Source organism: Sander lucioperca, chromosome 2 (assembly GCF_008315115.2).
Source record: "Sander lucioperca isolate FBNREF2018 chromosome 2, SLUC_FBN_1.2, whole genome shotgun sequence".
Taxonomy (NCBI): Eukaryota; Metazoa; Chordata; class Actinopteri; order Perciformes; family Percidae; genus Sander; species Sander lucioperca.
The window spans coordinates 28,467,534-28,539,622 of NC_050174.1; the positions used below are offsets into that span (position 1 = coordinate 28,467,534).

Here is a 72,089-nt window from a genome sequence, read left to right on the forward strand (position 1 = left end):
TTTATGTTTGCTAGGGTGTAATACACCATTAATAATTTGTTTTTTGATGCAAATGATCCTAGTGGATTACAGATCTCTATTTCTGTGTATAGAACAATTTGTAATGCATTTGGTTTCTCTGAAAATAAGGGATGTGAATTTAAAAGGGCGCCATCAACAATGTCTATTAAAAAAAAATCTTTTCTTTACCTTGTCAATCATAGACCATATCCTTGGGTGTGATAAGAACTGTTCTAGACTTTTGACTAATGGTACATAATGAAACACTTTGTCTTTGATGAAAACGTGTTTAGATCCTCCATGTTTCGTCCTATATATGGTTTGAGCAATTGGAATTTCTTCTGCATCCACAATTCCGACGGTCCCTGAATGCGCCTCGAGAGACCATATCCAATTTCAAATTTTTTTTTTAAATCAACCATTTGCATCATCAAGGAGCTGTAAAATGCATAAAAGTATACAGCTTCTCAGCTGCGTTTGTTTACTGCTATGCACAGCCATGTGATGAAAATTCATCCAAACTGACTGAGACGAGCACCAAAACACAGCACAGCCTAGTGGTGAACAGTGGTAGAAGTATTCAGATCCTTTACTAAGTACTAATACTACACTGCAAAAATACTCTGTTACAGTACAAGTCCTGCTTTGAAAATGTTACTTCATTAAAAGTATATAAGTATCATCAGGAAAATGTAGTTTAAGTATTAAAAGTAAAAGTACTCAATGCAAAACTAGTAACTAAAGCTGTTACATTCCACCACAGGCATTACCTTTGTAAAAATGTAACTAATTCTTTGTGTGAATGATTTACAGCCAAAATTCTTTTTTTCCTGTACATATACATGTGTTCCCTTAGGGAAATGGGTTATTATAGGTTTCAACAGTTTTTGTATTTTTTTTTTAAATCAATTATCAAATAAATGTAACATACGTTAGGTTTATGCCATTATAACTTTGTTATACTGTTCAAAAGACATGTATGAGTTATTCTTACTTTTGGCCATGGTTGTGCTTGTTAATTTGAGATGCAAAACTTGCAAAATGAGTGACAAATGAGCTCACAGTGAGTAATAATTAACAGGAGCAAAAAATGCTCAAACATGGCTTGGGTTTCAGAGGGTTAATAACACTGTTCTGTCGAAATGTTGTTGCAACACTAGCAAAAGGGTCAATAAAATTGTCAAATATGCCCATTACTTCTTTTTGAAGGTGTCCTGAATGCTTCTTTAGTACTTGCTCCATCTGCCCCCTGAGATTGTCCAACAATGATGACTAAGGGCGTTTTCACACATACCTCATTTGGTCCGGACTTTCGGACTTTTTTGTTTGATCCGAACCAAAATTAGAGGTGTGAAACCTCCCCCAGACCACGGTCCAGATCAAAAGACCAAATTTTGGTCCGATAAAAAGAGGTGGTCTCGGTCCGGACCAAACTGAACCATGGTCCGGTTCGTTATGGTGTGAAAGCATTTTTTGGATGGTTCGGACTTTCGGACCAAATACAAGGAGCTCTGGCAGAGCGGGAAGCTCCTTTAAGGAATAGCTCGGTGCTTAGTGTGTAGAGTTTAGATTCTCGGCCCAAGCCCGAGTCCGACCCGAGCCCGACAGGACCTCGGGTCGGGCTCGAGCCGTTATTTCTGCCACTATCCTCGGGCCAGGCCGGGCCCGGGCCGGACCCTTCATCAAGCATTTTTTTTTTTTTTTTATCCATTACCTATTTAGCCTAATTGGGTGGGGAGAAAGCTATGCCATAATCAGAACTATTATAAATATGTATATATAAGCTATATAAAAGTAACAAATGTGTACAAAATTTAGGCTGCAGTTACAAAATGCAGCACTTCATGCACGGAGTCTCCTCCTCTCGCACGCATCACACCGGGCCTGCTGTGCTGTATTGTGTATCTTAAACATGGAGCTTGAAGATGTAAAGAAAAAAAGAAAAACAGGAGAATTACCTTTGAGCACGTGTGGAGGAAAGTCGGAGGTATGGAAGCAGTTTAAACAAGTCGTGGGCAGTGACAACAATATGTTGTTCATCATTGTTTCTTTTTTTTACGTTTCTTCATTCAGATCCATTTGCGATCCGTTCCATTCTGAATAAACAAACAGCGCAGTTTACAGGCTTCGTCCTTGTTGCATTATTCTATATAATAACAGATTTCTGCAGTTCAAACAACTCTGAATTGTAGTTTTGAACGTCAGTTATAACGGCCCACTTATTAAAAAAGTGTCGGGTTTAAATCGGGCTCGGGCTCATAATTACAGTTAATGTGTCAGGCCGGGCCGGTCTCGGACGCAACGTGCTCGGGCTCGGATAGGTTCTAGCTTGATTTTTTGGGCCGATCTAAGCTCTATTAGTGTGTAGGCTACATGAGAGAGTGGCGGTGAATGCGCTCAGAGCAGACAGCTGTCGGCTATCAGAGCAGAGAATAGATCAGCAGTTTATTTGTTAAGTGGTAGTAAATGTACAGTGTAGGTTTCCGTTTGTCTCTGAATAAATTCTCCAGAAAGAAAGTTTCCGTGTCTCGCTTCTCAACATCACAACAAAACAAAAAGAGCCGCGGCAGTAGGGGAGAGCAGCAGTCAGTTGAAAAAACTCCGACACAGAGAGAGGATACGAGAGGACAGGGAAGCCCGTCTACAAACCAATCAATTGTAAGTATCTGGAGACGCAGCTCACGTATGTGATGACGGCAGGACGTAGTTTTGTCACGTTTAGATCTTTAGTGCGCTTGCATAACTGCAGTGTGAAACCAAAACTTACCGGATCAAATGTATACAATGTAACAAAAACATGAACCTTGGTCCGGACCTTGATGTGTGAAAACACCCTAATACTGCTGCACTCCAGCAACAATGTCATTCATTCCTTTCTGAAAATGAAAAAAAGATTGTGATACTTGTAATATACAGTTTGGCTTATGACCTACACATTAGCATTAGGGATTAACAAAAGTGAAGTGGACAAAATGGCAGGAAGCTTGACCATCAACCATAACTGGACCATTATAAAAAAGCTCTGTATAAATAAGTAAATAAATACTGTGCTATTCAAAAACAAGCATCTTACCTGTGACAGACGATGTTTGGCCCGATCATTTATGACAAAGGCAGTGGCCTGTGTTGTCATATTCTAAAAAAGTAGAAAAGGAATTAAGTGTTTTTGATGTAATGTGATCTTTTTTGATTTTAACTACAATATTAGTAACAGAAGAAATGGTTGTGAAGCCTGACCATGAATGTTATAAATACAACTAAGTAGTCAATAAGGATGTAATGAGCAAAGATGGATAATTTAACATTCAAGAGTGTCGATCAAACACATCCTGGCATAACTATTAGGAAACAAAGAAATCAGCTCTGACTAAATGTCTATTTAGTGTTAGTATTAAAACACTTATGTGGGCGCCCGGATAGCTCAGTTGGTAGAGCGGGTGCCCATATATAGAGGTTTACTCCGCAACGCAGCTGGCCCGGATTTGACTCCGACCTGCGGCCCTTTGCTGCATTTCATTCCCCCCTCTCACTCTCCTTTCATGTCATCAGCTGTCCTGTCAAAAATAAAGGCTGAAAATGCCCAAAAATCTATCTTAAAAAAAACACTTATGTTTTAAATTTCATAGAGCATTTTGTCTTTTTATTCATACATAAGGTGTCAAATCTCCTATCACTGTAGTTGGCAATTATGGGCTAATATATGCTGATAAAAGTACAGACTGATTATAATATTGTCTGAATTGTCTGCCAAATATTCATTGTCAATAGTCAATTTCAGTAGACTGTCAGTAACAGTGACTTACTGGATGTACTGTGGCAGCTCCATCTTGGTTAATGTCCATTTGCCCTTCAGGTGTACAGAGCTGTAGATTGGTGATACTGGAGTCCTCTGGAAGTTGATTGGGTTGAATGTTGTCCTGTGTGTCACATAGGAAAGAAACAAAAGATTTATTTACCAGTAGATTTATGTTAGATTTAAGTACAGTATCTTCTCTAAGAACAATAAGCTATTATTTTTATAGATTAAACACACAGAATAAAGGGTCAACATTTTGAAGTTATCAAAATTGCACATTACTGCATTTTATCTTCATCTTGAAGTAGATAATCAAATAAGAAAAAGTCTGTGAGAAAGATGGGAGAAAGGTAAATTAAAGGATATATTTCTGATGTAATTTTATTCCATTTTGTCGCAGCATAGGGGAGATCTGTGAATTAAGTTTCATATATTTATATTTATCATCCTATTAAATGGGAGTAACATGTGACATGTGATAAATCTTTAAACATAGTATATGAATTTTAAATAATGACATTCAATTCATCATATTCTCCGTTTGTACAATATTTCTAGCATTTAAGTGACCCCCATTTTATGACATGGTACGTTCCAAATGGGAACACGCTAAAAGTATCTGTCAAGGGCAGTCAATGCAGCTATCACCTTATGTTAGCTTTTCTCTGCTGTGCAGTTTGAGCCTCTGCAAGTCGTCTGGACGCTAACATTAAACTATAGATGAAGATGGAAGGGCTTATCTGGGTATGGATCCTACAACAATTGCAGTATTAAAGCTTTAGTGTGTAACCTTTTGATATTAATTAAATTAGATTCAACTTTATTGTCATTGTACAGGGTACAAGTACAAAGACAACATAATGCAGTTTGCATCCAACTAGAAGTGTAAAAAGAGCAGAAAAGTGCAATGTGATATTCAAGTATAGACAGGACAAGAAATATGGTGCAGTGTAGACAGTAGTGTACAGTTGGTTAACAGATGGTGGTTTAGAGTACTATACATTAAATATAAATGTGTGCAGTGTATTAGCAGTTACCTTATAATGGTAGAATAAATATGGCTATGTAATATGAACAATGTATGAACAACATGTAGGCCTACAGATATGTGCAATGTAGCAGCAGTAACATAATAATAGTAGCAAAAAATAATATAGATAAATGCAGTGTATTATTATAAAAAAAACAGAGTAAAATATTGATATTCAGTATGAACCATATAGACAGATATGTACAGTATGTACAGCGTATTAACAGTACCATTGTAGTGCAGAAACAGTAACATTATAAGAGTAGTGAGAATAAGTCTATGTACAGGATGAAAAGTATGAAGAGCAGTAGAATATGGCTATGTATAAGTGTAGTTACAGTATGTGTATTTGTAAATAAATAAATAGGACACTATGGGTGGGATAGGGGGTTTGGGGGCTTAGTTGGTTGGTTGTCACCAGGATGCAGAGCTAGAGTTCAGTAGGGTGACAGCTGCAGGAAAGAAGCTTCCTCTGAACCTGCTGGTTCGGGTGCGGAGAAACCTGTAACGCCTTCCGGAGGGGAGTGGGGTGAATAGGTTGGGGTGATAACAGTCTTTGATGATGCTGTGCGCCTTACGCAAGCATCGCTTGCCCTGGATGGCCTCGATGGAGGGGAGTGAGGAACTGAAAAGGCGTTGGGCAGTTTTCACCATCCTCAGCAGTGCTTTTCGGTCATAGGCAGAGCAGTTGCCATACCAAACTGTGACACAGTTGGTGAGGATGCTCTCGATGGTGCAGCGGTAGAAGTTCACCAGGATCTGAGGAGACAGGTGGACCTTCTTGAGTCTCCTCAGAAAGAAGAGATGCTGGTGAGCCTTCTTGATCAGGGTTCAGGTGTCGAGGGTCCAAGAGAGGTCCTCAGAGATGTGGACACCCAGAAACTTGAAGCTGGTGACACATATGGAGTGATATTCCTATCTTTATTCAAGAGCGCATTATTTCAATTTGAGAGCATTTCTCACTAATATTACGTTCAGATGTTGTAATAATTTCCCTCAAAACCTTGCTCTCACACTCAAATAGTCACTGCTCGCGCTTGGATTTGCTGTGTTTGTGCTCAAACTTTGTGCTTGGACTCAGATATTTCTCCTTGCACTCAGGCTGATTTTGCGCGCTTGGAAATCTTCTCCTCTCGGATTTTTCCTGCGCTCTCGGATTGTTTGTGTGACAACCCTATCAAAATTCAGCAACCAATAGAATGCCAGCTGTAGTGTTGACCAATGAAATGAAATGATTCAGAGTGCATTCGTTTATGTTAGAATATCCGTTGCGGACGGCTCCTCTGTAACCCAAGTTTATTTACCCCAGCCGTCCATCGCTTTATTATTAGTATAGCTATGTCAGTAATGTGCCCAGAATGGTCGACGCTCTTTCACCTGCACCCATCAGGAAACGGGAGAAAGCTTTGAAGTGGGACATATCAAGTTACGTACACAACTATGAGGGTGAGTAACATAAATTAAGCACGTAGCATATGGTGCTAGCCATATCTAGCCTAGCTTGAGGTCCGTAAACAAATAGCTTTTATTTATACCGGTAGTTTAGCTAGCTAGATTGAACGACATATGACGGACAGTATGTGTGTATCTACAACTGGTATTTAATGACCCCACATTGTATTTTTTCCTCGTTTGGTTAACCATGTTCCTGGGGATTTGGCTAATTTCAGACATGCTAGCATATAGCCTAGCTTGATGTCCGTAAACAAATAGATTTTCTTTATAGTTTAGCTAGATTGAACAACATATGACGGACAGTATGTGTGTATTTAATGACCCCACTTTGTATTTTTTCCTCGTTTGGTTAACCTTGTTCCTGGGGATTTCATGTTAGAGCCAGTAGTAAAACCTAAACTGTAATATAACTGAAAGAACACCAGAAACTGGATTGTTTGTGTCCGTTTTTGCATCACTGTTGTGTGTTGTTCATCAGAATTTAGTCTTCATTCCTTCATATAACATTAGTTTGAAAATGATGGATTCATATCAGTCTGTATAAAACGTTGTAATGTTAAGTACAATTGTATCACTATAATATAAACAGATCTAGAAATGATTTGCTCATTAAATAGCAGTTTTTTTAATGAATACAAAGCAAACTGAACAGAAAAAACAAGCATTTTGTTTTCTTTTCTTTTCTTCCAGTTGAGGCTGAAGAGCTCCACCAATGCTGCATCATAGCAGCACAATGTCTTATCACCAACCCATGAAAGCTCGAAGTCACTGCTGCTCCAGATCTACTTACTGTATAGCTGGCTACAGACTCCAACCATCTGCTCCAGATCTACCTACTGTATGACTGGCTACACACTACAACCATCTGCAACATCATCAACGGCTGCACTTAAAGTCTCTTGGGGTCATATGGGACTTGTTATTCTCCATACTGCATCATACACTGTATTATTTTTCTGTTTTGTTATATTAGTAGGCTACAGACAACACTAAGAATCATTACTTAATCACAGTATATATTATTCTGGTGTACAATGTTGACTTGACTCCCTGCTATTGATTATACATCACTCACCTGTACCTGGGTCATTGGTTTGCCAATATCAATGTTCCTGCTACAGTAAATACTACAGGCAAAGTGTACTGCTTCACAGGAGTATGAACCATACGCTTTTTAGGTTTTGTGTCAAATATTGTGCAGTTTGTTATGAATTTCTCATTGTTTTGATAAGGTAAATTAAAGCCGTTTAACAACCTGCAAGTGTCCACTCTGGTAAATTTAATTGTATTTTTTTTTTTTTTTTGATAAAGATTACAGAACATGAAAAACCTATTTGCCTTGATAAGGGTTTTAATTTGTTGCAAATATGAACATGGCTTTAATAATCTATCTTATTGCTCTGAAAAACTACAATGATTTAAGAAATATCAGTGATATCAACATTTATTGAATTGATGTGGGCAGACATTACAGGCACCTATTAATGTAAACAGATAAAACAATAGTTCTCTCTTTTATCACTTGGATTATGCAGGTGATGGTGCAGAAACAGGTGTGAAGTCCTTTTAGATCTCTGGCACTTTGAGGACAGACAGATCCAGCAACTCTCCACTGTTGTCTTTGTATAGTGTGCTCCTATTTAAGACAAATTCATAGACATCAACACATAAGATATTAGGTGTACATAGCTTTATTTAACATCATTACTATCTTACCTTACCTTCTCTGCTTTGGATTTGTGGACATCACAGTAATTGAGCCTTGTTGTGCACATGGTGTGAATTTAAGCAAGATAAAGAAATGACAAGTGTATGTAACGTGATTTTACAATTAAATTATTGTCAGACTTGCCAACGTTCTTGATTTGTGCCACTACTGCCTGCCCTCTGCACACAGGTGAGTACAGGGGGAACCAATGGGATTTTGAGTTTGGAGTAATGTACTGACTGGAACAACACCGTAGTGTAGTGTCCGTAAACAAAATAGCTTTTATTTATACCGGTAGTTTAGCTAGCTAGATTGAACGACATATGAGGACAGTATGTGTGTATTTACAACTGGTATTTAATGACCCCACATTGTATTTTTTCCTCGTTTGGTTAACCATGTTCCTGGGGATTTGGCTAATTTCAGACATGCTAGCATATAGCCTAGCTTGGTGTCCGTAAACAAATGGTACAACACTGGTCCATGCACACGGTGCAGCTGTGATGCAGCTCAACAGGGGTACTTCAGCCCCACCTGGAAGAAGGGAAACTGAAACAAAATACTTGTTTTTTTTTCTGTTCAGTTTGCTTTGTATTGATTTCATTAGGGTAAAAATAAATAACTGCTATTTTAAATAGTGTTTTATTATAGGAGTGAAATTGTACTTACAACTTTCTATACAGATATATATGAATGTTATTGTTAAAATAATGTTATAAGAATTTAGAACAATATCTGAAAAACATACAACAGTGATGTAAAAACTGATACAAACAATCCAGTTTCTTTTGTTTTTCAGTTATATTACAGTTTAGGTTTTACTATTGCCTCTAACATGTCTGAAATTAGCCAAATCCCCAGGAACATGGTTAACCAAACGAGGAAAAAGTACAAAGTGGGGTCATTAAATACCAGTTGTAAATACACACATACTGTCCGTCATATGTCGTTCAATCTAGCTAGCTAAACTACCGGTATAAATAAAAGCTATTTGTTTACGGACCTCAAGCTAGGCTAGCTATGGCTAGCGCCATATGCTACGTGCTTAATTTATGTTACTCACCTTGATGTGTCCCACTTCAAAGCTTTCTCCCGTTTCCTGATGGGTGCAGGTGAAAGAGCGTCGACCATTCTGTGCACATTACTGACATAGCTATACTAATAATAAAGCGATGAACGGCGGGGGTAAATAAACTTGGGTTACAGAGGAGCCATCCGCAACGGATGTTCTAATACGAACGCACCCTGAATAGGGCAGGGATCATTTAATTTCATCAACACTAAAGGTGCATTCTATTGGTTGCTGAATTTTGATAGGGTTGTCACACAAACAATCCGAGAGCGCAGGAAAAATCCGAGAAGATTTCCAAGCGCGCAAAATCAGCCTGAGTGCAAGGAGAAATATCTGAGTCCAAGCACAAAGTTTGAGCACAAACACAGCAAATCCAAGCGCGAGCAGTGACTATTTGAGTGTGAGAGCAAGGTTTTGAGGGAAATTATTACAACATCTGAACGTAATATTAGTGAGAAATGCTCTCAAATTGAAATAATGCGCTCTTGAATAAAGATAGGAATATCACTCCATAGACACACTCCACCTTAGTCCCGTTGATGAGAATGGAGATGTGTGTGCGACCTTTAGACTTCCTGAAGTCCACAATGAGCTCTTTGGTCTTCTTGGTGTTGAGAGCCAGGCTGTTGTCTGTGCACCACGATGTTAGGTGCTGGACCTCCTCCCTGTAGGCCGTCTCATCGTTGTTGCTGATGAGACCAATCACCGTAGTGTCATCTGCAAACTTGACAATGGTGTTAGAGCCATGTACAGGTGAAGAGGGAGTAAAGGAGAGGGCTCAGCACACATCCCTGTGGTACACCAAAAATTATTATATCGATATTGATATTGATATAAATGATATTGATATTAATGAACGTCCGTTACATTCAAGCCATTGCCAAATGAGTTGCTACAAAGCTAATTAAAACTATCAAGGATCATGTGGACGCGCCGACAATTCTGTTGTCATTACTTAAAATTCCTCATGGGGGCAGCAGAAACTACGCTCTATAGCTTTAAAAGGTAATTGTTTTTATTTTATATACCATTATTAATTTGTTTGTCTGTTTTAGCAAACTAAGCTAACGTTAATTGTGAAGTTGGCTAAGAAGTCATACCATGCTAATTTTAAAATCGCGTTAATTTTGGCTGTAAGCAGGTAACAAGAAAATGCATTTCCCGCAGAAAATGCTTGTGAATGCTGAACAGCTAAATTGCTAAAGCTAAACTGGATTAATAGCTTAAATCTGTAAGAAGGTGAAGTAGTGAGAATAGTTGAAAAAGTAGGAACTGTTCTAATTTGTATGAATTGCATTGAAATATTAAATAACACCACCAATGAAGCAAAGAGATTATATTTCTCCTGTATTAGCTTCTCTGCATTGGCTTCCTGTAAAATCCAGGATTGAATTTAAAATCCTTCTCCTGACCTACAAAGCTCTAAATGGTCTAGCACCATCATATTTAGAAGAACTCTTAGTTAACCTAATTGTCCCACTAGAGCACTACGCTCCCAGAATTCAGAGCTACTTGTAGTTCCTAGAGTCTCTAAAAGTAGGATGGGAGCCAGAGCCTTCAGCTACCAGGCTCCTCTCCTGTGGAACCAGCTCCCAGTCTGGGTTCGGGGGGCAGACACTGTCACCATATTTAAGAATGAACTGAAAACCCTCCTCTTTGATAAAGCATATAGTTAGGGAGTGAGGAGATCAAGAAATGCTTGGTACTAACCTAGCTCTGGGGAGTTTACTCCCCGGAATCCTTATGTTTCTTTTTCCCAGCATATTTCCTTGGATTAGGATGCAGCTGTCGCCATGGTCCTGCTTCACTACACCCTCCTACGCTCTGCGGTCCTCTGCTGCGTCCTGCTGAACCTGCTACGTCCAGCCATGCCCTGCGGTGCCACGCTACATACTGTAACGCCCTGCAGTGCCCTGCTATGACATGAACTAAAACGACTACCATTTTTTAGTCACTGCTCCATTATCTTTATTGTGACTGTTATTGCCACTGTTCATCACATCGGCAACCGGCACCGTCAGACACCGCCTACCAAGAGCCTGGGTCTGGCCGAGGTTTCTTCCTAAAAGGGAGTTTTTCCTCGCCACTGTCGCACCATGCTTGCTCTTGGGGGAATTACTAGAATTGTTGGGACTTTATAAATTATAGAGTGTGGTCTAGACCTGAATTCAATTCAATTTAAAAAAGATGTGGAATAATTAAAGGTTTTTTGAAAAGCTAACACTAAACTGAATTATTGGCTTTAAAAGTTCAATAATGACAAAAGATGTAGAACATTGTACGGTTTGAATTTATTTTCAAAAAAGTCTTTCAAAAGGTCTTTGCGAATGTATTGATATATAATTTGTGTGGATAAAATAAAACAATTTGGGCATATCAGCGATTCAAAAAAGTGGTTTGCTGTAGTGATTGCCAAATGAAGCTTTGTGAAACATTTTCTTTATTTTCTGAGCCCACTAGATGGCACTCTTGGTTTTAAGAGAAAGGCCTAAGGGATTGCAATTCAGTGTATTCTCAACCCTTTGTTGAACAGAGAGCGTGATCTAGTGGGCTCAGAAAATAAAGACAATGCTTCACGAAGCACGAATTTGTGCCTTCGATTGGAAATGGAGAAATGCTTGGAACTGTTGTCATTTGGAAGCTCACTGAGCCAAATGTATAAGTCCTATTGCTTAAATGAGGACAGTGGCTGAAGGTAGAAAAGAATACCTATGTTTTGAGGTATAAATGGTGTACTACAAGTAAAGATTGTGTGCGTGAGAGCAAGTTATAGAGAGAATGGACTAAGATGACTTTGAAGGCTCTGCCCTCTAGTGATGTCATTACACCCTCTAAGTCACGCAATACACACCCATTATAATCACACTAAATGCCTGAAAGGAACAGTAAACTTAACCAGTGATTTCACAAAAACTGTAAAAGATATAAAAACGCCTAATAGACCCTGATTAGCTGAATACTTCGTGAATGGTTTAAAGTTTGAATGGCGTCTGTAGATGAAAGTATGTAGGAGATACATTTTAAAGTAGAAGAGGATTTGAAGGATTTGATTCTGCTCTCATTGACTTTTATTGTAAAAAACAATTGAAAAAAGCTAATATTTTAACCACATGAAAAGCCATGTCTTGAAAATGTATTGATAGTGCTTTATTGCCAGAAACTGTGTTAAGGTGCAAATGGTAACTTTACTCAAACTTTAAACCATTCATGAAAATTCAGCTATTAAAGGAGAATTCCATTTTCCCTGAATCTTGATCGCTATATATCTCTGAGTACTGTCGATAGGAGAAAAAAATTAGCAAAATCGGTGCTAGCAAACTGGAGTTGCTACGTCCAGAGCTCCCAGTTAGCTAAAATGCCAGTGTCGGGGCATCTTATAAAGAGTGGCTTTGTGCCTCTTAACAGACAAATGCAATTAAAATGTCTGTGCAACATGAGCAGTATGGGATTATTTTTGTGTCTTTAATTCCAAGCAAAACTTCTCAAGTATCAAACAAAAAACACTAACTCAAGCAAAAAAATGTAGGTAAAACTTAAAACTTGCAAACAAAACATCTGTGTAGCCGTAAACTATTGGTATTTTATCTGTTTGATATGTCCTTTTGTTTTCATTCAGCAATTTTGTTATCTTTTCCCTTGGGGTGACAAGGCTGTGGTTTTTCCACCTAGGCCAAGATCTCTTTGTCTTTGTCCACATGTGCCACATGTGTGTCTTGTCTCCAGAGGTCTGTTTAATCTGAGGCCTTTTTGGTTAAAATAAAGTTTAACACAACTGATGGTCCCAACAAGAGAAACAGCGGATTCCTATAAGATTAATAAAGTGTAAGTATTGATCATTTATATTGTCTGTAATCTACGTTGCAAGCATGGTTACTAGACATTTGTTTAGTTGTGTTAAGATACTAACTAGTAAAGCTGTGTAAGTTAGCATTTAACATTAGCTAACTGCTAACCTTATCTAAAACAAATGCTAGCCAAGCCAAGTAATGTTGGCTTACAGTAGCTATGTTACTGAGCTAATTTGACATGGGAATAATGTAGGCTTAGTGATACCTTACTCAGTGGAGCTGTATTAATTATCGTGTTCTCTCTGTAGAACAGTGGTTCCCAACCTTTTTTCCTTGGCGCCCCCCATACTCGTGTCTAAGAAAAGTTGAGCCCCCCCTGAAACCGAAGTTGAGGTTACTCTTGAGATAGACCCTTACTTTCTTTTTTGATATAGAGGAGTTATCAGCACTTTTACGTTTCTCCGCCATGTTTCATTCATAAAATAGTGATGCCGTGGCGGCAGGACAAACAAGGATGATAGCAGCTAGCAGCTGACCTGATGACAGCAGGGGTCACAGGTTAAGAGGTCCCAGAGGTCTGGCCTACTAAGTAGCCTGCGTACAATTTTAAGCGAGAACAAAAATATATAGTTTTTCAGTGGTGTAGTGGTCCCTGGAGAAGTGGGTATACTCTCAGTTTTCACCTTTTAAAGTAGTCCAGAAAAAAGCCCTGTTTTAGAAACAGTGACATGTAAGACTATGATTTAGTTTACCCAAAAATCTGTCATTTCTACTTGCTCACTATTATAAAATGATCATGACTTGATTAGGAGCAGTTTGTAGTTACTACTCTTCTCCTCTAAATGTGCAGTCATATTGCCACTGGCAATGGGGGATTTAGAAGTGGGTATACGCAATGCTGACTGAAAAATAAGTAGGTATACGCCGTATACCAGCGTATACCCTGGACTACACCACTGTAGTTTTTATACAGACTTTTGTATTAATTATATATTGTAGTGTATTATCCTAATTTGTTTAACATGTGCACATTTTTTTTTTTACCTCAACCTCAAACCAGATAAAGACTTGCGCTCCCCCTGTGATCTTTGCCGCCCCCCTAAGGGGTGCCCGGACCCCAGGTTGGGAACCACTGCTGTAGAACAATGAAACATTGTGGGACCTACAGTACGCGAGCAGAGCTACGATGCTGTCTGAGGTAGGTCAGTAACGTAGCTATATGGCCTATTATGACAAATTATTATCCAGCTAACTACAAATTGTTGTGGTTGCTATTGCTCTGATAATACACAATGCTAGGGTATTGGTTAAGTTGTACAATGTAGACGCTGTGAATATAATGTATTCTATCTAGAGGTTGACACATACAGTACATATGCAGTGTTAGTGTAACGGGTACCGGCTTGGCACCCGTTAGCAGGTTATTGTAACAATCCTGTAACAGCAGGAAAAAGTACACATAAAGAAGTGAGACACGACGACGTGTTGTTCTTTCTCCATTCAACTGGATTAATTTATTTCTCACATGAATACTCTTCTTTCTGTTATATTATTTTTGCATAAATGCACTGGTCAAAACCAGATATAGCTCTTTACAAGAGAATGTAGCGGTACATAGACCAATTTGCATCTATTACATAGCTACAAAACATACTCATTCATCATTGATATACAAAATACAAACCTTTTCTACACAAAACATATATGTCTGTCTTTGTATATTATACCTTCATTGAAACTACTAATGTAATATACAGTACAGTAACACATCAACCTTCTCATTAAGGTGTCTAATGTGAATACTTTCACCATTTCTCTTAGTATTTATTACTATTTATAACAGAAGAGACTGAATTTACATCTGAGATCGATCAACACATTGGAAAATAGACATGACGCCATTACGGGACATGCAAGTTTTAACTTAATTAGCAACACATTAGTGTGCCGATACCATATTGCTTATAACTAGGACCATCTTATAAATGTCTGTATTGTTTTATGTGGTGGAAACTAACCTGTAACAGCAGGAAAAAGTACACATAAAGAAGTGAGACATGACGACGTGTTGTTCTTTCTCCATTCAACTGGATTATGAACTCACGTACGGCACTCCCAAAGTGTACCAGATGCTGTGAAAAGCTACTACTGCCACCTACTGGCACAATATGGATTAGCATGCCCTTATTTTTCTCCTTACTTTTAAATGATCAAACCAGGGCATGAAGTTAACTTTTTTGACCACCAGCCACTGTGGCAGGTGGATTTTTAAATCCACCTGCCACAGGGACTTTTGGCTTTTTGACTTTTTACCAGCCAGTTTTTTTTTTTGCGTCATAAAGGTGAAAAACAGGAATTGCTGTGTCTCTATGATCCTATCCTGTCCTATTCATGGTAGCCTACTGGTGGACATTGCGCCGTCATCACGTGCTGTAGTAGGGGGGCCCGCCTTGATAATCCTGCATAGGGGCCCGGTGTTGGCTCGTTACGCCACTGCATATAAGAGATGAGATGACTGACAAAATCAGGAGTGACCTACGCGCACCACAACAACAACAAAACACTGGTGAATGCACACCATAACACATGAATGTTTTTTTGTATAGTTCTTAAAAATAAAAAAATAAATAAAAAGGAAACTTGTTTTGGGGAGAATAATACTTATTACTATTAATTAATTACTCTGGGCTGAGATTTTCTAGGACCCTTACCAAAAAGGCTCAGGATGCTGCAAATGTTGGTAAAATATGAAAAAGGCTGGTAGATATGAACATATCTGTCATTGTCAGTCGCTTGTTGATCTTTACATTGTTAGTTAATTTCCTATCCTGGCCTGGGACACACATTCATACGGTTTAATAAAGTACTTATTGGACTTTAACTTATCATTACACTTACAATAACGTAGCTGTCCTCAATTTAGGTCATCCTGTACGTCTCATCTGCGTTTTTTCCTGCATCCACCGTGTGCGTTTGTGTGTGTGTCTGTGCGTGCGTGTGTTTGTGTGTGTGTCTGTGTGTGTGGATTGACAATTTGAAACAGCAGCGCTGACTTTAGAGTGAAAAAACGTCATAGCGTACATTGATGTTAAAATGTATACATTTTGGCAGGACGGTCTGAAATGTTTTGCACGGTCTTTCGCTGTATGTTTTGTTGGTAAATGTGAGATGTTTGAGTCACACACATGTCTCGTCTTCATATCAGAAACTAGGAAATGAATTTTACCTGTTCTCACTCCCGCTTGGTCAGTGGCTGCACGTGGGACTGCTGGGATTGTGTGAGTAATGAAAATGCGATAGGGGGCCCCGGCTGTCAATCAGTGACAGCAGTGTCTTCCAGTGATGCGGGCCCCTGATTGGACCAGGCCCGTAAGCAACCGTGTACCCTGCTTACCAATAGTTACGAGTCTGAATCACTCAATTCTCATTGGCTACCCGCCAATGTGGCAGGTAGATTGACAGTTTCACCCGCCAATCACAAAAGTTACCCGCATTTGGCGGGTGGGCGGGTGCCAATTTCATGCCCTGGATCAAACTATAAATTAAGGTACCCAAAAATATGAAAATCCATCTTCAAAGCAAAACAATAAACTCTTTAAAAAAAATATATATATATACCTTTGTATCACAAAACCCTTTTTGTGAGTATCACATTAGCACTGCTTAACTGGTTCATCTTTATAGTTATGTGCTTTATTATAGCATAGCATAAAAACAAACTCAGTAATGATAGCTACATTTACAGCCAAGAGGATGACATTACAAGACAACAAGAATGACAGAATGTTCATCTGTACTTTCCTAGTTATGACAAAGACTGGCTATCCTAATTCTAATTACATGTATTCTGTTGCATTTGCAAGCAGGTCAGCATAAGGAAAGTGTTCATAGTGTTTTTAAAGCCTCCACATTTGCTAATGGCTACTTAAAAGCAAGTTATTTTAATTGTAAATCATCCAAGCTTAGAAGCCGCAGTTATCAATAAGAACTTTGTTACCATTTGATTTGTGTTAGGAACTTTGTTATACTTCTCTATCACAGCTCACATCAGGCAGTCCAACCAAGCGGACGTTGGAGCAGCAGAGGGAGAGGAGCCTTCAGTCTCTCTGTGGAGGAAACACTATGTGTGCAAAGGCTTCTAACAGCCAGGGTATAGACCAATAGAGTATGTACTGATCATATTTTACTGAGATATATCCTACTACAGTATACTGTCCTGTAATTAGGGCCCGAGCGCCGACAGCGGCGAAGGCCCTATTGAAACTGAAGGAATTATTCTTAATTTCTTTCTTTTTCCCGGCAAATGAATACCTTTTTGAGGGGCTTAACATATTCAAAAACTCACCAAATTTGGCGGCCGCATCAAGTCTGGTGAAAATGTACGTATTTTAAGGGTTTCGGGAATAGGCGCGCAAAAATGGCTCGCTAGCGCCCCCTACAAAATTAAAAAAATTGAGCCCCTGCAGTACGTTTAACGTAGACTCACGAAACTTAGTATACATATGTATCATGTCAAGACGCACAGAAAACGTCATTGGAGCCATACCCTAAACCCAACAGGAAGTCCGCCATTTTGAAATGAAAGTTCGAAATTAGTGCGATTTTGGCCTTTCCCACGTCATACTTTTACAAAGTCCTCCTAGAGATTCAATCAACTTCAAATTTGGTCTGTGCCATCTTAAGATGTTAAAGATGAAAAGTTGTTAAAAGAAAAAAAATTCGTCATAGGGCGTGGCCGTGGCGGGGCGGCCATTTTGTGTTTCGCCATCTAAACAGGAAGTGGGTGTAACTTGAGTGTACATTGTCCAATGGCCTATATGACACGAACTTCCGCTTTACATCTCAGCCAGCTCTTTTACTTCCGGTGTTTTAGCGTTCGTCAGTCGTCAGTGAAGCAGATAATATGGCAGTGTTTTTTACCCGATCGCTTCAGGATTTACCTAGGATGAATTTAAACGACGTGAGTCGTATCATAGCTCAGAACTCTTCAACATCGGCGGCAATGAAGAACAAGGGGATCAAACTGTATGTGACGAACTACATAAACAACTACGAAGGTAAGTTTACAATGTTGTTATTAGCCCTTAGAATGTCTGTTTACATTAACATAGCAGCTAGCGATAGGCTAACGGTAAAAGCAGTGCTTGTGTTCATTTGTATTTTGTGTGTTACTTGTGTGCTATATAATATATTAACCCCAGTGTTAATCTCAGTTTCAAACAAGAGTCCGGCAGGAGAGATTACTGTTAGGTCTGAGTGCTTCAGAAGTATGGAGAAACGAAAAAAGTCTCACAGTCCAAGTGTAAGGGATCATGCAGGTTCAGATCAGGTTCATGATAAATGAATTACTCAAATCAAGTTTCTGTGAGTCATGGCATTGCTTTGAATTAAATTATGACTAAAAAAATACTCAACTAGGCTACCTAATAACTACAGGCTATATTTTTCATAATGTGTATTGTCACATTTGTTCCATGTGATCTGACCCAGTATTGGAAAACATGTAGAAAGAAAATCTCACAGAAACTAGATTGTATTCAGAGTTCTCTTACTTCTTTACTTTATTTTCTACTACTTCACTCTGTAAGTAAATGAGTAAAGTGAGTGTAATCATAAAATTGGACTCTTGGAATTTGGGAATTTTGCATTATAAAGTAGGCTGTAGACTAGGCCTACTACACATAAGTTGCACTTTTATAGTGTCTCACTTTTCTCATTTCTTCTTACAAGTTTCCAGCCTAGGCTAATTACAGTTCAAAACAGTTCTCAAACTGTGTTCAAGACTGTCTTATAGGTGCATTGTATGTGCATGTTTAGATGTATGTTTACATTAGTTAGCAAAAGCTGTTGTCCAACACATTTTTATGGGGTACTCAAGAGAATATAGGGGAAGTCAATCATGGGGACATGGTGTTAGTTGAATTAATTAAAGTTTCGCTCACTGCACCTGTAACGTTTAATTGCTCTTGCAACTGATCATTTTTCTATCTCTAACACATGTGTTTTGTAACAGATTGTGCTGAGGGATTCAAAGCCTGTGACGCTCGAAAGCTGTACATGTACATGTGTGGCTGGCACTGCCCTGTGCAACCACGTGGCAGCTCTTCTGTACCAAACCGCACATTATTCGCAGCTGGAGCTCAAGGCCGTTCCACCGGTGCACAGCTGCACAGAGTCAGAGCAGAGGTGGCACAAACCAAGAACCATGGTAACTCACCTTTTAAACATACGCTAAACAATTTCATTAATGTATGGTTAACTTTTACTAAAACGTGTTTGGTTTCATTGCATGGTGTTAAACCTGGTCTGGTGAACAAGATGGTGATCCTCTCAGCCCGACCAAAAGAAAGAAGGCTGGTAGAAGGAATCAGGTTTGTATTGTTTCTGCATTATTGTATTGCTATTGCATTACTGAAATGCTTACAAACTTAAAAACACTATCACTCTAGGTGTTTTTTTTAGTTGTCTTTACTGCTACTTCACTTCTACTTATGCTTATACTAATTAGATTGTTTTTGTCTTTTGTTCTGTCTTTTTCACAGAAGCAACCTGTATAGAGGAATAACTTCCCCCTTGCCTGAACCTGCCACACTTAATGTCGGAGCTGTGTACCAGGACATTCCTGCTGATCTGGCTCCCATGATCACAACAATGTCAGTATCAAGTGATGTACCTCTGGTTGACTCCATGTTCGGGACAGTTCAGGAGGGAAGTGTGCTGTCCTATCAGATGCCTATAAAGGTAGTGCCCCAAACCTTTCCACATAGGGATGCTCCTTCACCCCCACAGCTGCCACTCTGTGATTACAGACTTAGGCCATCAAACTGTGCTTTTGTCTACACTGAACAGCAACATCACCACATGGCATCCCTCGAAACATCACTAGAGATGGCACACCAAATCAAAATCTCTACTAAAGAGCAGAGTACCTGCACTGAGTGGCACCAACTTAGGCACCCCCTCATCACCTCGACCAGATTTAGAGAGGTCTGTCAAACAAAGGCACAAACATCTGCTGAAAATCTGGCCAAACGGCTTCTCAGACCTTGCCATCAGCAAGACAGCTGACATGAGGAGGGGCTTGAAATGGAATGTACAGCAATAGAGGAGTACTGCAGAAAAAGGGAAGTAAACCACTATCAGTGTGGGTTCCTTATCCATCCTGATGCCCCATGGATGGGCTCGTCCCCTGATGGGATGGTCTGTGACCCTAAGAGCCAGCCTGTCTTTGGACTTGTTGAAGTTAAGTGCCCAAACGTAGCAAGTGTCATGTCCCCTAGTGCCCTGTATTCTGAGTTTTGTTGTTTCCCTGGATTTTGACCACTGCCTGTATTTTGGATTTCCCTTTTGCCTGCCGATTTGGACACTGTGCTTGTAAGTTTATTCAGTCTGTTAATAAACTTTTGGCATTCTACGTACCTGAGTCGTGTATCTGTGGGTCCATACTTCTGTGTGCGTGATAGCAAGCTATGTGGACTGTTCATACATTTCACTCTGTGACGGAACACCAACTTTGAGGAAAACCCATCCTTACTTCTGGCAGATACAGGGCCAGATGCTGATTTCTGGATATGAGTGGTGTGATTTTGTTGTTTACACACAGGAGGACATGTTCGTAGAAAGGATTCCCCGTGACAATGAAATCACTGACATCATCAAAGAGAGGTTTGATTACTTTTTTTTCTATGTTTACCTCAGCACTTTCTTGTGTAGCAAAGAGTGAGATGCAATATTGCACTATTTTGCATGTTATGCACTTTTTGAATTTAATGGTCATATTTAAAGAACACATGAACATGAGTTTAATAATAAATTACTGACTAATAAAAAGATGAATAGAATTTAAATAATTTGGTGTGATGGTATTTTTGCTACTGTTGCAGAAGGTCACAAATACATAATAGTAAGATATGAAATTGGTGCATTAAAGTAATGAAGAAGCACTCAAAATAAGTTGACCATCTTCAAATCATTTTTTGTAATGACCTGCCTCTTAGAACATGACAAAAAGCAAAGGGACACAGTTTTAGACAGTAATAATAATAATTCATTTATTTAACAACCAACATGTTTCTTTTCCCTGGTAAAATAAAGGTTAAATACCTCTAGCTTTAGCTGTTTTTGCAATTCATTTCTACCCATGGCTCAGGCTTCTTAACCCATGCTTTTACAAGAGGCCCATTTTCATAATTGGTGAGGAGACACGCAACAGTATAGAATTGGTTGATGCTCCCAAAAAGCCGTAGAGCTTTAAACACGTAAAATGTGTGCTCTTTCACTCGATGAATGAGTCGCTCCACATGCACCCTAAGACATGCTATGGCCTGGGTCTCTCTAACTTCAGCAGCAGACATTTGAGACCGCCCAGCGAGGAATGCTGGCCTGTAAATATTGCACGGTATAATGTCTTCGATCAGAAAACCTCGATCTACCATGACAGCCATGTCAGGTTTTAAGAGGTTAATGATACCAGATTCCTTTGTGATCTGCTTATTGCTTATGGAGCTGGCATAATGAGCAGAAACAAATGTCACTGCTCCATGTGGAGCAATCCCAATTAGACCCTCAAGTGTGCAATGGGATTTGTAGGTGGAAAAAAACTCACTCTGGAGGAGAGGGGAAGATGGGCACTGACACTTCAGCTCGGTGCAGTCAAGGATGACAGAGGTGTCAGGGTAGTCCTTGAAATCCACAGGCAAATATTCACCTATCTGCTCTTGTGGTATCCAGATCCTGACTGAACCGAGTACCGTGTATAGGAAATTACTCCATGATGATATAATGCGACTGACCGTGGACTGATGGACATTGTACCGGTCAGCAAGGTCCCGTTGTTTGGAGCCCAGGGCGAGATAGTTCAAAAACATGAAGCACTCATCAATGGGCTGGAGGGAATGGGTTGCAGACTTAGACTCAGTGAGATTTCCTCTCTGAGCCTGCCTCACACTGACCATTGATGGCACCGCAGGTTCAATTAGGGCCCAGAACCGCATCAGCAAGGTGTATGAGGCAAACCTTAAGAAATGAGATACAGGTATTTGAATGAATATGTGTAAATGATTTTCACAATTAACTATACAGCAGAATAAACAGCAATCACTTTAATTCAACACTGCTGATACTGCTGATACTGCATTCAGTATCACCTATTAAAATAACTAGGCTAATATCTTCTAATATTAATATTAGCAATATTTTTTACTGTGATATTCTTTTCTGTTTTTGCGCTGCTTTGCCCTATTGCTGCTGTGTCAACCTGAATTCCTCCTTAGAGGGATAAATAAAGGAATTATCTTATCTTAATACTCTGAGAAAAGAATTTCTTTGATACTGCCCATGCATCTTTTTCGAAACAGACTACTCATCTTACGTTGTGAAGAACCAGATGTCCTTGTCTGAGGCAGCAAAGCGATGAATCCCAAACCTCTGCTTCATCGTAAGGCTTTCAACTTGTTCCCTCAGCAGGCGAACCTCCTCTCGTAGAGCTGTATTTTCGGCGGCGATTGCGGAGGCAGGATCAGGACCGGAATCTTCCTCTATGACTTCATCTTGTCCCGGGGTGTGATCCTCCAGCGGCAGCGGTCTATCTCTCCTCTCCCAAACACTTGTTCTTACAGGTGGGAGGGAGAAGTTATTCCATTCAAATAAAGCTGGGATAGCTCCCTTTTTCAACAGTCGTCGTCCTTTCTCCGATGCTGGCTCACGAACATCTTCTTTTTTAAAATGCCGGCTACACACCCGGGTGTAAGGCGTTATCATGAAGTCGTTCCTACGAATGGCGACAACCCACTTGCATCTTAGGGCGTTTTCAGACCTATAGTTCGGTTATTTGGTCCGCAACAGGCAATAAATTGTTACAATGTTGCAAACAAACTTTGGTCTGGTTCGGTTTCACACACGCATTATTTCTAGCCGGACCAAAATAGCGAGCAGACGTGTCTTCCGGCAATTTCGCTCTATTATACTTGTAGGACTACACAATGGAGCAACAGCTCAGAGTTGATGGAGTTTGAAAATGAGTCACAAATCAAACTACAAAATAATCTGATGATCTACTGGAGTCGCCGAAGACGCATAGCACGTAAATTCAGGATGAGGAGGTGCGCTATCCTGAATAGAGACTTGCTCATCAGCCGAATTTATTCCCGAAGATCTATGATCTATGTGTGTGTGTGTGTGTGTGTGTGTGTGTGTTTCTCTGTCGCTTTTCTAAACCAAAAATATGACAATGTAGGCTACATAATTTACAATGGGAAAATTGTATGGCCTAAATCATTTTTGTATGAATGATGCATTATGAGTGGACATGTCCATCTATTGAAATGACAAGCCAATATTATAGGATTGTCATAAAAGATTATATTACCAATAGTGTATTGTCTTTCTGTTCCACAGGAGCACATGGACGTACTCACGAAGTGATAGTTGGTGGCCTTACATCAACAACACCTGGACGGACAAGGAATGGCTGGCAAATTTCAGAATGCAAAGAGCAAGTTTTAATGACGTGTGCACATTCTCCGGCCTTGGCTGACACGCCAGAACACCAATTATAGGCAGGCTGTGCCTGTAGAGGTTTGTGTGGCAATTTGTATTTGGAGGTTGTCCACTAACCTAGAGTATAGGTCTATCTCGCATCTCTTTGGTATTGGGTTGTCAACATGTTGCACTATAACCCAAGAGGTTGTGACAGCTATCAATGTAGTAATGAAGCCTCAGTACCTTAAGCATCCTTCAGCCGCAGAGTTCCGGCTGATTGTACAGGGTTTTCGAGATTGATGGAGATTCCCACAAGTAGCAGGTGCAATAGATGGAACCCATATAAAGATTCGAGCTCCATCTGACAATTCAGCCTGTTACTACAATATAAAGGGAGAGTATTCCATTATCTTGCAGGGTGTGGTGGACCGTAGGATGAGATTTTGGGATATAAATGTAGGGCGACCAGGCAAGGTACACGATGCACATGTTTTCTCCCTCTCTTTCCTGTATGAACTTGGCAGCAGAGGCACTCTTTTACCACAGTTGACTGAAACATTTGAGGGGGTTAATGTGCCTCTTTTGCTGTTGGGAGATTCAGCCTACCCTTTGCTAACTTGGCTTATGAAACCTTACCCAGAGGGTGGAGGGGTAACACCACAGCAGCTGAATTTCAACCACAGAGTAAGTCAAGCACGTATAACAGTTGAGCGTGCCTTTGGTTGCCTCAAAGGGCGTTGGCGATGCCTTCTGAGAGAAAATGATACCCACATTATTTTTGTTAGCCGCATTGTGTCTGCTTGCTGTGTGTTGCATAATTACTGTGAAGAACATAATGAGCAATTTGAGGGAGATGGAGAAATGACAGAGGAGGAAGAAACTGAGGGACATCAGGAACAGATGTATGCACAACAGCAGCACCATGCCATTAGAAATCCACTGTGTAGCTACTTCTCTGCAATGTGATTAAACTCACTTGACCAAAGCCTTCAAATACTGCATGTTGAATATTAGTTCACAATGTTACTGGTGTAAAGGGCTGTTATGACCCTTGTTAGATTTTATTTTATTGTTTTAGAAGACATCTATCAATGTCCTGATAACTGTTATCCTATTTAGTCCTTTCAAAATGCAGGGAGTGGAAAAAAACCTTTGCTTTTAAACAATGTTTATTTCTTGAAACATTCCCAAATTACTATTTCTTCTCCTTTCAGGAAAAAAAACATGTCTATGCATTTGTACGTATTTGTACAATGTTTTGGAAGTACAAAAAAACATGTCCATACGTTTGTACTTATTTGTACATTTTTTTGGAAGTACAAAAAAACATGTCCATACGTTTGTACTTATTTGTACATTTTTTTGGAAGTAGAAAAATAAAAAAGTTTACCAAACTTGTTTTTTCTCTTCTCTAACAAAAAGTGCTTCTTTTGAGGATAAAGTATAATAACATATGTTATCTTCTTCAACTAACAAAAATATAAGTACTTGAGATCAAAACCTGGAGGTAGCATGTTTGGAAATGTAAACACACACACAAAGAACTTAGAACTACTGAACAAATCAGTCTGCAACATTCCTGATTAAACACAAACACACAAATTCTGCATAGCATTACAAATAATGCATGTGCAACATAAGCCTACAGGTTGTAGAAGTCCTGCTGACTATTAATGTCATGTAAAATGGAGGATGGGCCGGGATGTTAATTTTGGAATGATGGAGGTAGTGACTGGTGCTGATGTGGAGGAATTACAGGTGGCCGGACAGTAGGCTGTGGTGGCTGATGATACGGCTGTGGCATGGACCAAGTGCTAGGGGTCAGGGTCGGTGTTGGTGGGGCTCTTGTGATCAAGGGTGGTGTTGTTGAGGAATGAGGTAGACCAGGACGAAGAGCACTTACAAGAGTGCCCATGAGCTGCATGAACATCTAGTTATTGGCGTGTTGCTGTGCCTGAATAGCCTGAAATCTTCTTTCCTCTGCCTCCTGTTGTGCCTGCAATATTCCTTGGAATGCAGTGGCCTCTTGAGCCAACTGGTTCTGCTCAGCTTCCTGAATGTCCACTAACATCTTCCTATTTTCAGCCATATATGACCGGAATTCTTCATCAATTCCACCTGATTTTGCTTTTCTTTTGCGTGCACTGGCTCCTGGTATGGGCAGTTTCCCCCCTCTACGGCACTCTTCGTTGTCCCTGCTGTCTGTGCTCTGTCTGTTTGTGACACATCTGTCAGATGTGTGTACATCAGCAGAATCAGCAAGATTGCCATCAAAGGATAGGTTGCTTGAATCTCCCACTGTTTGAAAGATAAATAAGTAATTATTATTAGAAGTTATGTCATAAATGCAGATATTTCAATATATGCTAATAATAATAATAATAATAATAATAATAAGCCTATATAATGCAGCAAATAGGCTAATTTATCAATTAATTGTGTGTGTGTGTGTGTGTGTGTGTGTGTGTGTGTGTGTGTGTTTGTGTGTGACAAGAGTCCAGACCTGAGGACATCTAGAGGCCAATATTGACTTTTGGTCATAGCGCCCCCCGCTGGCAACAGGAAGTAAGCCTTATATGACAAACATCATCCGATTTACATGAAACTTATAATGTGTGGTCTACATGTGATACTGAGCCGGCCCCTATACTTTGACCACGCCCATGTACTCAGACCACGCCCTATTTATGGCTTTTGAACCGTTTAAGGTAGAGTCTTGTGTGAGGTATCATTGAACTCAGCAGAGGGATCGTTTTTGATTGGTGATGGTTTGACCCGCCCCCTATGTGTTAGCCACGCCTCTTTTCATAACTAATGATCCGTTTGATGTAGACCCTTGTGTGAGGTATCATTGAACTCAGCAGAGAGTTCCTTCATCATTGTTGATGGTTTGGCCTGCCCCTTATGCTTAAACCACGCCCCTTTCATAACTGGTGACTGGTGTGAGGTATCTTGAAGTCAGCAGACAGTTTATTTTTGATTGATGATGGTTTGACCCGCCCCCTATGCTGTAGCCACACCCCCTTTCATAACATTTGAACCATTTAAGGTAGAGCCTTATGTGAGGTATCAATGCACTCAGCAGAGACTTCCTTTTTTATTGGTAAAGGTTTATTTAAAATGAACTGTATGACGTAGAGTCTTGTGTGAGGTATCATTGAACTCAGCAGGGAGTTCCCTTTTCATTGGTGAAACCACGGTCGCAAGGAGCTGCGTCTGCCAGTAACCCTGATGCGCGCAGAGGTGCGAGGGCCCATCCAACGCTGCTTGCAGCTTTAATAATTTAATTGTAATTCAAATACTACAACTACACACACATCGTGTTACATACACTTATCATTTCTTCATCTTAAATTCACAGGGTGCACAACAAGACCGGGGAGAGAAAATGACTGTGATGTCCACAAAACCAAAGCAGAGAAGGTAAGGTAAGAGATTAGTAATTATGTTAAAGAAAGCTATGCACACCTAATATCTTATGTGTTGATGGTCAGTGTATATTTTGGTTATTCGATTTTCATTTCACAAACAGGTATTAAAAAACTAAAAAACAAATGGTTATTTCGTTTTAAAATACAAAATTTTAAATTTAAATACATGGCGTTTTTTCCTTTTCATGGTCAAAAGGGGATGGGAGAAATTTAGAATATGCTTTCATATTCAGAGACCGATCAGAGAAAGATGCCAGACTGCTAAACACGGTAACGGACCACAGCCTGCCCCCGACCAACGAGTACGGATCAACCTTGGTCGCAGGACCCGAGTCGGCACATGGAATGTCCAGACACTCCTCCGTCCCGGAGCTGCCACTCTGCTGTCCCGAGAGCTCTGCCGCTATAACATCTCTTTGGCAGGACTCTGTGAAGTCCGATGGCACGGCAATGGCGAAATAACAGCAGGCGACCATTGCTTCTTTTGGAGTGGTCCCGAGAGACGGACAGGCCTTTATGGCGTTGCACTTGCTGTCCCAAAGGACCTCCACAAGTCCCTCATCAGCTGGACACCCCTGAGCGACAGATTACTGTCTGCCCGCTTCCTCCATCAACACGGCAAGATGACAGTAATCGTTGCTTATGCCCCCACCGATGTCGCTGATGAGGATGCGAAGGATGCCTTTTTTGACCAACTCCTCCAGGCTGTTGGCCAAGCCTCACCACATGACATCACCATCATACTCACCGATGCCAACGCCACTCTGTCTAGCAGTGAACGGTCCACAGGCTCACCTGTTGGCACAACCTTTGCTGACAGGTCCACAAACGACAACGGTAACCGCCTCCTCCTTCTCTGCCACCACAATAACCTCTGTGTTGCTGACACCTGGTTTCCTCGGAAGCTCATCCATCACTGGACATGGTACAGCCCAGATGGCAGAACCAGGAAAGCGCTGGACCATATCCTCATCTCTCGACACTGGAAGTCGCTTGTTACCAACTGCCGCGTGTACCGAGGAGCAGAGCTTGGCAACACAGACCATCGCCTGCTGGTGGCCCAGCTCAAGTTAAAGCTGCGAGCAAACCAGCACACCAAGACTCAGCCCCGCCTGGACTCCTCCCTACTCAGTGATCCAAACATCGCCACAGACTTCAGTCGCGCCATCCGCTGCACCTTTGATAACCTGGCTACTGACAAGGTGAATGACTGGCAGACCTTCAAGGAGAGTGTCATCCAGTCAGCTCACAATGTCTTCGGACGCTTTCGACCCTCCCCGAAAAAGCCCTGGATATCGGAGAGGACACTTAACATCATCGACCAGCGGTGCGAGGCCCGGCTCCGAGGTGATCTGACGGAGTATCAGCGACTAAACCGCCAGCGCAACGTGGCTATAGCTGAGGATAGGGAGAAGTTCTGGCAAGCAGAAGCTATACAACTAGAGTCCGCGGCCAATAATAACAACATGAGCCGTGTCTTCAGTCTGCTGCGCCAAGCCCGTTATGGCCCCCGCAAACAGCCCTGGTGAAAGATTCTGACGGCAACCTTATATCAACTGAAGCAAACTGCCTCGAATGCTGGAAAGAGCACTTCAGCCTCCTTCTGCAGCCCGGTACCATCCCGGCTAATCCCACCATCTCATCGGCCGCTAACGCTGCAGCCCCCAGTGTGGTCTGTAGCACTGGCCCTGTCTCACCTGAGGAAGTCAGAGCTGCTCTGGGAAAACTTAACAACAGGAAAGCCCCCGGCATCTGTGCAATAACCGCTGAGATGCTAAAATCAGGCGGTGAAAGCATTGTCAAGTGGCTTATTCAACGAGGTGTGGGAGACAGAGAGGCTTCCCAGCGACTGGACCAGAGGAGTCATCTTGCCCTTCTGGAAACGTAAGGGTGACAGGCTAGTCTGCGGCAACCACAGAGGCATTACCCTTCTATCCATCCCCAGCAAGCTCTTTACCAGGATCTTGCTCACTCGTGCTCTCCCAGCTATCAGAAGCAGCCGCCGTCCCCAGCAGGCTGGTTTCATGCCTAATCGATCTACAACAGACCAAATCTCCACCATTCGCTTGCTGATAGAGAAGACCTATGAATTCCGTAAAGATCGTCATCTTTACATCGGGTTCATAGATCTGAAGGCTGCTTTTGACACCGTCTGCCACACCTTACTGTGGAGTATCCTACACGCCCTTGGAGCACCACCCAAGATTGTTGCCCTGTTCAAGCTGCTTTATAGCAACGCTCAGAGCTGTGTCCGCATCAACGGCAGAGACTCAGACTGGTTTTCCATCTCCAGTGGCGTTCGCCAGGGCTGTGTGGCTGCTCATGATCTCTTCAACTGCATCATCGACCATCTGATGTCTAGGGTTTGTGAGCGGGTTCCCGGACTGTCCCTCGGCAGTTACCACCTGACTGACCTGGAGTACGCTGACGACACCATCCTGCTCAGCACGTCCTACAGCCAGCTGACTGACGCTCTGGCCATATACAGTGAAGAGGCGGAGAAGCTTGGCCTCCAGGTGAGCTGGGCGAAAACCAAGCTCATGCATGTCGGTGACAGACCACATCCACCTTCCCTGCGGCTTGGCAATGAAATTGTAGAGCCTGTCAAGAACTTTGTGTATCTGGGATCCATAGTGACAGATAACGGGGACCTAAAACCAGAAATCACCCGTAGAAGAGCCCTGGCTGCATCAGCCCTGCAGTCTCTCTGGAAACCACTCTGGCGACACCAGACCATCTCACGCAAGACGAAGCTCCGGATTTACAACTCAGCAGTACTCTCCATCCTGCTTTATGGTTCGGAGACATGGCCCCTAAATAAGACACTGGCTGCAAGATTAGATGGCTTTGATAGCAGGGCTCTCAGAACTCTTGAGAACATCAGGTGGCCCCAGCGGGTTTCCAATCAAGTGCTTAGAGCCCGCACGTGCCAGCCCAGAGCATCCTGCCTGGCTGCACAACGTCGTACCCGCTGGTTCGGCCATGTTCTCCGCCTTCCTTCCAACTATCCGACGAGAGCCATTCTCCAATTTGATCCGAGGGCCGCAGGCTGGAGACGACCACGAGGTAAACCCCGCATCCGATGGCTAGACGTTCTTTAGGACGACCTCCAACAACTTGGAGTTGCGGTGGGAGATGCGGTGCAGCTGGCACAAGACCGTCTGCTCTGGAATCAACTGGTTCATCTGGTCGGCTCAACGCACAGGGATGGGATACCCCCATACCCATCGCAGGAGCCAAATAGATAGATAGAGAGATTCAGAGACCGGATGTTGTCATTTCCAGTGCAACAGCGCCAGTGTACCAGTGTTGCTTTCAGCACAGGCTAAGTGACTTTGGAAACCTATAGCCTACTCTTGATAATGCTTGGAGGGACTTTTATTTCATAATGTCACATTTATTTATTACCCTCTCTCCCTGCCTTCCTCTGACTCTCTGTCTCTACCCGCCGCAGACAACTTCGCCCGAAGAGAGTCAAAACAGCTGAGGAAATAGACTTTCAGTTCAGGGCTGTAACCTTGCTGTTACATTAACGTTACCGTTACAGCGCCAAAGTCTGATCCCAGCAAACTTTCTGTTGCTGCCGTTAAGCTTGCTGATCTGGCAGAAAGTCACCGGCGGTTCGGGATCAGATCATGGGGATCAGACCTCCTGTGCTGGGTCTAATATTATAATGTTCGCTGCTGCCGCTGCAGGTAGCTAGCAACTAGCCAGCAACTAGCCACCAGCCCGTGACCTTGGTCCCCGGTTCCCTCTATGTTCGCTCCCCGGTGCTGACTGACTCTGGTCCGTCTGCAGAGCTGGCGTCCGCTCTAGCTAAGCTGGGAATCAGATGAATCTGCCGCGCTCATGTTTTATAACATGCAAATAAATAGAAGGAAATAAATAAAAGTCCCCTGAAATAAATAAAAGTAAAACATATATACATATGTTTTACTTTTATTTATTTCAGGGGACTTAGGCTATTGGACAATGACTAATGCATATGTTTGTATGTATTGCCTCATATTGCATGCTGTATTTCATCATAGCCATATTTATGTAGCCTATATTTATGTAAAGAGGTGCAAAAAAACGGATGATCAGTCGCTCAGGAAGTTAGGCTACAGTTTCCCTCAACTGCAGCCTGGATTAAAGCAAAACTGGGATGCTACACCGGTGCTACTCATGGATGTATTAAGAGAACGTGCTACTGCCTTGGAAATGCAACATCTGGTCTCAGAATATGAAAAAAATGGCATTTTTTCATTTCTGTTTTCCAGTGATTTATTTTTTTGTTATATGAAATAGAAAATGAAAATTGAAGCATGTTTTAAATTTTCACATTCCCTTTTGACAATGAAAAGGAAAAAAACGCCTTGTATTTCACTTTCAAATTTTGTATTTTAAAACGAAAATCAAATAACCATTCATTTTTTTGTTTTTTGATATCTGCCGAATGACCAAAACATACACTGACTGTTGATGTCTATGAATTTGTCTTAAATATGAGCACACTATACAAAGACAACAGTGAAGAGTTGCTGGATCTGTCTGTCCTCAAAGTGCCAGAGATCTACAAGGACTTCACCCCTGTTTCTCCACCATGGGTATCACCTGCATAATCATAAAGTGATAAAAGAGAGAACAGACTACTGTTTTCTCTGCTTACATGAATAGGTGCCTGTAATGTCTGCCGACATATACAATCAATTAAGTTGTTTTTTTTTAATTAATTACTGATATTTTTTAAATCATTGTAGTGTTTCAGAGAAATAAGATACACATTATTAAAGCCATGTTCATATTTGCAACAAATTAAAACCCTGATCAAGGCAAATAGGTTTTTCATATTCTGTAACCTTTATAAAAAAAACAGGACAATTAAATTTACCAGAGCTGACACTTGCAGGTTGTTAAATGGTTTTAATTTACCTTGTCAAAACAATGAGTAATTCATAACAAACTACACAATATTTGACACAAAACCTAAAAAGCGTATGGTTCATACTACTGTGAAGCAGTACACTTTGCCTGTAGGATTTACTGTAGCAGGAACATTGATATTGGCAAACAGATGACCCAGGTACAGGTGAGTTTGTGAGCGGGGTTATGATATGAACTAAAATAAAGATAAGATAAGCCTAGTGTTCACAAGAGGGATAATTCAGGTATTGCAACACAAATTAAGAATAATGTAATTAAACAGGAGGTATATACAACTAGTAGAAGATAAATGAACTATACAAGAGCAATTAAGGTAAAGTTATGAGGTAGTAGCAAGCATAAAGTGATGTATAATCAATAGCAGGGAGTCAAGTCAACACTGTACACCAGAATAATATGTACTGTGATTAAGTAATGATACTTAGTGTTGTCTGTACTAATAGTACTAGTATGGAGAACAACGAGTCCCATATGACCCCAAGAGACTTTAAGTGCAGCTGTTGATGATGTTCAGTACAAACAAAACTTGCAGATGGTTGTAGTCTGTAGCCAGCCACACAGTAGGTAGATCTGGAGCAGCAGGGTGACTTCTAGCTTTCATGGGTTGGTGATATGACACTGTGCAGCTATGATGCAGCAGCTCAACAGTGGTCGAGCCCTTCAGCCCCACCTGGAAGAAAAGAAAGTAAAACAAAATACTTGTTTTTTTCTGTTCAGTTTGCTTTGTATTAATTTAAAAAATAACCGCTATTTAAGGAGCAAATAAAAAGGCATACCATTTCATCTGTTTTTATTATAGTGGTGAAATTGTACTTAAAGGGGTGATAGAATGCAAAACCGAGTTTACCTTGTCATAGTTGAATAACAACAGTTCGGTGGGTAAAATAGGCATATATAGAACCTCAAAGTCCCATTGACACCTCTTTCCTACGCAAATCTAACAATTTGAAACTGCCGCTGAAAACTGGCGAATCCCAACGAGGCTAATAGTTGACGTCAACTCGGTGGCTGTACAATTGGCTCTGGTCTGTACCTTTGTCACACCCCAAAATTTACATACAGACCACTGGTCTGAGACCAGCTGGTGTTCTGAATGTAGATTGCATAGATCTCACACACTAGTTTAGTTGTGTACTTTAACGGGAATTAGAAAGAAGAAAGTTTGGAAGTTTTTCAAGGATATTGAAAATGAACCACGGTCGTAAATGCAGTGTTCCAGGTTATACAACGGAATACTGGCCCATGTGTGTACATGTACACACAGAGAAAAGTATTTAGAACGAGTAGATATAGGACAATGGACGGGACTTGTGGATCTAACGCGGCGGCGCAGAGGACTTGCCTTGGGCAGTGTGCTGCTGGAGCTTTCGCTGCTGCTGCTGCTGCTGCTGCTACTGCTGCTGTTGTGGAGCTGCCAGCCGGTGGCGGTTCACAGTACGTTGACTTTTTTTTTGTTCCCAACATGGATCCTCTGGGAACAAGGGGCTGTGGAGCCACCAGGACGAGACATGATAAGAGCATAGTAGTTACAACTCTGTCTCTGTGCCTGTTGGCTTCACTCTCCGCTAAATGTCCCCGCGCGGAGACACTGAACTAGCTGGAAGTGGAGGTTTTTTATGTCCCAAGGGTAACGTTACAACACTAGTGGTTGTAATGAAAGTGTCGAAACTTTGCATTGGTGTGTGTGTGTGCGTGACACACAGGAGGATGACTAAACTGTAACTAAACTGTGTCTCTGGTGCTTTGTACAGTAACATTAGTTGATGAGTTAATGTGTTGGAGCAGAAATGAAGTTTGAAGCCAGCCGGGGATATTTTCTCGGGCCTCAGCTGCTCCAGCCATTCCTGCTCCGGCCACTGCCCGGCCGCTGCCCGGCACGTTTGGAAGTTCGGTAACGTTAACAGACAGTGTGTGAGTCTAATGATGGAAAGCCAAAAAAGAAAAGGGAAAAGGTGGCGCTGAGAAGGTCAGACTCAAAAGTAAAAAAGGGATTGTGTTGCTGCAAGAGTGTATGGCTGCAGCCTGGAGACCTCCCGTCTCATGACTCCCATCTCATGCCTGGGATCCAGACTGCAGCCACACCCGACTCTGTTGCTGTGCTGTGTGTTGTGCCTCTTCGCAGCTTTGTTCGTTGGAAACCAACCAATCAGCACGCAGCTCGTCTAGATATTCATGAGCATACCACATAACGGAGAAAACCCTTTCGTTTCATTCTAGGGCTATTTCACAGGGTTGCATTAGGAGCATAGAACAGCACCCGGGCCATTTTCAGCCCAACCAATGTTACATACCCTATTCGGAGACCTTAAGGAACAACGTGAAATACCCTATATAATCATTCTATCACCCCTTTAACATTACAATGTTTTATACAGACCGATGTGAATCCATCATTTTCAGACTAATGTTATATGAAGGATCTTGTCATTTTTTATTTTTTACATTTATAGTCAATTTTACTTATATTGGGCTAAACCTGTATGTACTATTGTAATCCTTTTATCTTTTTAGGTGTAACATTGCATGATCTGTCCAGGGACAGCCGATGTAAAATAGCCTTTTGGCTAATTCTGGAGCATTTTACATTTTTATATGTATTATTAGTGTGCATTGTCCCTGTTAAATAAACCTGAAATAAATAAATAAAATAAATAAGAATGAAGACTAAATTCTGATTAACAACACATAACATTGATGCAAAAACTGACACAAACAATCCAGTTTTTTGTGATCTTTTAAGTTATATTACGGTTTAGGTTTTACTATTGGCTCTAACATGAAATTAGCCAGATCCCCAGGAACATGGTTAACCAAACGAGGAAAAAATACAAAGTGGGGTCATTAAATACACACATACTGTCTGTCATATGTTGCTTAATCTAGCTAAACTATAAAGAAAATCTATTTGTTTACGGACATCAAGCTAGGCTATATGCTAGCGCCATATGCTATGTGCGTGATTTACACCCTCGTAGTTGTGGACGTAACTTGATGTCCCACTTCAAACCTTTCTCCCGTTTCCTGATGGGTGCAGGTGAAAGTGTGTCGACCATTCTGTGCACATTGTTGACATATACTAATAATAAAGCAATGGACGGCAGGGGTAAATAATCTCGGTTACAGAGCAGCCGTCTGCAACAGACGTTCTAAAGTAAAACAAACGCACCCTCAACGGGGCAGGGATCATTTCATTGGTCAACACTACACTTAGCATTAAGGCCACTCACTGTTTTAACCACACCCTCGACCTTGTGCTGGCATAAGGCATCGAAATTGAAGATTTAATAGTATTTCCGCAGAATCCTTTATTATCAGACCATTCTCTAATAACTTTTGAATTCTTACTACCCGACTATACAAAATTATATAAAAGCTTCTACACTAGATGCCTATCTGACAGTGCTATAGCTAAATTTAAGGAAGATATTCCAACAGCATTTAATTCAATGCCGTTCCTTAATATAACAGAGGACTCTTATGTTAATTTTAGTCCCTCCCAAATTGATAATTTTGTAGAGGGTGCTACGGCCTCGCTACGGACTACTTTAGACTCTGTTGCTCCTCTCAAAAAGAAGATGATGAAGCAAAGGAAACTAGCACCTTGGTATAACTCGCAAACTCGCAAATTAAAACAAACCTAGCGAAAACTTGAAAGTAAAAATAGCGTTCCACCAAACTGGAATAATTTCTTTTAGATTGGCAAGACAGTCTGAAAACATATAGGAAGGCCCTCAGAAATGAGACTAAATCAGACTATTACTCATCACTAATAGAAGAAAATAAGAACAACCCAAGGTTTCTTTTCAGCACTGTAGCCACCCAGCTAACAATTTTTGTTTTTTTGTTTTTGGTTGCGGGAATGTTCCCTGAGGGTTAGGTTTGGTTAGGTTTTGGTTGTAATGGAAAGTCGGTTTAATGTTTTTTAAGTTTTTGGTTACATCGAACGTTCCCCTAACGTTGCAACCTTTAGAGAACGTTCCCCTAATGTTGTAACCTAACGTTATAACCTTTAGTGAACGTTCCCCTAACGTTCTTTTTTACATTCCCTAACCTTTAAAAAACTTTAACAACCATGGTACCAAAAATTAAAAAATATATATGATAATCAGAAGTACTGTACAATAGAGACAACAATATACATGTAGGCACATAACACAAAATACAAAAAATACAACTATACAAATAAGACATAATATCAATACAAGTACACATGGAGTAAAGTAATGTAGTGTGCAAGATGCATATTGGAATGATAAAGTATGTAATGTGTAGGTGAATAGGCCAAAGAGGGGATGACCCCACTTATTAGCAGTTCAGGATAGTGATGGCAGTGGGAAAGAAGCTGTTTTTGTGTCAGGGATCTGTAGCGCCTGCCAGAGGGGACGAGGCAGGAGGATGGCAGCAGTGTAGAAGATGGCCAATAGCTCTTGTGGTAGGCCATGCTTCCGCAGTTGCCATAGGAAGTATATCCTCTGCTGAGCCTTTTTAAGGATGGTGTTGATGTTGGACTCCCACTTCAGGTCCTGGGAAATGATGGAGCCCAGAAACTTGAATGAGTCCACCTTTGACACTGGGCTGTTGGATATTGTGAGGGAGTGGAGCACTGTGGGGTCCTCCACGTCTGCTGCAGTCAGCGCGGGGACGTTTTTCTGGGAGGCCGCTAGAGTAGAAGTCAAAATGAAGCAAAGTTACAAGTCAAATTAAAACCTCTTATCAGCCAAGCAAAGCATAATACTGAAAACAATAAAATAACACCTGCCTGTTATAAGCCTGCAGATTGTCAGATCCTGGAAGGCCTTCTTTGCCTTTATACCCCGCAGGCTATATGGTTTTAGGATGTCATTGGTTGCCACTCGCAGTAGCATGCGACGGATGGCAGTACCTCTGGTTGAACCTCCAAGGGTTGTCAGGAAAAGTTGCTGTAAAACATAGGCATAGGCAGGAAGAGACAAACACATCAGAACAGTCACATGATATGCACCAGGTTGAGTGTCAATAGTTCCATGGTAGGAAATATGACTCTGGTTTCTTAAATGCATGCATAAATGTTAACTTACGGACAGGGCTTCCGGACACATGCTCCGTCCTGGAATGCTTTCTTGCTTGTGGAATGGATTCATCTGAAATAAAAGACCATACAATTTGTACTGATTGCAAAAAGAATATTTGAATGTATGTAAGCATTGTATGTGACAGGATTTCTCAGGATTTTTTCATTGTAGCCCAGAGACTTTCTAATGGTGTTATGGGTTGGTGTGTATTTTTTTTTGGTAGTCTGTTTCTGTTCTGCATTTTGCTTAGTTTCCTGTTTTATTTTGATACTCTGTTCTCTGTCTTGTCTTGTCCTGCTTTACCTTGTGTTTTCCCGCCTGTGTGATTGTCTGATGTGCTCCACCTGTTCCCCAGCCCTGGTGTCACCTGTCTTGCGTTTACTCGTTACCCTGTGTATTTAGTCTTTGTGTTCCCCTTGTCCTGTGTGAGATCATTGTATGTGTATGTTAGTGTTTGAGTCTGTGCCTGTGCCCTGCGTGTGTTCGTGTCCTTCCCTGCGTCTTCTTGTGAGTTTTTCTGTGTTTTGTTCCTGTGGTTTTTCCAGCCTCTGTGCTGTGCTTTTTGTTTCAATAAATTCCTGAACTCAAGCCATCTCCTGCCTGCCTGCCTGCTCTCTGCCTTTGGGTCCGCAACTTCCAGAACCTAACAGAATGATCTGACCACTTGGACCCAGCAGAGTGGCTTCTTTTTCCGGTGGGTGCCCAGTTTTTGTTTTTTCCTTCTACTATGGCAGCTTCCACGGACTTGGAAAAAATGGAACATGTACAGTCTAAGACAGATGAGCTTTACGAGATAATTTGTGACATGATTGAGCTTAAAACCATGTGGAAGGAGGCTGACAGTGATTTCCAGAGGGACTCAATTTTGTCATTCGCTTGTGTTAAGTTGTCAGGAAAGCCCTGGCTTAATGACTCAATTCCTAAATGGATTCAAAGATTTGTTTCCACTCCTACTCCTCCACCGCCTAGCAGTTTGACTACAGGTTTAATGTCCGTCACCCAGCCTACACCTAGTCCTGTCAGTTCTACGCCTGGAGGAGAGCCAGAGACTTTTTTGACTGTTTACCAGTACTTAGTTCAGTGTGCTAGACGTACTGAGGATGCCAAAGCCAGCTTTCAAGCTGTTAATCAGAGGACCAGTATTCCCGCTAGCAACTCCTCTTATGCAACCTGGTCGGCGTACACCTCCGACCCCCAGCAGTCCTTGGAGGGTACCCGTCTGGCCATCTTTCCTGGGACCCGTGGAGGCCGAAGACGGGGAAAGGGACGTCACGGCTCCCGTCGCCATGCCCTGCTTCACCCTCTCTTCAGCCCAGAGTCCTCGATGTCCAACGGCCTCGAGCCCGAGCTTACCTGTTACCAGTGTTCCTGAGCTGACCAGTGTTCCAGAGCTGACCTGTGTTACCAGTGTTCCAGAGCTGACCTGTGTTACCAGTGTTCCAGAGCTGACCTGTGTTACCAGTGTTCCAGAGCTGACCTGTGTTCCTGAGCTGACCTGTGTTACCAGTGTTCCTGAGCCCCGGCTAGCTAGCAGCCTCTCAGATTCCCCGCTAGCTAGCAGCTCCCCTGAAGCTAAGCTAGCTAACAGCTCCCCTGAATCTAGACTAGCTGGCAGCCTCCCAGAGCCCCAGCTAGCCAGCAACCCCCCTGAGCTCAGGCTAGCTAGCAGTCTCTCTGATCCCCGGCTAGCTAGTAGCCTCCCAGATTTCCCGCTAGCTAGCAGCTCCCCTGAATCTAGGCTAGCTAGCAACCTCTCAGAGCACCAGCTAGCTAGCAACCTCCCTGAGCCCTGGCTAGCTAGTAGCCTTCCTGAGCCCAGGCTAGTTAGCAGCCCCTCTGAATCCAGGCTAGCTAGCAGCCTTCTTGAGCCCCGGCTGGCTAGCAGCCTCTCTGAGCCCCAGCTAGCTAGTAGCCCTCCTGAGCCCAGGCCACCTGGTAACCCCCCTGACTCCAGGCTTGCTAGTAGCTTTCCTAGTGTCCCCAAGCTGCCCGGTGTCCCAGCACTGCCCAGCTTCCCTGAGCTTCCTAGAGTTCCCGAGTTTCCTAACGTTTCCGAGTTCCCTAGTGTCCCCAGGTTGTCATTGATCAGGAATCCCCGGCTGGCTAGCAGCCCTCCTGATCCCCAGCTGGTTAGCAGCATCCCTGATTCCCGGCTGGCTAGCAGCCTTCCTTATCCCCAGCTGACTAGCAGCTTTCCTAATTCCCGGCTGGCTAGCAGCCGCCCTGAGCTTCGGCTGGCTAGCAGCTTCTCTGAACTCCGGCTGGCTAGCATCCTCTTAGATCCCCAGCTGGTTAGCAGCATCCCTGATTCCCGGCTGGCTAGCAGCCTCATAGATCCCCAGCTGGTTAGCAGCCGCCCAGAATCTCCGCTGACGTGCAGCCGCCCAGAATCTCCGCTGACGTGCAGCCGCCCAGAATCTCCGCTGACGTGCAGCCGCCCAGAATCTCCGCTGACGTGCAGCCGCCCAGAATCTCCGCTGACGTGCAGCCGCCCAGAACCGCCGCTGACATGCAGCTGTCCAGAGTCTCCGATGACCGCTCTGCTAGAGTCTTCCAGTCGTCCAGAGTCTACATCGACAGCTCTCCCAGAGTCCACGTCTACGGGCAAGCCAGAGGCCTTGCCGGTCTCCGGCGTCCCAGAGACCTCCCCAGTGACTGCCCCTGAGGCTTTGTTGGTCTCCGGAGCCCCAGAGACCTCCCTAGTGACTTTGCCCTGGTTTTCGGTCAACCCCACTCCTGCCTCTCGTGCCCTGTCGGCATCCCTGTCGACCTCTGTTCCTGTTGCCTGTTTGGCGGACCCCAACCCAGCTGACCCGTCGCCTGTCTTCAGCCCAGCCGACTTGTCGCCTGTCTTCAGCCCAGCTGACCCTTCTCCTGCTCGGTCTGCCTGTCACCCGGAGGGGTTTCGCTTTCGCTGCTGGCCTCCAGAAGGGATTCGCCTCTGCCGCTGGCCTCAGAAGGGATTCGCCTCCGCCGCTGGCCTCCAGAAGGGATTCGCCTCCGCCGCTGGCCTCCAGAAGGGATTCGCCTCCGCCGCTGGCCTCCAGAAGGGATTCGCCTCCGCCGCTGGCCTCCAGTAGAGATTCGCCTTCACGGACGGCCTCCTGTGAGATATCGTCTACGCCGCCAGTCTCCAGAGAGGCTTCACCTTCGCCGCCAGTCATCTCGGTGCCCTCGACGTCCTGCCTGGCCGCCTGAGTGCCCTCGACGTCCAGTACGGCCACCAGAGAGATTCCGCCTTCGTCGCCGGTGGCCAGAAGGTTTCTGCCTTCGTTGCTGCTCTCAGTCCCCTGTTGCAGAGGCCTCTCTGTCTCCTGTGCCCCAGTGACTCTGTTCCCTGTGCCCCAGGGCGCTGTGCCCCAGTGACACTCTGTTGCCTGTGCCCCAGGGCGCTGTCCCCCAGTGACTCTCTGTTCCCCGGGCCCCTGGGCGCTGCTCCTTGTGCCCCAGTGACGCTCTGTTCCCTGTGCCCCAGGGCGCTGTGCCCCAGTGACTCTCTGTTCCCTGTGACTCCCTATTGCCTGTGCCCCAGGGCGTTGTGCCCAAGTGACTTTCTGTTCCCAGGTCCCCAGTGGCTTTCTGCCTCCCCCGGACTCTCTTTCGCCCCTCCGGGGTTGATTTATTTTGTTTCTGGGGTCGTCCCTCCTCCGGGCCCCCTCCGCCCTCCCTGGGTTGTTTCTGCCTGTTTTTTTTTTGTTGGACATCTGGGATCTGTCCCGGGGGGGGGGGGATGGTCCTGTTATGGGTTGGTGTGTATTTTATTTTGGTAGTCTGTTTCTGTTGTGCATTTTGCTTAGTTTCCTGTTTTTTATTTTGATACTGTTCTCTGTCTTGTCTTGTCCTGCTTTACCTTGTGTTTTCCCACCTGTGTGATTGTCTGATGTGCTCCACCTGTTCCCCAGCCCTGGTGTCACCTGTCTTGCGTTTACTCGTTACCCTGTGTATTTAGTCTTTGTGTTCCCCTTGTCCTGTGTCAGATCATTGTATGTTAGTGTTTGAGTCTGTTCGTGTCCGTGCCCTGCCACCCTGCGTGTGTTCGTGTCCTTCCCTGCGTCTTGTGAGTTTTTCTGTGTTTTGTTCCTGTGGTTTTTCCAGCCTGTGCTGTGCTTGTTGTTTCAATAAATTCCTGAACTCAAGCCATCTCCTGCCTGCCTGCTCTCTGCCTTTGGGTCCGCAACTTCCAGAACCTAACAAATGGAGACATAGCATCCATAGAAATGCATGGGGTTAGTTTGTAAAGTTAGTAGGCAGCTGTGTAGCCTACACATATTCCGTCCCTTCCTGTATGCTTCCCCATTCACTTAAATAGGAAAATAGCATTGCATTGCAAGATGGCCGCCAAGCACACGTCGTGCACAGCAGCACAGCAAACAAAGACTTAAACAAAGCGCAATATATATATGCAATCCATTTAAAGCATAACTCTCGCCGAAATGCAACCTATAGTCTTTTTGTGAATGTACCCGAGTCAAACTTTCGTTTAAAAGCATTTAGTACAGAAGCGCCACTTTCAAGATTTAATGTATTCTCATTTTCTGGTCAAATGGCCTTTTGAGAGCTAGGGGCTAATATGATCGCCATCAAAATAACTATTTTTAAAACACTAAGAAGGCTCGGCACAACATGAAACTTTGCTCGAAGTCTCACCAGGGGCTCTACACATGAACTCAGCATTGAGAACATTGTTTGTGTACAGTTTACTAAGGTTTTGAACAACTCACTGCTTGTTCAAAACCTCGTCGCAAGATGGCGACGAGGGGAAAAACTGCTAAAGTGTTCAAAACCTCTTTTTGGTCAACCTGATCAAAACCGGAATATAACAAACCCCTAAGAGGGAAAGGGCTTAAGGTTAAACCCCAAACCCTTGCATTACAACCACAACATCATGAAACTAACGTATTTCACTTTTTCGTGAGGTCACGAAGCCGCATATAGGTCCACACAGTTAAAGAAATTAGGTCATGTATCCAACACGGAAGTCAGGACAGGACTTGAATCGGTCCCCTGAAAGCAGAGTCTTCCCCCTACTGGCGTGGGGGTGTAACAGTTGGATTTGTACACTGAACTTGTTAGAAGTGAAATGAAAGAAGTGAATTTTCTTAGTTGTGAAAATCGTTCTATTGAAAGATTCTTGTTTTAAGTATTTTCACCTAATACAGTTAAAAAACGAAATCAAGCACAAAAGTATTGTTTTTAGCTAAATTATCAGCCTAAAAATAAATATATTCTCTTGCTATTCTGTTTATCTTACTCAGATTTTATGAGACCAATCATTTTTGAGTAAATCTAAATCAAGTGACAGCAAACCTTTTATATGCTGCTTCAAAAACTTAAATGGAGATTGTTTAAATAATCATTTCAAAACCTCACTCAGAACAACCAAAAACAACCAAAAACAACCAAACAAGAACATTGTGTGGAGGTACAGTGCAACCACAGGAGACCGTTTCAGTTGGTTGGTTTCCTTAACGTTTAGGGAACATTATAACCCTGAGGGAACGTTCCCTAAACGTTAGTTTTTGGTTTGGTTCGAACTAACCTTTAGGGAACCAGAAACTAATGTTCCCCAGTTCCCTAAACGTTCTGTTAGTGGGGCAGCCATATATTCCTATAGCTCTGAGTAGTGACGACTTCATGAGCTTCTTTAATTATAAAATTATAACAATTAGAGATAAAATTCATCACCTTTTGCCTTCAACTTCTAACGGTTCACCTTTAAATGCAGGACCACTAGAAAGAATGACAAGACCTGACATATACTTAAACTGCTTTTATCCTTCAACAATTAATGTTAAAGGTCTCTTCAGCTAAGCCATCTACCTGTCTCTTAGACCCCATCCCAATGAGGCTACTTAAAGAAGCATTACCCGTGGTTAACACTTCATTACTAGATATGATCAATATGTCTTTATTAACAGGTTATGTACATGCGGGCGGTTTCCCAGACAGTGTTTAAATTAGGCCAAGACTAGGCCTTAATCTAGAATAGTTAATCACTGCTCAATAAATGGCTTTCTGAAACAAACTAATTAGAGATTAAGAACACCTGGACTATAAAGTTTTGTACTAAAGTAAACAAGATTAATTTAAAACCACCTGTGCCAGTCTGAATTAGCTGGACTGAGGTTGCCTATAAAACATGGAATGGACCACGAAACACCTAAAACATAAGGAACTGGAGAAGGAAATTCAAGGAAAGCAATGGCAGCAGAAAAGAGACTGCGATCAAAAAACTTTAGTGAGCATGAGAAAAGTCTTTTAAAGACAATAGTATCAAGACACCCGGTCATTGAAGACAAACAGCACACATCTGCTGTGGAATCAAAGAAAAGGAATGCATGGAAATCCATCTGTAATGAATTTAATGCAAATGAACAAACATCCACAAGAACAATACAACAGCTTCAGGTAAGGATTGTCAATTTGTATTACCTTGATAGCTGTATTTTATTACTGTTCTGTGATATCAATGGATTGACACTACAGTATTATATTTGGTACAGGTTTTGTGGAAGAATATAAAAATCAACCTAAAAAAACTGCTGCAGAAGCCCGAAGAGAGAGGTTTAAGACTGGTGGAGGACCTGCAAATAAAGATACTGATCAGTTGGATGACTTACTGACAGGAATAATGGAGAACCAGCAACTTTTGGAGAACATACCAGATGATGACCATCTAGACAGTTCAGATGAGGGTTCACACACATACTACAATGGGTATATTTTGGCATTTCGTACTCTCCTTTCAAACTTTCCTTTCTTTGTTTCATTCTCTTTCATTTGATGTGGAACATTTCTCATTTAATGTGCATTTATTTGATTATATATGAACTGTTCTTTCTTTCAAGGAGAAAGTCAAAGGGACATAACTGAAGCGCTGCAAGGTAATTTACCCTCCACATCCTCAGAAACTAGGGTGGCAGTGTCTGCCAGTACCGGTCATCAAAACAAAAGAGTCACAATCCACGAAAAGCTGGCCATTGAATTTCATGAACACAAGTTGAAGTACCTTAAGGAGGAGCATGAAATGAAAATGAAGATCCTCCAAGTAGAACTGGAAATGAAGATGAAGGAGAGAGAGATGCAACTGTCTCAAATATCACAACAATGAATATGGAATAAAAATTGTTTATTAAATCATTTTTGATGTTTTGGGTGTTTCTTTAATATACCAGACAATACTTTTAAAATACAGTCATTCGCTCATTACATGTGAAAATGTATCAGATCCCAGCAGAAGTGTGACAAGGCCATGTCAAAAGTGACAATGTAAAAGCATCTCTGTAGGCAAGTCCTTCTGTGTGGTCTGTTGTAAATGGTGGTACATCTACATTGTCATCCTCCTGTATCGGGGGATCTGGGCATCCATGCTGTTTCAGGTAGTTGTGAAGAACGGCTGTTGCAATGATAACGGTGCAGCATCTTCTTGGTTGGAATCTAAGTGTTTTCCGAAGGCACTGAAAGCGACTCTTCCAAACCCCAAACATGCGCTCTACTAGTCCCCTAGTGCGCATATGAGCCTGGTTGTAGCGCCTTTGCTCAGTAGTTGTTGGGTGCAAGTATGGTGTAAACAGAAAATTCTTCTGAGCATACCCACTGTCACCAAGCAATATTCCCTTGTGATCTCCTCTTTCAAACTGAGAACACAGAGATGAGTTAAGGAAGATCCGGGAATCATGAGTTGCACCTTTCCAATGCGCAACAATGTTTGAAAACTGTAACTGGGGAGTGCATACACCTTGGACATTTATAGAAAACCAGTTCTTGCGGTTCCTGTATTCCTCAGCATCTGGAGAAGAGGGACGTTTTATGGGAATATGGCTTCCATCTATGCAGCCTATGACTCCTGGGAAGTTCCCATATTCATAGAATTGTACCTTGTAGTTTGCCTGGGTCACAGCATCAGGGAAGTTTATGTAATGTCTTCTCAATTCACAAATAGCCATGCATACTCTGTGAATGACTTTACATACTGTAGGTTCACTGACACCACATAAGTCCCCAGTTTCTCTGTGAAAGGTGCCACATGCCAAAAATCGTAAAGTTATGAGCACCTGCAGACAAACTGCTACAGGTCGTCCTCTTTGGGTAACAGATGAAAGCCTTGGTTCCAAAAGTGAAATGAGATCCACAACATTTACTTTATGCATTCGAAAACAATCTCGAAAACTAATGTCATCAAAGCATTGCAATGGGTCACTCCTGTCAGCAAGAACTTGCCTAGCTGGTGGTATTCGTTGTTCTTCATTGACATACTCCAAGTAATCCATGTGTCTTCTTTAACAAACAACTCATAATCTGAAGTTAAACCTGCCTCCTGGGTGGTTTAATTTAAGCCTCAATTTAGTCCTGAAGTATCTCTGATCTTCCTTCAGGAAATCAGCTTAGTTTATCCAGGACTAGGCCAAGTCTAGGACTATTTTACAACATGACCAAGAAAGCAGATTTCTGTTAGTCTGCGTTAAAAGGCTTTTTCAGTCTAGGACTAGCCTTAATCTCTGTCTGGGAAACCGCCCCATAGTCATTTAAAGTAGCTGTGATAAAACCTCTTCTGAAAAAAACCCACCCTCGATCCTGAGGTCTTAGCCAGGCTATATAGACCTATATCTAACCTTCCCTTTCTCTCCAAGATCCTTGAGAAGGTAGTTGCTAATCAGTTATGTGACTTTCTACATAGCAATAGTTTATCTGAGGACTTTCAGTCAGGATTTAGAATGCCTCATAGCACAGAGACAGCACTGGTGAAAATTACTAACGACCTTCTAACTGCTTCAGACAAAGGACTTGTCTCTACTTGTCTTACTAGATCTTAGTGCTGCATTCGACACTATTGACCATACCATCCTGTTACAGAGACTGGAACACTGCATTAAAGAAATCGCACTAAGCTGGTTTAAGTCCTATTTCTCTGATCAATCTCAATTTGTTAATGTTAACGAAGATTCCTCCAGGCCCGCTAAAGTTAGCCATGGCGTTCCACAAGGCTCAGTGCTTGGACCAATTCTATTCACCTTATATATGCTTCCTCTAGGCAATATTATTAGGAAACACTCAATTAACTTTCACTGTTATACGGATGACACCCAATTATACCTATCAATCAAGCCAGACGAAACCAGTGAGTTCAAGCATGCATCAAAGATATAAAATCATGGATGACCTACAATTTTCTGATGTTAAACTCAAACAAAACTGAAGTTATTGTGCTGGGCCCTAAACACCTCCGAACCTCATTATCCAAAGCTATATCTACTCTGGATGGTATCGCCCTGGCCTCCAGCACTACTGTCAGAAATCTAGGAGTTATTTTTGATCAGGATATATCCTTTAACGCCCTCTTAGACCTCAAGAACAGCCTTTTTTCACCTTCAAAACATTGCCAAAATTAGGAACATCCTGTCTCAAAACGATGCTGAAAACCTAGTCCATGCATTTGTTACTTCCAGGCTGGACTATTGTAATTCCTTATTATCAGGATGCTCAAATAAAACCCTTACGACTCTCCAGCTGATCCAGAATGCTGCAGTGCGTGTTCTGACAAGAACTAAGAAAAGAGATCATATTTCTCCTGTATTAGCTTCTCTGCATTGGCTTCCTGTAAAATCCAGGATTGAATTTAAAATCCCTCTTCTGACCTACAAAGCTCTAAATGGTCAAGCACCATATCTTGAAGAGCTCATAGTACCTTATTGTCCCACTAGATTACTACGCTCCCAGAATGCAGAGTTACTTGTGGTTCCTGGAGTCTTTAAAAGTAGAATGGGAGCCAGAGCCTTCAGCTATCAGGCTCCTCTCCTGTGGAACCAGCTCCCAGTCTGGGTTCGGGAGGCAGACACTGTCACCACATTTAAGAGTAAACTTAAAACTCTCCTCTTCAATAAAGCTTATAGTTAGGGAGTGAGGAGTTGCAGCGTCCGCCTAGTCCGGCCCACCTGCTTCTCGTCATAGTCGTCAGATTCATATACCATATAATCAATAATATAATCAAAGTAGAGGGAGGCAGACCAGTACAGCCCGATCCGGTTGGGGAGAGTTCTAGCCCGACCAGGCTTCTCTCCTTAACCTGTCTCTCTTAATTATGCTGTTATAGTTTTAGACTGCCGGAGGATATCCTTTGACACACTAAGCTTCTCTCGTCTCTCTCTTTCCATTTGTCTGCATCCATGTCCCAGAAATGCTTGTTACTAAACTAGCTCTGGGGAGCTTATTCCCCGGAGTCCTTATGTTTTTTTTCGCCCAGCATGTTTCCTTGGATTAGGGTGGCACCAAAATCATGGTTGCAGTTGTCGCCGTGGTCCTGATGCACGCCCTGCTATGCCCTGTTACACCCTGCTACGCTCTGTGGTGCCTGCAGTGTCCTGCTACGTCCTTCTACATCCTGCTACATCCTGCTATGCTCTGCTGTGCCCTGCTACGTCCTGTAACGCCCTGCTATGCCATGAACTACTACAACTACTATTTCTAGTCACTGTTCCATTATCTTTATTGTGACTGTTATTGCCACTATTCATCACACCCCAAACCGGCACCGTCAGACACCGCCTACCAAGAGCCTGGGTCTGTCTGAGATTTCTTCCTAAAAGGGAGTTTTTCCTTGCCTCTAAATGCTTGCTCTTGGGGGATTTACTAGAATTGTTAGGTCCTTGTATGTTATAGAGTGTGGTCTAGACCTACTCTATCTGTAAAGTGTCTTGAGATAACTCTTGTTATGATTTGATACTATAAATAAAATTGATGAATTGCTGCCATTCTATTGTAACATATTCCACAAAAGGTTAGTTACTTAGTAAAGTAGGGTTCAGTCTCCAATGTCTGCAGGCCGGGTCTCTATAAGGGGGCGAGATAGTTAGACTGATAGGGGAATGATCAGAAAGGAGCTTGGTACCAATTGTGCAGTCAGCTATTCTGCCCAAAATTGTTCTTGAAGACAATAAGTTGTCTATTCTTGAAATGACCTGATGGGGAATTGAGAAGAATGTGTAGTCCTTAGCTTAGGGGTGAAGTACCCTCCAAACATCATACAAATCTAAATCTCGGAGGAATTCACCTATTTTTGCACTTTCTTGGATAGAGAACGGGGGGGGGGGGCACATATCGATATTTGGGTTAGGCGTACAGTTAAAGTTGCCTCCCAGAAGTATGTATGAAGAAGAAAATGTAGCCAAGTCTGAAATAAGCTGTGAAATAAAAGAGGCTTCAAATATTGTTGGAATGAATTCTGGCTGTATGTGAATGAGCGCAAGTTTTTTTTGGGAGGGAAACGGCCACTATAATATATATTAATATAATAATATATAATATATAATTATACATTTTAATTGTGTTAACTGCCCTAATAACGTTAGGAAATCATGAAATAAAAAAATTACATGACAACGTATTGTTATGAAGTCATTATTTATTTTATTAAAAGTTAAGAATTCAGATTTGTTTATCAGTACCATAGCAACGCTAGCTTCCGCTCGGATTGTCAAATAGGAACCGTCTGTTGCCTGTACGAGTTCAACTTTTTTAATGCATCCGGATGACCAACGGACCCGATTTTTTTTCGCACCGTACTTGTTCGCATTGGTTCAGACCCATTCACATGCAGTCTGCGAATCTCCATAGGAAATGAATGACTTCCGGTCGTTTCGCAGCCGTATCTACTGTGCCAATGTGAAGGCGGCGTAAAGCTTGATTAATGATGCCCTTGTGTCTGTCAGCTGTGTGTGTTCATGCAAGTATAGTTATAATTACCTATTCAGGTTAACATATGTGTATCAGAACATATTATTGGTCTTGGATGGGCTAGGCCCATCTGCTTTTCTCTGGGCACACCCACTCTGTGATTTCTGCCTACGCTACTGCCTCCAGTTCATCATTCCCACTCCCAGATCTGAGTTCTCCGGAGCTCGCCCCTCTTCTCATTCATCCAGATCACAGCATCCTCGTCAGTTATCATTATCACCACCAGGGTCTAGACTCCATCCTGGGGCTAGCCTACATACTCACGGCTTTTCGGCCCCCTTTAAATATAATAATGTCACGATGGGGTCTAATCGCCAAAGAAAATCATTTATCATTATTGTGCACGTCAATAAATAATTGTTCACCAAATGAGGTCTCTCCTGATTGAAATGAGTGTTGGTGGTTGTGGCTAAGCAGCTTTGACTCAGTGCTCAGGTGTAATGTTAGGCATAGGATAAGTTGCTACATTAGCTTGTGGTGTTGTGGTTACATGGGGTTGCTTATCAGCGGTTGTACCTGTTTTATACAGTCTATGGTTTTATCTGACATTCGTTAACGTCAGAAATGGCGATTTCTTTCAGTAGCAACATCAAAGGTGAAGGTGGAGATGGATTTATAATTTACGTTAAAACCTGTTACTTTCACAACACGCTTTAATCACCATACTTTCGCAAAACTGTATGTAAAAGTGGGCCATCAGTTTAACGTTACCGTGTTAACTAAAGCATTAACGTTACTATGAGAAGCGTAGAACAAGTTGCAATATACATTTTCGCTGCTCTACTCATCTCCCCTTAGAAGCTGTTGTTGGGACTTCATCTTCCCCTCCCTCCATTGTCAAGAACTGTGGGCCCATCAAGCAAACTTACTGGATTCACACAGAAACAAATGCCGTGGGTGTCTTGGTGGTGGTCGGGATGAGAGAGGGAAAAATGAAGATGACAAGTATCTATATTTTATTCATGAACTGGAAGTATTTATTTAGCGATCTGTGGTAAAAGGTCAACTGCACGGAACACCATTCATCTACGTTACTCTGATAACATTATTCTAAGATTGAGAGGATGACTGACCTTAGACAGATTGTATGTGTAATAATACGTTAAGGTGTTTGGTTTTGGAGTGAAAAGCACAATAAATGCAATGTTACGTCACAAAAGCAGTGAAACGTACAATGCAAAACACAATACAGCATTAAACCTAGATAAATATGACTTACTTGTCAGATGCAGACACTTTCGAAATGTTCCATGCCATTCTGTTGTGTGGAAGGACAGAACAGACCCAAGCGCAAAGTTCAACAACAAAATCAGGTTTATTTTAACAAAGGAAGGTGGAGGTGTGGGGAGGCGGATGCCAAAAAACAGGAGCGGAGACACGAGGACTGGGGAAGGATGACGAGGGAGCTTGCTGGGGTAGGATGGCGAGGGAGCTAGGGGACTCAAGAGCAAAGCCTAGGAGGACGAGGGATTCAGGGGCAGAAGCTAGGATGGAGAGGGAAGACAGGGGATAGGATGGCGAGGGACTCACTGGGATAGGAAGACGAGGGATCTCGGGGAGCGCAGGGAAACCGAGGAGGAGACACAGAAGTCCGGGGAACAGGGAGAATCCAAAGAGGGAAGGCTGGAAGCGGGAGCGAAGGTAGGATGAAGTGGAGAGCCGTGGGGAAAGAACTGAGTGGTGAAGCCAGTTGACTGGGGATGGGAGCGAGGCATGGAGACGATGGCTGCAGGGGAGAGACACGAGAGAGGTGAGGACAGGCACAGGAAAATGACAGATATGTCTACAAATGTTCAGAGAGTGAGCTTGTATCAAGTGTCACCAGAGTGGCAGAGACAATGATCCAGCGGAGATAGTGAGTGGAGCCAGGGTTGAAGTACTGAGCTTGATTGTAGATGGCAGGCAGGTGTGCGTGGCGGGAGAACGGTGATATGGAATGATGACCAGGTGTGCGCAGTCAGCTGGCAGTAGCAGGCAGGAGGAGGGGAAAACACAGGAGACAGAGGCAGGGCCAACAGAGAAACACTCTGAACTAGAGAACAGGAAACAAAAACCCCAAACCACCACACCATTCCTTGTTATCTGAAGAACAATGTTGTTTACTAATTTGTGCCCACGCTTTGCCAGGGGCAAAGCGTGGCCCTGAGGGCACGGATTGTGAACCCATGCGCACAGCTTAAATAAAACCAAGTGCATGGATTGTAAATCTGTGGGGTCATGTTTTGGTTCCATGTTTATTTCTGAATGTTTTTGCCACCTTCTGTTCTATTTTGTATAGGCTTCGCCCTCTAAGAGCTGTTGCTATTGGGTTTATCCCTCGTGCATGCGCAGTCATGAAGATTTCTTGTGCCCTGCACGGGCCTCTCTTACGTCCACAGTTACTGTTGCGAGACCAGAGATCTGCTCCCTATTTTTCTTCAGCGACGAGCAGTTTGAAGACTTCGAAGAACAGCGGTGTCCGCATGTGTACCGATTGTCGGACCGGCTACATCCTGCCCCCAGATCTCCACCCGAGCTACGAAGCGTGCTTCGGCCCCGTTCGCCGGGCTGGCACCACGCCGGCTGCAAGCATTTCTGCACCCGCTTACCGACGGAGGAACTGAAGCGACAGACGATGGCAGCCGGGGGGACAGTCGGTTAAGGTAAGGATACCACCAGCAGCGACACACAGACATCCTGGAAGGGGATCTTTTTGGCGCGCAAGAGTCCGCTGACTTGGATCCCCCCTGAGATGGTTCTCTAGCCAGCACTGGCTCTCCCTCCTCCCCGTTGGGAGAACTGGAGCTCGAAACAGAAGAGGATTACGAAGCCCCGCCACTGCGGCTGTCTCCGTAGGGGAGCACCGCACCAGTGGCTTTTTCCTCTGCATCAGGCGGGCTCCCTGCCCACCGTTAAGGTTTTTGTTCTCAACCTGTGTGAATGCTGAGTAAGCATTCTCCGAACCCGGGAGATGGACGGCACCAATGTCTCGCTATGCACTGGTCCAATCCACCCCTGAGCCGACTCGCAAACAGCGGCGTTAGTGGCAGTGACAATGACGGGGCGCCGGGAACGCATGTCTCACTCCAGCTGAGAGTTGGAAACATAACGCCGCTTTTAAGGGCCACACAGTTTCTCCTAAAGAGCAGTTTCCTCTCAGTCCGCTTTTGTCCCTTCTGAACATCTTGCAGCCACCGAGACTCACGTTCTCCTCACACACACAGACAGGCTCGCCGCCATGCTCACATGCAGTAACGCATTCAAAGCCCAGCCACAATGTGTCAGAATTAACAGGAGCAAACACCCATTCAAAGTGCGTGTTGATAGCCTACTCTCCTTATTCTCCACCTCCCAGCTGATGACGTGGATTGGTGAGTCCTGAGTCCCCCCCTTAGTGGGCCTTGTTTTTGGTACTCTGATTCAAATACACAGTTCATTTGCTGACCCCGCCATGCATCCCCAGCATATATCGGGCAGCAGCCGCACTTTTGACTCTGCCTATCACGGCTTGTGAGAAACAAACAAATTGCTTCTTACAGCGAGGAGGGCACGATACTCACTGCTATGTAAACAGACAACACAAAAGACATGCGCGTGTCCGCTCTCGAAACGCTGTGCTGTGTGGAAAAGCATGTTACTCATGATGAACACATGGATTTTAAAGCTAATCACAAACGGCTATACGCTTCAATTCGCCAGCCCTCCCCCGGTTCTAACCGGCGTGGTAAAAACTATCATGCTATCTCAAGTTCAGATAACGGCTCTGATGTCAGAGTTGGCGGAGCTGTGGGAAAAATATGCTATAGCCTAATCTCCCGTGTCCCTCTAGAGGAGGAGAATGATGGGTTTTACTCCCGTTATTTCCCGGTCATCCCCAAACACATAAAATTCCTGTGCTTTTTAATTTTTTTTTTAATTTTATTTATTAGGGACCATGTACAATTTTAAACATACATGTTACCATAATTTACATCTGCAGTCACCTGGCAGGGCACAATAAAAAACATACAAATAACACCCCCCCTCCACCCGCATCCCATCCGCTACACACACACACACACACACACACATACACACACATACAAGCACACAAATACACCCAAAACACATTTTGTCAGCACCACATCAGTGTCAGTGGTTACAGATTTGAGTGGTCTTCAGAAAAAAATTCAGTTGAGATTTAAAGCTCTTCATGGAACTGCAGCTCTTTGTCATCTGTTATTGCCACTGCATGAAAAGTGGGATTTTCGTCAGTAAGCGGCACTGTAGATTGTCGTGGAAGTTCAGGTTTATGACTGCACACGGCAATTTACAGGCAACACCAAAAACTGCCGTGAATTGTCGGAAATTGACGTGGGCCTTGCTTGGCAGTTGTCCCCCCCATGACCCCCCTCCCCCTAATTCTAGGGGAGGCTTTAACATGTAAATGAACATGCTGTGAGATATACAAATGCAAATCAGGGTAGCAGGGGGAGTTTTACCCCAGGTGACATTTTTCTAAAAGGTATTAACTTCATTTTAAGAACATTTCTGATATAAATAGATCAGGCTCAGTATAGCCTAATTATAGACTCTTAAATTTTAGCTTGAATTGATTTATTTAATGAAAGTATGCTAGATTAATTACTGTGTATGTCATTAGTAATGGCCAATGTTATGTAAAAAAGATACACAAAACAATTTATTTCAACAATTAGTTTTAATCAGGCTTTTACCACAAAGGTAAAATGTGCATTCCATGCAAACAACATCACAGTCTCCTAGAGCTCAACTCACTGTGCATAGTGGCATGACTACAGTGACCTTTTCTTTGGTCTTGCTTAAATGTACAGTGGATGTGTTAACCACACATCTCCCAGTAATGCGCTCAACAGGCAGAAATGATGCTGGGTATGACATGTCTGTTCCCTGCAAGCTCCAAACTTCTATTGGCTTTCCATAAAAATGTCTGTCCGGATGGGGATGAAGCCAGGAAACTTGTGCAATAACATGTTTGAATGCAGTACCTTTTAAACTGCTTTATAATGGCTGGTCGTAGTTTTGCTAGAGGGTCAAGGATGGGTTCCTCAAAACTGTTAGTGTTTCCACACCACTTAGCATATACATATGCTGACCTTTCTGCTCTAGATCCATCGATTGAGTAAGTTACATTTAGATATGTTTACTGTTTGCATGTGTTAGAAAATCTAAAAGAACGACGTGTTTGTTTGATTTCTGAGGAGGAAGGAGAAAGGCTTGGGTCCAATTGAAAGTTAAGCAAAAGGTTTAATAAACAACATGGTGAAAACGACATGACAAAAATAAATGTTACACTGCCAGCAGGCTCATCCAAGATTGTCTGGTGGAATGGAGACAGAGGCATCACTGTACAGTTTTCTAAGAGACGTCTTTCTGCTGACACCAAAACACTGTGTTTCACATAAAGAATATCAGCTGTGTCATTGCATGACAAAGTCCCAACCATTTGTCTTCCTAAAATACTGGATAAAGTATGACTACAAATTCAGCACCATATTCACATGTCCATGGCATATGAAGCTGTTGGCTCTGCTGAAATTGCCTCATAATCTGGACTTCAATTGTCCTATTGTTGTTATTAAACTTTCCCAGTATTCCATTAAAACGCTCAAATGAAAAACACCAAAAAGAATAAACTGGTCCGTAATCCAAAATGCACTCTTTCAAATGAAGATGTAGATGCATGTTGGGGGTGCAGTGCAATGGGCCAAACAGTTCGACAAATGTTGAGAGAAATGTCTGCAGGTATCCATCTGCTACTTCCAGTCTATTGATGGATATGACTCTGGAGCAGAGTATGATACAAGCCTGCACAAAGTCAAACCACATGTCATAGTGTCTGTTGTTGATAAGCCCCTTCAGACAAAACAGTGAGTAAATGGTTGTCCAGTTTTTCCACTGATCTGCTGTAAATCCTGTAAAGCCAGATGAAATCCTGTGGTGGAAGTTTTTCGATGCAGCAGGTGTAGATGTTTTAAAAATAGAAGGTAAAACAAAATAAAGACAGTCGAAGACTAAACCAAGTTAGGTTTTTTGTATTTTATTAAGTATATTTGCAAATATAGGAGGTACACATTTCACAGAAGGCACGCAGCACAGGTGTGGAAAAGCTCTTCAAATGAGTGAACAGAAACACTGAGCTTAAATACATCTTCAGAGTGACAGCACACACACACTTGGCTTATTATGACTCTACATTTCTCACAGACAATCTGATACACAAGAAGACAATCAAGAAAAAACACAAGAGACATCTTGGAGCCATTTCGCCTCCTTCCCCCTGTACGACTTTCACCCCCCAGTTGCATCTCAACTGGCATGGGAGAACTAAATGTATCAGATGAGATAGTTTTAGGGTGACCTTGTATCCCCTATCTGTTCAGACAAACAATGCTCACATTATGTTCCAGACTTTGTGATTCTCACTTAATTAAAATCAGATTCTACATGTGGGAATGAGATAAACTCCCTTTCAGCATTGTGAGAGAAAGCTAATAGAGAAGAAAATAAGACAAAAATATAAAGAATCATGCTTAAATGTAAATTTGCCATTACATTCCACTCTTTTGATTACAACCTAAACACAATACACAAATTACATTTATGATTACAAATAGCGTCTTCCATTTTCTTCCATTGTCAGAGGTTCGTCCACTAGCACTTGACAAATCGTAGGAAACAAGTCTTCAGCACTGTTTCGTGTGTGTGTGTGTGTGTGTGTGTGTGTGTGTGTGTCTGTGTGTGTGTGTGTGTGTGTGTGTGTGTGTGTGTGTGTAGTCCCTTTCTCGGCTGTTCTGAGCCTCTGTAAGAAAGGAGCATTTAAACATACCACTTTCCTAAGTCTGATCTATGTCATCATTGATTCAAAAATGTTGTTACATTAGGATTAGTCAATTCAACAAGGTTCATACAGATAGTTATAGTGGACAAAGTAAGTACTGATTCCATCTGTAAACATTTTTCTGTTACCAGCAATATTTCATTAAGGATATTACCTAAGATATGTACTTAAGGTATTAAAAAGCACTATAGAAAAGTCCTCACATTACTTAATCTGGAAATGATCAAAGCAGTTTTCTGTCAATCAACTCATTGATTTAAGCAACTAATCATTTCAGCTGGACCTGTAGGCCTATATATTTGTCGGGCAGTTTGATGACAATAAAACATTATATTTCATAAACATATGTTTTATGTACAAAAATCCTAATTCTTTTTAACCCAAATATGTCAGATCACAATAGCATCTGTAAGCATTTGACTAAACTCTGCTACTGACTCTTTTGTCTTTTGAAGAAATTAGTCATTCCTACAAATGATTTGTCTTTGAAATCAAAAAATCAACTTTTTGTTTATCACCTATATGACATAAGAAATGTTTTATTTAGCCCCCACTGGGGAATTTCCCTAGTTACAGTAGCTCAAAATTTCAATCACTAAAATATATTTAGTCTTTGTCAGCTTTATTTTACAACTTCTAATCAACAGCTTTTAGATTTTTTTTTTATGTTCACAATTTACATCAGCTTTTGGCATTTTGGAAAGAAGCATATTTTCTCCATTAGTAGAAAAACTATAATTTAAATATCCCTCAGATAAAGGCAGTGAAAGTAACTGTTCAATTTAACTCCTATACAATTCATCAATAGGAAACCCATTATCCTAATTCAAAAGTACATTTAGCTCTCTGGCACCAGCAGGAACTGACCTGGAAAGCAACCTCTTGTTTTTTCTAAACTTTTTTTTTTTTTTCCTAAGAGGCATTTGAGTCAATTCAAGTTTTTTATGTTTGTGTGCTCAGAGACAGAAGGTCTTGTGGCAGACTCCTCCTCGCTGGAAAGGCCTGCTTGTAACCTGAGCCAGTCTCTCATAGACCGTCATCCAGTGTACTTCTCTATCTCTTTAAAGCTTGTTTCTTCTAAGCTTTTCCTGAGTGAATTGTTATCCCTTTTATATACAAAGTATATTATACATTATATATTATTATCTTTATAGCATAAATGTATTATACTGTTACTGTTTATAAGATTTATCTTTAACTTCCATTATATCTTACTTTCCGTGTAAGTTTTATCTTTAACTTCCCTTCTGAATTACTTTTGCATCATCAAAAATACAATATTTAAATGATTTAAACGTGTTGTAACTTCAATAAGCATATTATGGGAAAAATATGAGAGTAAATATTAAATGAATATGTGTACCATTGTCTCAGTACATTACTCATAATGTACATCATTTAAGCATTCACATCAACATTAAACATTTTCATTTAGATGTTAGTCTTAATCATAATCTCTGTGTTAAAGTTGTTGATACATGGTTTTAATCATCATGATTCAAACCATCTCAGCACTAAACCTCAAACAACTTCCACAGGTCACCAGGAAAGATGTAGCAACTGAAAAAAGACTAAAAAATATAAATTAAGGTATTCCCCTTTTCAAACCAGGTTTCTAGTCTTTGAGTCTAGTCTTTAAGTCTTTGAATGGAACATTTATGCCTGTATTTACCCAGAAATAGTTTACTGATGTTTATGTCAGGCTTTACCTAAAGCCACAGTTATTTTTAATCAACTTTTCATCAATCCAATTCAAATTCGAACAGTGAAATGTACTTTAAACATTTCCTGACACACCAACTGAATACTTATCTTAAAAGTAAAAATAAGTACTTCTAATTATCTTCTCCTAATAGTGTGTGTATTTTCAGAATGTGAGTCTGTGTGCTACTTAACTTCTCAATGCGTCAGATGTGTCAGATCAGGACGGTCTCTCGCTCCCCCCCTCCTTCTCTCAGTCCATCCTGCTGGCCGTTGTCCCGTACCTCCAGATAGGCGTCATCAGTTCATCACAGAATGTTCATCAAGGCTTTGGGTAGGGCATGTGGTTTGCTGCTGGTTCTTTGGTTTGCACAGTACATCTCCAGATGCTGAAGTCATAACCATACGGCTAGCACTAGTCCACCATCCCTTTCCCTCTGGGTCCAGAACTGTAGCCAGACTACAAACCTTTATCGTGTCTAGCTGTGCTGTGGTCTGAGGTGCTGTGATGTTGGTTGTTGTTCTTCTGGGTTGTTTGTCACCGGTCCTGCAGCTGGTAGGGGGAGTGAGATAGACCCGACTGACACATACGAGGCACTGTGTGGCACAAAACAGAACTCCAAAAAGCATTATTTGTTCTTTTATCAATATTATCACTTGGAAAAACTTCTACTCATTTTAGTCAATATCAATAATTATAAAACAGCATTTCTTTCCCTCATTCTGGTATAACTCTATAAAATCCATACAAATTGTGATGAAAAGGAAACACTGGTTTTGAAATTGTTCTCTTTTACGCCTTAGATTACCTTAAGGGTTGTGTTTTTGCAAATAGTGCAAGTCAATCAAAACAAAACTAAATTTTCTTTAGAGTAGTTTTAAAATCAAAATGATGTGAACACTTTATTTATTACTGCTACTATATCCCTCCTATTTGAGTCATGAAAAAGTCATGACTCAATAAGCAGCATATATAAATAATCTGTTTAATGGTTTAGCCATTAATACTGTCCTGTGTTACACAGCAAAAACCTGTGTAAAAGCAACAAAAAGTTCAATAAATAATAATAATAATTTTATTTTATTTTTTTTAAGAAAAAGAAATCACCAAAATAAAATGTTTTCAACATCAATATCAATTAATAATTTTGTTTTAAACAATTTGTGATATAGCAACTCAAAATACAAACAAGTCTTTAGTGCAGCTTTACTGAAAAACTCACTAGAGTACAATATTAAATGAACTGCTTTTAGGATGAAATCTCATATTAACCTGTATTGGTTTCAATATATAATTAATAAACTAAGCAAATTAAACAAAAATATGTTGTTTATTATATTTTTGGGTTTGGTTTGCAACACAAAGTAATACTAATTGCTGTCTGGAAGTTCTAAAAATCATTATGAATTCAAGTCTTTAGGTCTAGTAGAGCAAACATAAGCACTTCTAATTTGAAGTCCATTCATCCAATTTGTTACCTCATATGGGAACATATCACATTATATCATTTATGTCAAAAACTGTACCTCAAAATCATTGCTGAACCTAAATTCCACATGCACAATTCCTGTTTTTTCTCTTATCTCTGGGTGTGTGTGTGTGTGTGTCGCTATGGCCTTGCTGCTCTGTAAGTCTAGTCTACAGTGAGGGGTTACCATTCACCTCACTGAGTGTCTCTGCTGCTCTCGTTGTGGTTGTTAGATGTCATCAGGAATTTGTGCCTTTTTTGCAGTGAGATACAATACGTTACCAGTTGGTCCTCACACAATGGTGTGTTCGGTGGGTGTCCTCCTCGCCCAAGTCCAATGTGTGGAGGTGCTGTAAACAAAATCTCAAAGGGTGACAGGTTAAGTTGCTTGCGCGTGCGCATTTTCATAACCCTCCGTACAATAGGCAGAGCTCTTGTCAAGGGTGGGCATTTTGCATTTTGAATGCAAACCACTATACTTGAGATTTTGGTTGGAATTCTCCATTTTGAAATTATTTCAGTGAGTAGGGCTTTGGCTACTACACTAGCTGTCTGTTTTGACATGACACATGCCTGACAGTATTCTCTATCAAAATAAAAAATAATTTTATCATTATTATGAAACAACTGTTTTTCCCTCAATTGTTTTTCGGAGTGTCTATTTGCACCCCCTTTTACACATGAGCTCTACTGCTTGTGCCGAGAGATGAGATGGCAGAGGTCCAAATCAGATAGCATCAGAATCAGGTACAACAGAGAAGCCCACACGGTTCAGGCCAGTGCTAGAGTCTCTGGGAAAAGAAATGTCAAAAAATGAAATCAGGGTTAAGAACAGTGCATCTGTTAAAGTGACATTTGGCAATCTAGCAGAGTAGTAATATCTAAGGTACCTGGCCACAGATAAATAGAGTTTTTCCATTTTGTTCCCACAAAATGTGTAACACAGAATGTGAAACAGGACGTATTTAATACTTTGAGCGACAGAATCGAGTTTAGCAGAGAAATTTGCAACCGGACAGAGTTTGTCACCGTGGTGTTGCAGCAACTCAGAGGTCACGCAGCTCTTGTGCTTGTCAATGGTCTGCACAAACTGTTTTTAGGGATCTGGCAGTCCCAGCGTCGGGGAAGACTGCAGAGCCAGTTTCATACTCACGAACGCTTCATCAGCTTCGGGCATCCAAGAGTTTATTTGATGTGAACTGAGACCCTTACCATGAATCAGGGAGCTCAATGGAGCTTCCATAATTGCATAAATAGAAAAAAACATATGTAATAGGCGCATATTCCCAGTAGGACAATATTTTTTCTAAATTATATGTTTGGGAAAGTTCCAGTTAGTTACTTGTGTTTGGGTGAGATGGATTTACCATCAACTGTGATCACATGACCCAGAAAAAACGTAGTATTTGGGAAAAAAAAAGAATTAGCTTCATAGCCTTCTGTAGGAAAAAGTTTTACAGTGACATCAGGAACGTGCACAGATATTTTAAGTGACAGGCTCAAGTAAAAATCCTAATAGTTAACACTTGAAAAAGCTGCTATTCTGTTAATTTTTACAGGAAAACAGCACTGTACCAATAAAAAAACGTTCTCCCAAAGGAGAAAAGAGCAGGTGCTCAAACCTTGAGAGATGTAGAAAAAACACACAAGGAGTTGGGCACTTCAAAAAAAACGATATTGGTTGTCAGTCAAGCATGCAGCTACAACACAGTCAGTATCAGTCCAAATCAGATGTGAGGTTGTCAAACTGTCATTATGTCTCTAAAGAACCGTTTTGAGCATTCTTCATCAGGCCCTGTAGTAACATGAGCTGTGCAATGCAAGTTGTCAGGTTTCATACAGTCAGAGGCAGGGCTGATTACAGACGCCGCCTCAGTGAGGATATTTTAGCCACACTGTAATTAACAAATGTATGTATATCAGCTGCATCATTACGAGAAATTCTCAATCCGTCAGGTGTTGAGGTTAAAACAATGTTAAAAGTGTACATTAAATCACGACCAAGCAAAATAAGTGGACATAAATCAGACACCAAAAAAGACTGAACTGTCTTCAGTTTCCCATGTATATGAGAAAGGAACAGAGAAATGTTCTTTTACTGCTTGACCTGTAGTCCCAATTGACCAAATAAAATGACCACTAAGCTTCGGTGTCAAATCTTTAGCTCTAATAATCAAGTTTGTAGCACCAGAGTCAACTAAATAAGTGAGTGGAACCCCGTTAACTTTACACTCAATGGTAGGCATTTTCTTGTAGGCTTCAGAAGATAACATACTATAAGTTGGTTTACCTTTTTAAATTCTTTTTCAGAAATTTCTAACCTATCAATGGTCCCTAATAGCAAAAGAAAGTGTATCAGTGCCAAGCATTTCTTCATTGCATGAAGCGAAGTCAAGTGTGTGGTTGCAGTAGCCTACCTCATCAGTGTTTGGACTCAGTCAATCAGAGGGACAAGTGCTGTTCTCCGTCTGAGGTGGTTTGTGCTTTTTTTTCCGGGCAGTTACGTACCCATTGTCCAAAGTCCTTGCAGTACCAACACTGGTCTGGGTTGTAGGGTCATCATTTTGTCCACGGTACCCGACTCGGCCTCCTCTGTCTCGACCACGTCCTTCGTGGCCGCGGCCTTTTTCTGGTCCGCGCTCCATATGTTGCCCACCAGCCTGTTGTAACATGCAGACAGACGCTTCGAACATGGTTTTCTCACGTACTCGTTGGTCTTTCCACCCGATGCAGGTGTGACGGCATGTCCGAGAGTTGAGTCTGGGATTTGGGCGGCGATGCACAAAACATGTGTCCTCTTCGTCCCTCCGTTTTTCCCAGCTCATCCTCCTGGCTTGTAGAGAACTGGAAAGCTCAGAATATGGGCTTTGGTTAGGTTGTAGAATTGATGAGGAGGTTATTGGTGTATGTGTGTTTTTGCATTCTTTCCCTGAATCACTATACCTTTTATCCATAGTTAAAACATTTCTTGTTTGTTTTTTTTTGTTTTTTTCTAGTAGCTTTAAGTCTTCTGTCTTAATCATTGATTTTCCCATTAATTCCATTTCTACTTCTTCTAAATCCTGTTTTAACACTTTCAGCTTTCCCATACTGAGGGAGCTGTTTTGAGGGAATCCAATTTTTGACCAGTATGGTAAACATTCAACACATTCCATTCCATATCTCCGAACCATATCCTCCACCACAGGCCCCTTCGGGACTGGTGAGCTCATCCTTTCAGAATGAGGGAAGTCAACTTCTTAACCTTCGAGCAACCGTCGTTGCAAGGCAGCCTTATCTGTCTCAGACAAAAGCCACACAAATCCGTTAACAGTTCACTTACTGCTAATAGGGGTTTAACTCGGAGAAACCCACACTAAAATCCGGGACAGGTTACTGCTGTCACGTGTGTAGATTTAACTGAAAATCTACCGTCACGACTAGTTGAGGAGACTTTTTCAGAGATATAGTTGAATGTGTCGAATATTATTGACCCAAAACCCTTAAACACAAAGAACCCAACAAGGCTATCCATCTTGTTCAATGTTCAAACGACTGCGTTTTGTTTCATTAACATTCACAGGTCAATTGGAATTTCTGTTACAAATTAATTAATTTAAATCTTTATCTTACCCTGCTGCTTGAAATTGCTTCCGTCTTTAAGATCAGTATGGATTCAGTAGAGCCCTCTGTGGTATCTGATCCCCTCTCTCTGAATGCTTTTTAAGCGAGGTATGAGGCGGCATCAGCTTGATCCCGGATCGCGCAAATCCTCAGTCACCCACGGAGGTTCTCCCTGTTTTCCATCTGATCCCACTTCTGACACCAAGTTGTGGTGGAAGTTTTTCGATGCAGCAGGTGTAGATGTTTTAAAAATAGAAGGTGAAACAAAATAAGGACAGTCGAAGACTAAACCAAGTTAGGTTTTTTGTATTTTATTAAGTATATTTGCAAATATAGGAGGTACACATTTCACAGAAGGTGTGGAAAAGCTCTTCAAATGAGTGAACAGAAACACTGAGCTTAAATACATCTTTGGAGTGACAGCACACACGCACTTGGCTTATTATAACTCTACATTTCTCACAGACAATCTGATACACAAGAAGACAATCAAGAAAAAACACAAGAGACATCTTGGAGCCATTTCTCCTCCTTCCCCCTGTACGACTTTCACCCCCCAGTTGCATCTCAACTGGCATGGGAGAACTAAATGTATCAGAAGAGATAGTTTTAGGGTGACCTTGTATCCCCTATCTGTTCAGACAAACAGTGCTCACATTATGTTCCAGACTTTGTGATTCTCACTTAGTTAAAATCAGATTCTACATGTGGGAATGAGATAAACTCCTTTCAGCATTGCGAGAGAAAGCTAATAGAGAAGAAAATAAGACAAAAATATAAAGAATCATGCTTAAATGTAAATTTGCCATTACAATCCGTAAGGGAATTCTTCCAACCTCATAAGGTTTTCCACTCTAGCTTGAAGTTCATCAAGGCTTTTTGTTGTTAAAATTCCTAGTTCTGTCTGAATACATGTCTTGCCGTACCAAGGAGAAGGTTGTGCATTGGATCAATGACGACAACTCTGATGGCATCATAGTAACTCAAGCGGAAACGTTCTGACCATCTAGCGCCATACTCACGTTCAATTCTTTTCTGTTCTGCCTTCATCCTTGCCTGTTTGGATAACCCTGCATAGTGTGTGTGATCCTTTCACGTGCGTGGCTCCCACGAAGACCGCTCAAATCCTGAGTAGTCCATTTTTTCACCAAATTCTTTCTTGCTGAACGTCTTCAAACACTTGTGGAATCCTGCAAATGTAAGTGAAATGCATATTTACATTTGAGCATTCAATGAAACAGACCAACTGCTATCCATTAAAAAAGAAACAATATAAACATTTACATATTGATTTTACTGATTCAATTATCAATATCAATGTTTATTAATTATAGCAAAGAATGTTTGAATATTTCAATTACCTCTGTATGCTCCATGTCCAACAAAGCCTCCACATTTTCGAATTGCGGGGATATCTGATGAAAGACATAGCAGAGCTGCTCTGTAAACCTGATGTCCTAAGAAAGAGCTGTCCTCCAGAATCTTGCCATGCCAAAGTTCTTGAAGCTTATCAACTAAGGGGTCTAAGAAAGCATTTATGTTTAGTGATGGCTCTTTTGGTCCAGGTATTAGTCCAACGAGAATCATATTTTCTTCCTTAAAACGGTCTTCACGAGGTAGATTCAAAATGACCAAGTAGATGGCTCCAACTGAATAAAGTGCATATTTGAAAGGTTGGAACCAGTTCACATTCAGCATCAAGGCCAAATTATTTGGCTCTGCTAAAAGAGGCTCTCCATTCACATACTGGTAATCCTGCCATACTTGTCCATCATATACGTCTCCTAACACACCCTCTGGTATTTTCCGCTTTCGCCATTCTTCACATTTCTCTTCAAATCCAGGTCTTTTAACAAGTCCTTCCAGAGACTGCACAACACTCTTGTAACAGTAAGAACGTATTGGATTGACATACTCTTCACTGCTAGAATATTTTGCCTTTCTTAGCAAGGCAGAGCCACATTTCTTCCTTAATGCAGACCTCTGCTGTAGGTGATTGTAGAATGGGATGTGACCACAAGTCTTGCAAACCTTTGTGCCATCCCGTCTGAGCTCGTAGGTTTCAGTGAGCATGTATACTGTCATACATTTTGGACAAACCACATACTGTAAGAAGTATGGCAGTGAGGGTATTAGCACAGAGAACATTTCCAATTATCCACATGAACTGTTTGATGCACAGAAGAAGTGATGTGATGGCATTGTCAGAAATCGTGAAGGTTGATTGCCATGCCAAAAGCATCATGGCCAGAAGTTTCATTAACAACTCTTCTGGTTTTTCACTTCTGGACTGATCACTTCCATGCCCCTCCCCATCTTGTATGTGAGGATAGGCTTCACTCTGTTCCTCAGCAAGAATTTCCCCCTCTTCATCCTCTTCAGTCACATACTCATCCTATGCAAATGTAAAGTACACATTTAAAACGCATGCAATGCCCATACTCAGCACCACAAACAGCCGTACTCAGCACATGAATATGTCCATTTGAGAGTGAAAAGACCATCATGTGTATGTCCATTTGAGAGTGAAAAGACCATCATGAATATAATATGGCCATTTGAGAGTGAAAAGACCATCATGAATATGGCCATTTGAGTATGAAAAGATTGAAGATTGAACTGTAGTTGGAAAAGATCATGCACATCTCAAACAGCTAGCTTTAGTGCAATGAACATGTTAAGTACTCTGTGGGAACTTCATTCACTTCAACTTCATTTTAGGAATTGTTTATAATTCAATTGTTTATTTTAGTTGCTTTCATAGTTTCCTAACAGATATTTAAACTGTACACTGAGAGTAACAGTATTAGTACTGAGAGTGGAAAACAATAATGTGGGTGAAACATGTTGGGTTTTCCCATTTGAGATTAACCCTCTGGATTAGCACGTATGGAACTTTATACTTGTATATTAAAAGGTAATTTCATGCTTACCACATAACAGGAGATGTCTTCATCATCTTGCACTGACTCTGAATCGCTGGAGTCCTGGAAAAGATGAATGCTTTGGTCATCTGCTGTTTCTTCTGGAAAACAGCCCGTGCAGAAGATACAGTTAATGCATTATAATGCGATATTCGTATTTAATTATAAATTATTATTATTACAATAACCACAACAGTTAAAACCAACCACATTTTAACTAGACAATTTGAAGGGGAGACCCCGTACAGTTACAATATCTGTACCCCACAGCTGTACAGGTGTAACAGTTTCCGTCGCTGGGTGCATTTCTTCAGATTCTTCCATCACTTCTTTTTCTGGGTTCTCGGAGTGCATTTCACTTTCATCAATCTCTCCAACTCCAGCCAAGTTATCTTCGAGGTCTACGGTACATAACTCCCGCCGGTTGGGTCATGATGACTGGATAGCAGCAGGCTCTGTACGTTATCTGACCTAGCCCTTTTGGATTTCTCCCAAACTCCATTTTTTAAATAGCGCTTTTTGTGGTCAAAATACTGTGTATGACAGAGTTCAGTATTGCAATGTTCAAAGAGGCGCCAAGGTCTTTTCTTCAGTCTTGGGACTTCCATCTTTCAACTGACAGCACACAGTGTTTATATCACAGTGCTTCACAGGCACACCATGCTTGTTTATATCACAGACATGCAAGCTCGTCTCACGAGTTCTTCCGTATAACAATGACCTCGCATGTGATTGGAGGAGCCCGACGAGCCTTCTAGCCCTCGTCCAATCGAGGTCATGGTCATGACTCATACAGCAGTACAAGACGAGCACATAAACAGACATGTTTCAGTACTCAGACCTTTTCCCTACATTTCCTGTGTTTTTGCTGCTTTGCTGTTTCGTGATCTACAATGGCTGGATGGCATCTCGCCTTCAACCCCCCTTCAACTCCTCTGCATGGACGTGACCAACCCCTTTCAGCCAGTCCGCAGACCTGAATGAGCAATTCGCCAATGTGAATGAGCAGTTCACCATAGTAAACTCCAGGTTGCTGTCCATAGAGGATAGGTTGAATTGAAAAACTGTGTGGAAGAGACTAACTCTAAGAAGAGAAGACGGGTGCACAATCCCAAGATTGTGTAGTTGTAGTTGAACATGTAGTTCACCGATCAAAATACTCGGTGAACTCATATTCACATGAAAATAAAAAGTACATACAATATTACACCTTTTGTTTGTGCTGTAAACAATCTAATCTATCAGTGTCAAGACTGAGCTAACAAAATGAATGAATATCAAATTAAATAATAAAAGATTGTAGATCTGTATTCCCCTCTCTTGTTAAAGAGCCCCTATTAGGCTTCTTTGAATTGTTCCCGTCTTTTAGTGTGTTATAGTTTTTTGTGTATGTAATAGATGTATAAAGTAAAAACACATTTCACTCCAAATGAAGCTTTCTCTCCCACAGATGCATTTCTGTTTGAAATTCCTCAATTAATGATGTCATTGATTGAGAAAGCCAGCACAGTTTGCAGCAATGGACAGTATGAGAAACATAATGGCCCTCATTTATCAACCTAACGTAGAAACCAGCGCAGATATGAGCGCAGAAATCATCTTACGACAGGCTTCACGTGATTCATGAAACGTTCGTATCACACCAATCAGAGCGTAAGAATGGTCGTACATTGATAAATGCAGCAGATGTAAACGATCGTAATTTAAATATATCACGCCCCAATATATTTTCGGTTTTGAGGCCTCGCCCCTACAATTTACGACATGGTGAGACGTAATCCGGCTAAGAAGCGGCACTTTTCAGAGGTAGAGATTGAAACCCTGATATCTCAGGTTCATTTGCACTAACGTGTGTACTATTTGGCAGCCTGAAAACTGTTATTAATGGCTGTAAAAAGAATACGGAATGGAAAGAGATCACTGATGCAGTCAACAGTGTTGCCGCAGTAAATCGGGCTCCAGCTGACAGACCTTGAATGGAGTCCTGCATGGGGCTCCACGGGGGGACTCCATAGTTCTGCTGGGGGACTTCAACGCGCACGTGGGCAATGATGGAGACACATGGCGAGGCGTGATTGGGAGGAACAGCCTCCCTGATCTAAATCCGAGTGGTTGTTTGTTGTTGGACTTCTGTGCTAGTCTTGGATTGTCTATAACGAACACCATGTTCGAACATAGGGATGCTCATAAGTGTACTTGGTACCAGAGCACCCTAGGCCAAAGGTCAATGATCGATTTTATAATCGTTTCATCTGATCTGAGGCCGTATGTTTTGGACACTCGGGTGAAGAGAGGGGTGGAGCTGTCAACCGATCACCATCTGGTGGTGAGTTGGGTCAGGGGGTGGGGGAAGACGCTGGACAGACCTGGTAAGCCCAAACGGGTAGTGCGGGTAAATTGGGAACGTCTGGAGGAGGACCCTGTCTGACAGACTTTCAACTCACACCTCTGGCGGAGCTTTTTGTGCATCCCTGTGGAGGCTGGGGGCATTGAATCCGAGTGGACAATGTTCAAAGTTTCCATTCCTGAAGCTGCGCGAGGAGCTGTGGTTTTAGGATCTTAGGTGCCTCAAGGGGCGGTAACCCCTTGAGGCACCGGTTGTCAGGGAAGCCGTCCGACTGAAGAATGAGTCTTTCCGGGATATGTTATCCCGGAGGAGTCCACAGGCAGTTGTAGGGTACCGAAGGGCCCAAAGAGCTGCAGCCTCTGCCGTGAAAGAGCCAAAGCAGTGGGTGTGGGAGAAGTTCGGAGAAGACATGGAGAAGGACTTTCGGTCGGCACCAAGGTGCTTCTGGAAAACCGTTCGCCACTTCAGGAGGGGGAAGCGGGGAACCATCCAAGCTGTGTACAGTAAGGATGGGACGCTGTTGACCTCAACTGAGGAGGTAATAGGGCGGTGGAAGGAGCACTTTGAGGAACTCCTAAATCCAACTAATGTAGTTGTAAATCCAACTCTATGTCAGAGGCAGAGCTGGAGGATGATGGGGGATTGTCGTCAATTTCCCTGGTGGAAGTCATTGAGGTAGTCAAACGACTCCACAGTGGCAAAGCCCCAGGGATTGATGAGATCCGTCCAGAATTGCTGAAAGCTCTGGGTGTGGAGGGGCTGTCTTCGTTGACACGCCTCTTCAACATTGCGTAGAAGTTTGGGACAGTACCTAAGGAGTGGCAGACCGGGGTGGTGGTTCCCCTGTTCAAAAAGGGGGACCAGAGGGTGTGTGCCAATTACAGGGGTATCACACTTCTCAGCCTCCCTGGTAAAGTCTACTCCAAGGTGCTGGAAAGGAGGGTTAGACCGATAGTCGAACCTCAGGTTGAAGAGGAACAATGCGGATTCCGTCCTGGTCGTGGAACAACGGACCGGCTCTTTACTCTCGCAAGGAGCCTGGGAGTATGCCCAACCGGTCTACATGTGTTTTGTGGTTCTGGAAAAGGTGAGGGTTGGCCTCCACCAGGGCTGCGCTTTGTCACCAATCCTGTTTGTAATATTTATGGACAGGATATCGAGGCGTAGTCGGGGTGGTGAGGGGTTGCAGTTTGGTGGACTGGGGATCTCATCGCTGCTCTTTGCAGATGATGTGGTCCTGATGGCATCATCGGCCAGCGATCTTCAGCACTCACTGGATCGGTTTGCAGCCAAGTGTGAAGCGGCTGGGATGAGGATCAGCACCTCTAAACCTGAGGCCATGGTTCTCAGCAGGAAACCGATGGAATGCCTACTCAAGGTAGGGAATGAGTCCTTACCCCAAGTGAAGGAGTTTAAGTACCTTGGGGTCTTGTTCGTGAGTGAGGGGACAACGAATCGGCGCAGCAGGTGCGGTATTACATTCAATTTATCGCACCGTTGTGACGAAAAGAGAGCTGAGCCAGAAGGCAAAGCTCTCGATCTACCAGTCAATTTTCGTTCCTACCCTCACCTATGGTCATGAAGGCTGGGTCATGACCGAAAGAACAAGATCCAGGGTACAAGCAGCCGAAATGGGTTTCCTCAGGAGGGTGGCTGGTGTCTCCCTTAGAGATAGGGTGAGAAGCTCAGTCATCCGTGAGGAGCTCGGAGTAGAGCCGCTGCTCCTTCACGTCAAAAGGAGCCAGTTGAGGTGGTTTGGGCATCTGGTAAGGATGCCCCCTAGGTGCCTCCCTAGGGAGGTGTTCCAGGCACGTCCAGCTGGGAGGAGGCCTCGGGGAAGACCCAGGACTAGGTGGAGGGATTATATCTCCAACCTGGCCTGGGAACGCCTCAGGATCCCCCAGTCGGAGCTGGTTAATGTGGCTCGGGAAAGGGAAGCTTGGGGTCCCCTGCTGGAGCTGCTGCCCCGCGACCCAAACCCGGATAAGCGGACAAAGATGGATGGATGGATGGATCATTGACATATGTATGCTATAGTCCTAATAGTAATATACAGGCTTATATTGCAATCTCTTAGGCCTACACCTACCTATATTTAAATAAACACACAGTAGCGGAGTTTATGCAGTGTCTTTTATTTTACTCGTGTTTTTTTCATGAGTCAGCCAGGCAACAGCTGTGAGGGAGAGCGCGTGTCCTCCGCCCCCCGTGCTGGACCACCACCTCGACCCTGTCTCCTGACAGCAGAGGGGCTGGAAAAACAAGCCTACGGTCAATGGCAGAAATAAATCGATCACTTGTGGCCATTAACGACACTTTAAAAGAGAAACGAAAACCTGAAGAATAAATAAAAATGTTGTGCATCGTCATGTTTCCTGAGTTTCATTGCCAAACGTTTAAAAAGCGAGGAATAATATCCTGTCTCATTCGTATAGCCCCCAGTTAGGGCTGTGCTGGACACTGCTCTCTGGGCATCGGGTCATCTGGCTCCATCACTACATTTATGGCACCCTGTTTTCCTGTGCGATGTTGTGCAGAACCCCACAGGCTAAAACAATGTTGCAAACTTAGGGTCCCCCTCCCGCTGATGCAAGACAGAGCCATCTGCCCTTAATCAATCCGATGGAGCACTCTACCGTGGCCTGTGCGCGTACATGTGCACTGTTGTACCGGCACATAGAGGTCTTCTATAAGAGCCAGATCTGCCATTGCTGATAAGTGATCAACTGATGACTTCTCCTGTTAAACTGTTTATATGCTGCACACACATCAGTCCACACTGACTCGAAAACTTGCGTACACGAGTTCAGACCAGACGTGAGATTTTAATGCAGCCACGTTTCATAAATGAGGGCCAATGTCTTTTGAACTTCAAAGCATGTAAACCTCTGGGAGACCCCAAGAGTACAAATATGACAATGAAAAGGAGTATAATAGGGGCTCTTTAACAGATGAAATATCCCCTTTATAAGACTATACCAGTTCACTCATAGTGCAGGGGGCTAAAGTTATCTGAAATACCAAAACACACCATTACATTCACCCCTCCTTAATTACAGCAAACTTTAAGGCTAGGTGAGAAATCTTTACTTTATAGGGATAACTTTACCGGAGTCGTCCTATAGGAGAGCAAAACATTTTGCCAGATAGAAATATGCCCTTATACATATTACCTTGAAGATTAGAATAGATTAGCAAAATATGAGACACACAGCACACATACAGAATATACAAGAAATAATAAATAGGATAGAATACAAGAACTATTCCAAAATAAAAATAAAAAAAATACAAAGGAAAGAATGTACAAACATATATACAAGTGGCAAATAAAAATGTAGCGTATCTGGGTTCAAATATACTCGGTGGACAGAGGTTGTAGTACTGCAAAACACACAAAATTCACATACCCAGGTTCTTTATAAATGAATGTATTCATCTATTGGATACAAACTACTAAAATCAACATAAGCAATGTTAAAACGGGATTGTATGGCGTTAACACAGAATTATCACGTTAATGAAAACAAATGAAGCAGCTATGCAGAGCAAACTGACCAATCTGGGGGAGAACACTTATAAAGCCCTATATTCAGCAAGTCAAGTCCACCTTTGTCGAGTCCAAGACCAGGACTTTAGTGTGATTTTGGTCATTTCCACATGTCATACTTTAACAAACTCCTCCTAGAGATTTCATCTGATCAACTTCAAATTTGGTGTGCTCCATTCTCTCTGGCTTCACTAGCCTCCCAGACTTTGGCAAATGGGCATCGGCTCAGAAGGTCAGCAGGTACGTTTTGCATTCGAGGTATGTTTACTTTCCCATATGGAAAAGACAGATACATTTTACTAAATGGTTATATCTTTTATCTGAAACTTGTAATATATATGACAGTCAAACATGATACAATATCTTTAGTAAATTTGTGTAATATGAAACTTATATAATTTGGGAACTTATAAGTGACTTATATTACAGTAAATCCACATATAATATCCTTAGTAGATATGTGTAATATCAAACTTGATGAGTTGGGCAACCATTTGTGAAACTGAAATCTTTCAAGTATTGTATAAAAACCTTACAAGACATATGTAAGATGTCACATATATGAGACATTCAAAAACAAAAAATCTTAAAATAAAATTACATGAAAAAGCACATGATGAGATGACCAAATAGAGTTTAGGGTTTTTTTAAGATTTTATGACACTTGTGATAACATCAGAATGTTAAAGTTTTGCTAAGGTTAGCATTTTCTCATGTTTTAGCCTCTTCTCTCAACTAGTGAATTTTCCTAAAATGATTAAACGGGAAATATTTGTTGTGATTTATTTAAGATTTTATGGGCAATTATATCGAAATAAAATAGGCAAAATTATTTTTTATTTACAGTTAGATTTTTTTTTTAAGTTCTTGTGTATGCAGCAAATATTCAAAGTCCCCATTCAATGTATTCAAAATCAAGCTAAATAAAAACAAGATAAAAAAAAGACGCATTCACTCATTTCTTGCCATAGAAAGATTTAAATGTTGCACCTAATTAGCATATGACATTATACAAGTTGCATATTTACATTTCAAATTTTGAAAAGTTTACATGACCCAACTGACCCAAGTTCATTAAAGGTCCAGTGTGTAACATGTTTAGTTGTTCATTATCAAAATCTGTGTTGCCCGTTGACAAACGTGTCCTTTTTCATGAATATTTACCACCACCATCAATTCCAAGTATTCCTT

General features: G+C 42.0%; 3 long non-coding RNA genes across 3 annotated transcripts; 1 reads left to right on the forward strand and 2 right to left on the reverse strand.

Moving 5' to 3' along the window:
• Nucleotides 1-2,834: 2,834 nt before the first annotated feature.
• Nucleotides 2,835-3,940, reverse strand: LOC116047646. Its single transcript, XR_004104442.1, has 3 exons — nt 3,804-3,940; nt 3,074-3,136; nt 2,835-2,876 (listed from the first exon to the last, which is right to left on the reverse strand). It is a non-coding gene; the product is annotated as an uncharacterized LOC116047646 (long non-coding RNA).
• Nucleotides 3,941-32,213: 28,273 nt separating this feature from the next.
• LOC116047675 lies at nt 32,214-39,230 on the reverse strand. Its single transcript, XR_004104453.1, has 4 exons — nt 39,219-39,230; nt 34,888-34,891; nt 34,653-34,817; nt 32,214-32,355 (listed from the first exon to the last, which is right to left on the reverse strand). It is a non-coding gene; the product is annotated as an uncharacterized LOC116047675 (long non-coding RNA).
• A 3,677-nt stretch (nt 39,231-42,907) lies between these two features.
• On the forward strand, nt 42,908-43,876 carry LOC118496460. The gene is made up of 3 exons (XR_004899028.1): nt 42,908-43,144; nt 43,240-43,453; nt 43,585-43,876. It is a non-coding gene; the product is annotated as an uncharacterized LOC118496460 (long non-coding RNA).
• The last annotated feature ends 28,213 nt before the right edge of the window (nt 43,877-72,089 follow it).